Below are 72,089 nucleotides of genomic sequence, written 5' to 3'. Positions count from 1 at the left end.
TGCATCAACATATTAGTAGTAGGGAATGAAGTTAGTTAAATAATAAGAAAGTTTTAATTAAATCAAGCTTCCATAAACATAGGCCTTCTTTAGAATCTTATGCTTCCCTGTATCTAAACCATACCCCCAATTAGATGGTTAACACTAGGAATGGTTCTGGGAACAACAACAGCTGCTCTTCACCTCCGTCTCCACCTCCGAAGAGCAAAGAACAACTGATGGCAATGTAGACCAAGATTCTTAAAGGATTGGCACAGACAATAACCAACATGTAGCATGCTTCGCAATCTCAGCCCCAGCCATCACCTCACCACCCTATAGCAAGTCCAAGTTGGCAGAATTTATGACGACTAAGACACCACCATTAGCCCACACCATTGAATCTCTCATTGTAGATGATTGATGAAGACCATTTAGAAGAAGCTCTTGATTGGTTAATGCAACGATCGGGAGACGGTTCTATACGCCTCTCATCAATCACTGTCTCTGTCCCTAATTGGTGGGATGCTTTTTGCAATGCGCATGAGGATCAAGACACCATCACCTATGATGAATTCAAAGGAGCTTTTTGTCGTCATCATGTACCTGTAGGAGCAATCACTATGATGAAGAAGGAGTTACCACCTAAAGCAAGGAGCTATGCCAGTTAATGACTATGTGAACAAGTTCACCCAACTTTCAAGATATGCAACAGAAGACATGGATAAAGATGAAAAGAAGAAAGAGTGCTTCTTGGATGAACTCATTTATGGGATGTAAGTACAGCTAAGCATGCATGACTTCCCAAATTTCTAGCATCTCATGAACAAGGCATTGGTCCTAGAAGACAAGCGCCACATGCTAGAGGACAACCACAAGAGATAGATCACTACACATGGACATCATTCAAGCAGTAACTCTTGCCCATGCAACATGCCCCAACAGACACAGAAATATCAGGCATCTAGACAATACCAATCTGAAACACCAGCCCCTCGTGCTGCTTATCAGCCATTGCACTCAAGCAGTAACACCCCAGCTCAGCCAGGAACCCCACCCCTTAGGCTACAGCCAGTCAGTCATGTTTCAACTTTCATGAGCTAAGACACTATGCTAAATAGTGCCCCAAGAGATGGTAGGATCATAGTCTAGTTCCTTTCAACCTGAATATGTCAATCAAGATTCCTGCTCCAACTCCAAATCGCAATCAGTATGAGACCCCTGCTCCACCTAGATAAGCTTAGCAGAACCACATGAAGGGATGAGTGAATGATGTCACCATAGAATAAGCTTAGAATGTTCTAGAAGTTGTACTTGGTATGTTCCTCATCAACTCTGCCCTCATTGTCTTGTTTGATTATGGAGCTTCGTGTTCGTTGATTACATACAAGTATGTTGCAAAGTATAGTACTTTAGTAACTACCATGAAGCACAAAATAGTAATTAGCTCACCTGGAGGAGAAATGAGAGTTAATCTCATATGCCCTAAGGTAAACCTTAAATTAAGGGGGTAGACTTTCCAGCTAACCTAATCATTGGATGGATTGGTTATCTAAGTTCAAGAAGTGATAGAATGTATCTGAAGAATAGTCACTTTGATCAATGAAGAAGGAATTAAAGTGGAATTCATTGCAGATACACCAACAACAGATGAGTGCAAGTTCAATCTGTTGGGAGGATCAACATTTTTGAAGATTTGAGTATACTGTGAGTTTGCCGACGTGTTTCTAGAAGTATTGTGAGAAGAAGGATGGAAGACAAAAGGTCTACATAGACTATAGAGCTCTCAAAATTGTTACCATCAATAACAAGTACCCTGTACCTAGGATTAAAGATCTATTTGATCAACTCATGGGAGCCTGTGTTTTCTCAAATATAGATCTAATATTAGGATATCATCAACTGAAGATTTGAGCATCGATTATACTTAATACAATTTTTGTCACTCAGTATGACCTATATGAGTTTATGATCATATCATTTGGATTGACGAATGCCCTGACTTATTTCACGTACCTCATGAATAAAGTATTCATGGAGTATTTGGATAAGTTCGTGGTAGTGTTTACTCCACGAATGAAGAAGAACATGATGACCACTTAAGAAAGGTTTTAGGAAAACTTAGGGAGCATCAACTGTGAGTTAATTTCAGTAGGTGTGAATTTTGGCTAAAGGAAATATCATTCCTAAGAAAAATCTTGTCTACCGGAGGAGTTACAGTAGACCCAAGTAAGATGAAATACTTATTGAATTGGAAATCACATACGATTTCATGGAAGTTCGAAGTTTCCTTGGTTTAGCTGGATACTATCGTCGTTTTATAGAAGGATTCTCTAAGATCGCAAAATCACTCAAAGAGTTATTAAAGAAAGAAAATGATGCGCGTTTGCCAGATCTTCCAAAGGTAATATGATAAGTCGATTGGTGGAGTTTCGACATTGATGATCCAAAGGCTTTGACCAAGACAGATCGAGAACCCTCGCAACCACTACACTACTACTCTGTGGTTATCAACCGTGCCAAGCTGTAGTTGACCATGCCAAGAAGATATTTCTTACAAGCGAATTAAGAACACAAGCAACAACAAGTAGATGCAATTAGAATATTGCTAATTATCAATGAAGTACTCAAGTTAGGGTTCCACAAACCGAACAAGCGGGGAAACTGTATAAAACAGAATAATCTAAGCAAAACCCGAGCTTAAACTATGACGGCTACTGAGCATATATAGGGGGGACATGAGGAGGTCGACCTAGGGTTTCTCAGCCATGGAAAGAGGAGTGCACAACCTAGACTATGACCCTGACACAATTACAAGACTCAACATGGTCCAAAACAGTGGCACATCATCTTATTTCTTTGACTCTAACTAAATGATAAGGAATATTTGCTCAAGCTCTTATCCATTGGAAAGGGCTCATCGTAATCTTTCCAGAATGTCCAGGATTGCATAAAATGGACTTCGTATGAGAGAGTTATGCCCGTTTTACTGACGTGTTGTCCTGTGACTCGACCACGACCATGACCACGACTTCAGCCTCGAGTCCGTGTAGACTTGGCCTTCGAGGGGTGATGTCTGGGTAAGGTTGTGGTGCTTCTCCCATATTCCTAAGCAATAAAATATCACCAGAATTTAGTAGTAATACATCCAAGGAAGCATGGATAGCGAGAAATGAGTTCACCTAATGGTCTAATTATCATGTACGTGCTCTTGTAATTGGATCTTGTATGATTTGAGGAATATTAATAATATTGACCGTATCTGAAGGTGACATGAGCTCATCAGAAAAGAAGTATGAATGGACCATTGCCTGTGAGACAAGTTTCAAGGTGCTAAGAAGAAGTTGATCACAACTCTAGTGCTAGTGATTTTTGTAAGAACTTTAATATTTAATGTGATGCTTATCATCAAGGACTTAGATATGTTTTGATACAAGAAGGCAAAGTCATAGCATATGCTTCTAGACAATTGAGAACTCATAGGAATAAGTACCCAACTCATGATTTGGAACTAGCAGCCATAGTGCATGCTCTGAAGATATGAAGACATTACTTTATTGGTAATTGGTGTGAGATATATACTGATCATAAGAGTTTGAAGTATATATTCACTCAGACAGATCTCAACCTGAGACAACATAGGTGGTTAAAGTTAACCAAAGATTATGAAGTGTGAATTCATTCTCATCCTGGGAAGGCAAACATAGTTGTAGATGCCTCGAGTCAAAAAGTATACTACGATATGGCCATGCTATAGGAAGCTCAACCAGCTTTGTGTGATGATATCAGATGACTTAACTTGGGATTTGTCATGAATATGGAAACCATATATATCGAAATAGAACCTACCTTGGATGAACATATCTAGAAATGACAGGTGGAAGATGAATAGATCAAGGAAATCAGGCAAAATATCAAACAAGGAAAAGCTTCAAGATTCTCTAGGATGATAAAGGCATAGTATGGTTTGGCAAACGTATCTGTGTGCTAGACCAAAAGTAACTCAAGGAGTTAATTTTGGAAGAAGTCCACGAGTTAGCTAATTCGATTCACCCAGACAACACTAAGATGTATCGTGATCTGAAAGATCGTTATTGGTGGCCTAGTATGAAATTAGATATTGCCGAGTACGTTGCCATGTGTGACACATGTCAGCGTATGAAACCAAAACATCAATAGCCAGTAGGTTTACTTCAGCCTTGAGAATTCCTGAGTGCAAATAGGAAGAAATTGGTATAAACTTCATAGTCGGATTACCTCGTACCCAGTTAGGATATGATTCCATGTGGGTTATCATGGATCGTCTGACTAAGGTAAATCATTTTATCCCAGTTAAGACTACCTATAGTGGACCCAAGCTTGTAGAGTTGTAACTGTCAAGGATTGTATGCCTACATGGAGTTCCAAAGAGAATAGTGCCATATCCAGGTACCCAGTTCACCTCCAGATTTTGGTAGAATCTCCACAAGTCTCTCAACACCAAGCTGAATTTTAGTTCAGCATACCATCCCAAACCGAGGATACTCAAGGATATGTTATGTAACACCTAAGTTTCAAATTTGCAAGTTTATAAAATTGGCTAGATTTTAATTTGAGTTTAAATTAAATGGCCTAGGTTTAAAATCTAATTTATAAAATTAAATTCCGAGTGAACATAGGCTATATTTGATTTATATGCATTCATGATGTGTATAGGCATGTCGGGTTTTATTTGGAGTTTATTTATCTTTTTTGTGTTGATTTTGCTTTGAATTCAAATTTCAAATGAATTAAGAAAAGAAAAGGATGAACTCAAAAACCGCACCCGGGCCGCCTTCTCCCTCTCTTCCTTCTCCCTCGGCCCAACTCATCAGCAACCCAGCCTTCTCTCTCCTCCCTCCCTTCTCTTCCGTGTGGGCCACACCTTGGTTCCGACCCAGCTCGCCTCCTCGCCGAAGCCTGCCAGTCGTCCTGCCACCTCCTCTCCCACTCCAGCACAGCCGCAGCCGCAGCTCCGCATCCGTGAAAGCGCCCCACGCCCAACCTTCCTTCGCCTAAGCGGCCAACATGTGGGTCCCGTCTGTTGGATCCATCTTCAATCCTGAGATCGTTGCACTGTCCATCGAATCCTGTCAATTCCGCACCAAAGCCAGATGGGAGGTCTTCCAAAAACTTGCCAAATTGAAGCCGTTTGGTTCCCGTGACCTGTTGCCACCTTATCCCCAACCGAACCCTGTTCACGTGAAGAAATCAAGTTCGGGTAGAAGTCGCCGCCATTGTCGTATCCTAATTGACCTCGAACCCGGCCCTCTCTAGCCCTGCCTATAAATAGATGTCCCTACGCCCTCTCTAGATCACGCCGCCCCTTTTCCCCAGCTCACCGACTCGAGTTCCTCGCCGCCTTTTACACTACGCCTAGGTCTAATCTTGCCGCGAAGCTTCCTAACAACGCCTCGCCCCATCCAAGTTGCCTAGAAGCTTCTCTTCCTCTTCTCGAAGCCCCTGCCGCTGACGATTTGATCTTCCAGCCACCGGAGCACCTCATCAACGAGCAACCGAACTCCTCCACCGCCTCTACCATCGCTGAGCTCCTTCCGGTGTCTCTCCCTCTCCGGTAAGGCCTCAAACGAACTCCCAGTTAGCTTCTCATCGTGAATCACCACTCCCTGTCGATCTCTGGGGCCGGCGACGAGATTCCGGCCAACTCCGGCAAGGTCGCCGCTGCGTCCCGAGCTCCCTCCGCCATGCCACCGTTCCCCTCTGGCTGCCACCTCTTGCCACCGTCCGATCTTGTTGTGCGGCCCAAATTAGATTAAAACTTACCTCTTCAATACCCAACACCATACCGACATGTGTCCACCTTAATCCAACTCATCATCAAAGTTCTAGTCAGCAAGCCACCAGAGCCCGGTCAGCATGCCATGCAATAAAACATGTTTTCTAATATAAAAATAATTTCAATAATTTCTGTAATTTGGTAATTTTACAATTTAACCCCTAAACTTTTATGTAATAAAAAAAGATCCATGTCAAAATTTCATATATGTCCCTATTTTTTACAAAAAGGAACCTAAAGTTTTTGTTAATTACAACTTATTTTTTCTTTTTTAAATTAAACCCTAAAACTGTTTTTAGCATATCTTTTCCGTCATAACTTTGTTTTAAGCGATTCTTGCACCGTTAGATTCGTTTCTTCGAGCGCTATCTTTCTATATAGGTTTTTTCTTATTGTTCTTTTATTTTGTGCTATGTTCTTAGTGTATTTTATTTGTGTGATTTGCCAGTAATTGTGCTATTAGTCGGCAACATCCCGGATCAATTTGAGGAACGTTAAGATCAGGAGCTAGAGTACACTCAGAAGCAGCAAGGAGAAGGCAAGTGTCCTTGATCATCTTGAATCTATGTTTTAAATTTTTTGTTTTACAGAATTGCATGCAATGTCCGTCAACTTGATGGGTAGTCACCTATGTTAAGAGATACCTAGTTCTTCCTTTACATTCCTTGAAGCCTAAAGGGTAGTTGCTATGAGTCTCTTGGGTAGATTTGCTTAGCTATGCTTTTGGGATGTTGGGAAGTGTCATATACATATTTAGTGGATATATGCAATGGTGATGATAAACTTGTTTTAGTAACATGGAACCCTAGGACTTGGGCAAATAATTGGTTTGATAATGGTGGTTCATGTGGTGGGCTTGTGGATACTTTCCAAGAAAAGGTGTTAGGTTTTGTTGGTTATTTCCCTGTTAGATAGTCTTTGCCCAAGTGTCACATATAAGGACCAGTTCAAGGAACGACAACCCAATAAGTACCGTTCAAACACGAGGCTGATATGGGTAAGGTTTAGCATATCAATTGGACACCTGGTTGGTATTCGTTGGGGTATCAGGACCTAATTAATGGACCATGCTTCATAGTGATTCTCCTGGTGACACACCACTAGTGTGTGTTAAGTGTCTTACAAACATGGCAACATAGATATCACGACTCGTAACTAAAAGTTGGACAACCTCTACAGAGTGTAAAACTGTTATAACAGCCGTACCTTCGGTTATAGGAGACTTGGATCCTCACTTTATTATATGGTTGTGGTATAAGACAAGTGGTACTAATTGATTATGGTTTATGGGGTTATATTCACTTAACAACTGCTTAATGCTTTTGAATTACATTACCGCTTTCTTTACTCACATTTATGCAAGTATACTATGTGTTAGCCTATTCTTGTTGTAAGCCTACATATCATTATCTTTTCCACACTTGCTGAGTACTCTATGTGCTCACCCATCTTATCTCCCATAATACATATGCTGCTCAGTGGAAGACTTTGAAGATTTTCAAGACGATGACCTGGTGTATTAGGAGCGTGTCTTCCGGTCATTGCCTATGGAGTTGCTAGGTCGCCAATGCTTCTGTTCCGCTGCTATCGTTTAGTTTTTGTCGTTTAGCTGTTAAGATGTTTAGGTGAAGTTTTTAATGTAAGAGTTAAACAGTTGTATGTTAAAAGCATTTCTTTTGTTGCTTCACATGTGATGTCCTTATGTGTGTTGAACTTCTTGGGCACACATAAGCCGCACTTAGTTTTGTCCGTTAAAACCGGGTGTGATATGTTAAGATCATGTGCCCTATAGAATCGCAATAGTTGGGATAAGACTTTACTCTATGCTAAATTTTCTTACCATAATAGTTATCAGTCTAGTTTATAATTGGCCCCATTTGAGGCAATGTACGGAAGAAAGTGTAGAACTCCTCTACATTAAATTGAAGCTGGAGAAGGTCAAGTGTTTGGACCTAAGATTATTAAGGAAGCCGAGGAACATATACAGCTGATATGAGAGAAACAAAGGGTTTCCCAGTTAAGGCAAAAGCGCTATGCAGATAATCGTTTACAAGAATTGACCCCTGAAGTTGGAGACTTTATATATCTCAAGGTTTCACCTTTGAGGGGACTACACCGATTTAAGGTTAGAGGAAAACTAGCACCTAGGTATATTGGACCATTCAAGGTGACTACTAGATGATGAGTAGCTTATTAGTTGGAGTTGCTACCCAAGTTGGCCAATGTGCATGATGTGTTTCACATCTCACAGTTGAAAAGTGCTTACGAGTACCAGAGGAACAACTACTCTTAGAAGAAGTAGAATCACAAAAGGACTACACTTATATAGAATACCCCGTCATAATTTGGACATTGTGCTATCTGACACGATTTTGACGTGCCACTCCAATCTGGCTGAGTTCGAGATGGAGTCCGCACAGAGACTGCTAAATTGAGTTCATGTGACCTCCGTGATCCCTTGGCCCACGCTTTCTCTAGATAGGCACAATTCAATTAGGGAAATCGTGCTCCAGCTAACTTCACTAGCCAAACCAAATCTTGAGATATCAAAACTCGTTTCACCTTAGTAGCTCACCCGCAGAGTAATGGTCAAGTTGAATGTCGTAATGGAATAGTCTTACAAGGCATCAAAACTCAGGTCTTTAACAGGCTAAAAGCCTACTTGAAACGCTGGATAAAAGAACTTCCCTTTGTTCTATGGGCCATTCGTACTTCAACCAATAGAGCCACTGGTGGAACTCCGTTCTTGGTTTATGGAGCGAAAGCGATGCTCCCGACTGAGTTGCAGTTCGGATCACCTCAAGTGGAAAGTTACTCTGAAGAAGGGCAGGAGCAACTACGAGCGGATGACATAAATTTACTCGAGGAGTACCAAGATCGAGCATCTATTCGAGCGGCTAAGTATCAGCAGGCATTGCGTAGATATCAAAGCCAGAGAATTCAACCCAGAGAACTCGCTGTTAGGGACTTCCTCCTACAAAAAGTGCAGAAATAGGCCCAGAGCCACAAGTTATCACCTAAGTGGGAAGGACCTTATATAGTAGCCGAAGTCACTTGACCTAGGTCAGTACAGCTATCTACTCTGAATGACAAGATACTCGAGCACTCGTGAAACATCAACCAGCTCTGAAAGTTTTATTCATAGAAAAGATAGATTATAGGTAAGTTGATTACATTCGATTCGTTTAGCTACTTGATTACATAATCTTTTCCTTTTCCTCTAATCCGTGTGGCTAGTGCAAAATTAGCATAAAGGATCCGCCTAGCTCTGGCAAATAGTGAAGATCCACCACCTCCAAAAGTTTGGAAGCATATGGACCCTCATTCGCCCTTGAAGGAGTCGAGGAACCTTTTATACTCCTCCCTTGGGCAGCAGCTGATCACCCCAGGAATCGGTCACTGACCAGCATAAGGGCTAGGAAAAGTGGCCGAGGTGAAGGCCCTGCTGGAGCTGTTGATCAACACCGGTGATGCCGAGTGGTCTTCTCCTTGGCACAAAGGCAATCTGGCGGTTGTCGACAGAGAAGACGACCGTGCCTCCTTCGCCGGCGATGACTCAGGGGCTCCACCGCCGAAGACCTCAATGGCGGCTTGGTCGATGATCCGGTTGAGATCACCACAATCCTCATTCCTCTCCGGTGCAGAGCACTGCGCTGAAGCATAGGTCTTGATGTAATGGCGAACGCGTTGAGTGAGGGGACAATGATGATCTATGGTGGATGCTTCTTCCCTCTCCTTCTGAGGCCCTCTACTCGAGTCCTCGTCATCTGAGGACGTGATGATAATGACCTCAGGAAGTACCATGGAGAGAGGCCTAGGGGAGAGGACTTCTTGGATTGGCTTAAGAGGTGGACATGGAGTGGAGTCCATGGTTTCAAGATCTACGAGTCGTAGGAGGCAATAGGCAAAGGAAACAAAGGATACGACGGACAAACGGCTTCAAGTCCCCTATATTTATAGCGGGGGAAATGGGTTGTACTATGTAAATGTAGCCGTCAAGATCTGAAACGATGGCGTCGCCTTTGGCGTGAAGCACGTTTGGTGGAAGTCATGATGGCGTTATGGCTTGTCTCGTATCTGCAAAGAGGGATGGGCGGCTATTATGATGCGTTAGATCAATATTGCGGTGAAAACGAGTGCAAATGGGAATGGGATCTTTTAATGCCCACCTGCCCAGTGGTTAGATTTCACTCGATAATCATATTGCAGTCAAAACCATAATGCTCGGGGGCTTGCATTCTTGAGTATTCAGTAGAGAACGAGCCTTACTCTTCGGCCGACTCTATGGTCGAGTACATGGTCGAGAATGGGTCTTACTCTTCGACCGTTTTTGATACCCGGGCATAAAATGTATTTACGAATGAATGTCTGGAATGACTTCATTCAGTCATACGCTTCTTGACAACAATTTAGAAAAGAGGGATGGTAGAAGTCCTTGAAGCCTTCCAACATAAGTTATTAGAACCTTTTTCGAAATGTCAACTCAGTCATCGAGTACATGGTCAAGAACAAGATTTGGTCGAGTACAGAGTTGTGAGCTATAACACTGCTCTTCGATCAATGGTACAGGTATGTCCTTTTCTACTCTCCAATCGAGTAATTTCTTCCTTGATCGTAGAGTCGGGGGCTACATCGTAATACCATATTTCTTCTATACATTTTTTGCAAAGTTTTATCAGGCTCTGCGTTGATCACAATAAATAGAACCAACAGAGGCATGTGTTGGGTCAATGACGGATAACTATACCTCAGGAGGCATAATGCCACAGAGATTGTCAGACATCTCACACTTAACGGCCAAGGGTTCTGAAGTCCTAGTCTGCCTTGCGTGTGCTCTCTATCGAGTTCATGTTTGTGCTAATCGAATGCACAAATTGATAAAAGTTCACAAAAAATTCGATATGCTTTTTCTAGCTCTGTATTAGTCTTTTCCTCACTATTATGGTCTTCTCGAGTACTCAAGGACCGCGCATCTAATGCCTTATTTAGTTAAGATTTCAGGTGTTGACAGATGCGTAATCGTATGGTATTGAGAATGATGACAACATACTAGTTATTGCATCTACTTATGCTAATCATATTTCATCGACAAGGAAATAGATGACAAAAGCTTAATAGATTGGCAAAATGTAGCCTTGCTACGTGAATTCTCATATCATAAAATATGTCTTACAAGTGCCAAAACATGATGGACCATCAGTCTGAGGGACTCCCCTCACTATCGTCACTAGGCAAACTAAGCCTCAATAACTCGACAAAAGCTAGAACTACCGACTAGATGCTTTCTACAAGTTTTGCGGCCTCCTCGCTAGTGCAATTAAACCCGACTATCACCAATGAGGTATCGAGCACAGGGTTATAGCTCTTGAGAATACCTAGCAACAGATGAGAACACGGATCCTTTGGCTTCCTCATTGGTCGATCTTTCCCCTTGTGCATCGGCAGAAGTAGCGCCATCAAGATCAAAGACCTCGCTCGAAAGGATATGTGCTTGATGAAAAACAGGAGCCTGCAGTCACACAGACAAGTCAGAACAAATAAACAATAATAGGTCTTACTGTTCAATTAAGAAAATCCTTACGTCTGGTCGAGGATTCGGTAAGGAGTAAGGCGCAATGCCACACTCCAGTGCGGCAGAAGAAAAAAGCTTGTTCAGCCGAGCGGTGACGTCCTGGGCAGGTAAGGCTGAAAAAGAAAAGAAAGGTTTACTCGACAAAGCTCAAAGATCATAGCCAAACGAAAAGGGAAAAGTGCTAACTAAGCCTTATATCTGGCCGCATCTCTAGAAGCATCTTCCTCCCCACTATACTCCCAAGCCAGGCATATTCGCGCCTTAAGGGACTAAATCTCTTACTAATGAAGTCTCTGGCCACATGCCACCCAGTAAGGCTAAATTGCCTCAGTATGCCAATCCTGTTGGCGAAGTAGGTGGTGTGGCCAGACTCTCGATGCTCTTGCGTCCAAGAAAGATTTTGGATAGGAAAAAGACCTCTATACACTAAAAGAAAACCGATTGGGTCGGGATTGGAGACGTAAAACCAAAGTTTCTTCCAATCCTTCGACCAAGAGGAAGTTAGGGGAACCAAAATATAGGAGTTTCTCATCCCACTCCTCAACTAGAAACCACATCCCCCGAGACATTTCTTTCTGGTAATCCTTTTCAGTTTATAAAAATACTGAAAAAGATTCAAACTTCACTCGATGCCAAGGAAAGCCTCACAAAGATGAACAAAAACACTCAACATGGTGACCGAATTGGGGTTCAGGTGGTGAAGTTCAATCTGGTATCAATCGAGCACAATGAGAAGGAACTTGGAAGGAGGGATATTAAAACCACAATGGAAGAAAGACTCAAAAACTACGAACTCATGCTTGATCTTGCAGGAAGGGAATCTCTCACCTGATGATGTCCTCCATTCGACCAGGCTGCACGGTGGCACCACTCCTTCTGCTTCGAGTCCCGCCAGTCGAGTTTCTTGCATAGTTGAGGGTGTCCAGGCCTCAATAATGAATCTCGCCTCGTAATACTGATCGGGCGAGGCACCGACGGCTGCTATGTCCAATTGCTTCTCTGAGGAGGAGGAAGTCAAAATCATCGAGGAAGAGTTAGGATCCATGGATCTAAACTTATTTCTAGTGGTGGTGCGTGCTGAGGTAGAGAAAGTTGAGAGGCTTGTGTAGGAAGACTGATGGCAAAGGTTGAAGAATGCTTGCTCCAAGTTTGGGTCTTACAGGTAAAAAGCCAAAAAGTTACCGCCATTTCAACCACTCCCACCATTACAACGCCTCAACCAACGTGAAAAAAGGAATGATGGCGATGTGCGAATCTCTGCACACCTTTCTATCCACATTAAATGCGCCCATACCCGCCATTTCAAATTTTGAAAGGTTTTTTTTAACTCTACTCAGAGTTGGTTGTCGATCAGTTGAGTTTCTTCAAGTCTCGAGTGCGGTTAGCCACAGGTCACTCGACCCTACTGAGCTTCCACTCGATATTCGAGAAAGGATCCGTCCATACTCATTTCTTTTGACTATGAGCTTGATCTACTTTACTTGAACAAACTTAAACTTGGCAATACTCGAGTGGGTGCTTATGGAAACCTCTCCTCCGGAGTAGAGTTAGGGGGGCTACTGTTAAATATCTAAATATGGGGTATATGCGCATAAGGAGTACATCATATACAGAGAAGGTATATACAACGCATATTCGGCAGCTCCAAATATCATGAAACCGAATGAGTGGTACCTGATACACCTGGAATCAAGGAAGTACATACCGAGAAGGATTAGATTGGTCACCCAAACCGATACAACCTATATTCAAAATAGATATATCTACTTGGATGTCAAGGAAGATAACTCCCTATTGACTACGACTGGATAGGAGTCGGTACCTCACCCCTATATAAGGAGGAAAGGCTAAGGGGAGAACAAGAAAAAAGAACTGCGAGCAACACGAAAGGCAACAATAGAGGAGTTACTCGACGACTTCGGCCCTAGGACAGATTAGATCCAATCAACTCCTCATAATAGTCTTAGCTATCTTGCTTGTACTCGAGATCATCAATACAAGGCAGCAACACCCCCACAGGACACAGGGTATTACTCAAATCGGAGGTCCGAACCTGTATACATCATTTTGTCTCGCTTCGTGATTATTCCCTACTCTTGAAGGTACCCAGCCAATTTACTGACATATTGTTGGGAACTAATCTTCGACAACAGTCGCTCAAGAAGCAAGTTTCAATGAGTTGAAGAAAAGATTAACCTCAGCTCTAGTATTGATCATGCCTAACACTCAGAAGTTGTTTCCTATGTATTGTGATGTATCTCGTCAAGGGTTAGGATGTGTGCTCATGCAAGAGGCTCATGTGGTAACATATGCATCCAGGTAGTTAAGGAAACATGAAGAGAACTACCCGACACACGACTTGGAATTAGCCGCTATGGTACATGGACTCAAGATCTAGAGACACTATTTGATAGGTCATAGGTGTAAGATCTATTGATATCATAAGAGGTTGGAGTATATCTTCACCCAACCAGATCTTAATTTCATACAATGTAGATGGTTAAAATTTATCAAAGATTACAACTTGGGAATTAACTATCACACAGGAAAGGCAAACATAGTGGCGGATGCCTTGAGCAGAAAATCTCAAGTAAACGCTATAACTCTCCAAGATATGAGTCCCGAGCTATGAAAGGAATTTGAGAAGTTGAATTTGGAAATGGTGTGTAACACTAAGGTAGTTGTAAAGGAAATAGACTCAATGCTTGAACAAGATATAAGGAAGGGTCAGCTTGAGGATGAAAAGATCTTGGAAATCAAGCAGCTAATCAAAGCTGGTAAAGCCACAGATTTCACTGAAGATGAGCAAGGCACAGTGTGGTATAAGCACAGAATATGTGTTTGAGACATGAAGGCTATTCGGGATACAATTTTAAGGGGAACTCATGATTCAGCATATTCCATTCACCTAAGGAGTACACAGATCTTAAAGATCAGTATTGGTGGTACGGAATGAAACACGCAGTGGCAGAACACGTGGCTTTTTGTAATATTTGTCAGCGAGTCAAAGCTGAGCATCAGAGACTAGCAGGGTTGCTATAGCCATTGAAAGTACCTGAATAGAAGTGAGAAAAATTAGCATGGATTTCATAGTGGGTCTATCTCAAACTCAGTCTAGATATGATTCCATATGGGTCATAGTTGATTGGTTGACAAAAATAGCTCATTTCATTCCAGTCAAGGAAACCTACAAAAGTTTGAGACTAGTTGAGTTGTATATGTCCAGGATTGTGTGTCTACATAGAGTACCCAAGATAATTGCATCTGATCGTGATAGTCAATTTACTTCACGGTTCTAGCAACACATACATGAGTCTATAGATACAAGGTTGAATTTTAGCTCAACATATCATCCGCAAACTGACGGACAAATAGAAAGAGTAAATCAAATCCTTGAAGACTTGTTGAGGGTGTGTGCCTTGAAGAATAGTAATAGTTGGGACAAGAATCTACGTATGCAGAGTTCTTGTACAATAATAGTTATCAAGCTAGCTTCAAGATGTCTCCTTTTAAAACCTTATATGGAAGAAAGTGTAGAACCCCATTGTTCTAGAACCAGACCAGGGAAAGCCAAGTTTTTGGCCCAGAAGTTCTGAGAGAAGTAGAAAGACAAGTACAAGAGATCAAAGATAATCTGAAAACTGGTCAATCAAGATAAAAGAGTTATGCAGATAATAGATGCCGAGAATTGACCTTCGAAGTAGGAGACTTCGTGTATCTCAAGGTGTCACCAATAAGAGGTCTACGTAGATTCAAGGTCAAGGGAAAGATTTCACCTCGGTTTATTGGTCCGTACAAGATACAGGAAAGACGAGGAGAAGTAGCTTACCAACTTGAGTTACCACCTCAACTCTCAGGAGTGCATGATGTTTTCCATGTGTCACAGTTGAAAAAGTGTTTGAGAGTTTTCGAGGAACAGCTACCGATAGAGGAACTAGATGTGGAAGATCTCTCCTACTCAGAGTATCCGGTCAAGATTCTTGAGATGTCAGAACAGGTTACCCGAAACAGGCAAGTCTGTATGTGTAAAGTGCAGTGAAAATATCACTCAAAAGAGGAAGCAACCTGGGAAAGAGAAGATGATTTGAAGGCAGAGTTTCCCCATCTCTTCTCCGATCATTCCAAATCTCGAGGACGAGATTCAACCTAAGGGGGGTAAGTTTGTAACACCCTAATTTTTCAACTTTTTGCGATAGTTTAAAATTTTTCTAGAATTAAATAGGAGTTGTAAATTTTATTCAAATAGAAAGAAATTAATTTCTAAATTTAAATTGCCATATGTTATATTTATGTTTGATACATTCATGTTGTCGTAGTTGCAATAGATTTTTATGTGTGGAAAAGGTTTGCAAAATTTCAATAGATAGTGCTCATTTAAAACCCTTTGTGAAAATTGATTTAAAATAAAAAGAAAAGCATTTTCCAATCCGTTTTTCCTTCCCAGCCCAACCCCTCCCTTCCCTTTCTCTTCTTCGGGCCACCCTTCCTCTGTCTCCCCTGCATGGGCCAAGCCCATTGCAGCCTTCCCTCCCCCTCCTCCTTCTCTCTCGGGCCGAGCCCAAGCGAGTCGGCCTGCCCCAGCGCTCGAGCCACCTCACTCTCACCCTCTCTCTACCATGTGAGACTACGCTCGAGCCGCCAGCCACCCAGTGCCTGAGCCACTAGCCACTCAGACCGAGCTAGCCCCCTTCCTTCTATCCCCCACCGGCTCAATCCCCTTCGTCGACCACCCACTATGATTGCCGCACCCTCTCCTCTCCCCAAAATGGCCAGAATCATTGCCTTAACCCTCAATCAAGTGCCCCGCCCGTTTCCCCCTTCCTTATCTCTCTCTAATGCCGACTCAAAGCGAATGTGTCCGGCCATTAAGGCCATTAACACTGCCGAATTTTTCTCCAAGCACCGGCTGATTCAGTCTCCCTCTCACGTATATAATCTACCCTTCATCTTCTTGTTGAGGTTTCACACCCTTTCCACCCGCTCTCGCCACTTTTCCCACTTGGATTTGTCGATGTCATCGTGTTCTTCCCCATCTCCGGTGAGTGCTATGTCGAGTCAGTTCTCCGCTGCTAAGCTCCCACTAACCGAGCCATCTCTCTCTTCTCGTGTGTAGGTGCTCGGGGATCCTTTTGCACTGGACCTCGGTCACTCTCCGCCGCCGGACACCACCCGCATCGAGCTCGAGCTTCACCGACCACCTCTCACCGTCACTGGCCTTCCACCATCCCTCTCCGCCGTCGAGGACGCTGTGGTGAGACTTCCATGTGTCTCCCTCTCTCTTTTGCGTCTTTCCTCATCACCTTCGGAGGGCGAACACGTGTTATCACGCGTCTCTGGCGAAGCTTCGGTCGTGCGCCACTATTGGCCGGCCACCGTCCTTGTCTAGCACCACCGGCCCAGTTCAAATTTCCCCTCCCCTCTCTCCCGAGTCATCTGATCTTGATCAAGTGGCTCAGAACGCATACCCCTTCGCATATGTGTACTCGGTCCACCGTGGACCATGGACCGGCCCTCAGGCCATGGTCCATGGGTCCATGGACCTTTTTCACAATTTTTTCATTAGAAAAATAATTCCTTTCTTGCTTTATGACGTCATAATCAAGAATTTCAATATAAAATTTATTCGGTTTATTCTTTGATATTAAGTAACATTTGCGGAAAAGCAACTAGAACTTCAAAAGCTTATTACTTTTTGCTCGTAGCTCTGATTTGGGTGATTTTCACGCTCAAATTCTTGTAGCGATGTGTAGAATCTTTTATTGGGTTTTTTTGCCTAGTTTTAGTACTATTTCGTGTATTGTTCTTAGTAGTTTTCTTGTATGCTTCTTCGGTATGTCGATTAGGAGGTGATCAGTTCGTGAACCTATAAGATCAAGCTTTTGAAGACTTCGAGCAACCCTTAGTTGAAGGCAAGTGTCCTTGACCATCTTGCTCCTATTTTTTAGGATTTATATATAGTTATTTATTCCTTCATTGCATGCTTGTCTAAATTGGAATCCCATGTTAGGGTTTTCTAGTTTCTGTGTGATTATCATTGTCGTCGTTGATGAGTCATGGGATATGAAGGGTAGATGTGCTAGTTGGTGTCATAGTTGGGATAAATGTTAAACTTGACTAATGTTTATGCAACAAGAACCGGGTCTGGTAATTTTTTTAGCAACATGGTATAGGGATCCTAATAGATTGATTGTGTGATGACGGTGCAGAAATGCACGTGTGTGAGGAATGCATAGTTGGTTTATGGTTGTTCCCGTGTGGGGTCCTAAGGACTGATTCTTGAATCTTGTAACCAAGTTAAACCACACAACCGTGAGGCTTATATGGGTACGTCCTGGCCAATTAATTAGCCACCCATTCGATGTTGTGGGCACCAGTGGACGGTTGAGTGGGACAAGGGAGGCTTCTGTAGTGATAGAATCACTGTTAGTAGTGAAATCTTAGTGGGTGCCTACAAGTCGGCAGGAACTTTGTAAAGACCTTGTAGTGAGACCCCGACTTTACACCCCGGAAGTGTGAAGCAACACGGGAATCACGGGTCGTAGGGAAAGCTGTGCAAACTCTGCATAGTATCAAATTGATCGATCAGCTGTGCTCACGGTCAAAAGCGGCTTGGACTTCTTCTTGATTAGTTGGGATCAGTGTTTTGGTATGGTTGGTCGGCTAGCTGGGTAATGGAATTACTTGGTGAGTCTTGGTAGTCGAATGAAATCCAATGAGTTATCCTTCTTGTTATAGTTGTGTCTTCACTCTTAGTAAATAAGATGCCTGTTGTTGGAGTCATAAGTTAAGGTTGCTTAGTGCAGTTAACCAATATCTAACCCTTTCTTGATTTAAGACCAATATCATACTTTCCTACACTTACGGAGTACATTATGTACTCACACTCGTTGCTCCCTCTCTTTCATTCTTCTGTTGTTTAGAAGCTGTCAATGAAGTTGCATCCTTCGATGGAGACGACTTTGACTCGAAGGTCCAATTCAAGGCTGGTGTGCCCCCTGGTTGATCCCTATGGAAGATGGAGACCCTCTGGCGCTGGAGTTTATCTTTTCGTTGTGTTTTTCTTCTACACCCTCGGATCCTTTTATAATAAGTTATAACATTATTATAATAAAGGCACTATGATAATACACTGATGATGTAACACCTGCATGAAAACTTAATCCTGATATTCATGTGTTGTACTTGGTTTTATTCTTTTAAAACTGAGTGTTACAGCAGGGGCCAGCACCCCCAAGAGGAGCAGGAGCGTGATGTTGGGTTAGCGTTTGGCGGCACCTGTAGTGGAGCCCAACAGGTAGCATACATGCAGGGAAGAGAGATATACAGAGTTAGTGAAGTTTCTAAATTGCAAGGAGAACAGCTTAATAAGAAACCAAAGGAAATTAACGGGACTGTTGTGTTGATTGGCAGTGGTAACAGAGAAAAAACAAGGTGGTCACATGATTTTTCTTAAATATTTTTTATCAATATCAAGTGCACCTTTCTGGCATATTCTTGTTTTTCGGTACTCTTTGGGAATGCATGACATCTCACATACCCATGATGGTGACTTGGTGAGCACAAGCAGTTTTTAATTACAATTTCAGTTTTACCCCATTTTTTGTTAGATGGTGGAATGCCCCCATTTGAATCCTTTTCTTTTCTTCGAACAACATATAAGATATGGAATGATTCTTATTCTTTGTTATGTCATACAGGCAATTGGTAGGAACATATACAATTAAGGATGGCTAACTTGGTGTATTTTGCTGCAAATAATTTAGAGCCCTATTGTTATAATTGTAATAAATGAAAAACTGGATTGTATGTGACTTGCCATTTTCAATAAACCTATGTGTTATCATATAAACATCTCTTTAAGATATTGGTCATCTTCACATATTTGTGTTTTTTGCTTAATTGCAATTTTGCTATCATCATGATGCATTCTTCATAAAACATTATCAGGTTTAGATCACGTGACTTACACATGCAAGCTTACTAGTAGTATTAGAATATACGTGTTTAGGCCTAAAACTAGAATGCTTTCACAACAGTCTATTTAACTTTTCCAAATATCGCTTGAGTTCACCTGATCTGCTAAATTTTTTTTCCTTTAACCCTCAATGCCACTTTACCCCTTGTCTGGTTTGCAATATCGGTTTTGTGACCGAATCTGGTTTTACTTTTACATCTACATGGAAATCAAGTCATCATTCTAAAGCTGATGTGCACTAACTTTACAGAAGTCACCACCTCACCTCTCTTCTGTCACCTCCAAGCAGGTCCTACTAGTCAACCTATCTCCTTTTTTCCATCCTAGCTCCCCTTCTTTCTTCCCTACGCCATCTCTGCCATTCAATCCTGTCGGCTTTGCCCTTTTTGAAGCTTCGAACGCCGGCCCTCCACTGTGGCGCCACCTTCTCCCTCGAGGACACAGGGAAAATTAAGTATTTGGCATCTATTTTATCGTCTTCAAATTTTTTCCACAGGCAAGAGAAAAAAACTTACTCGTGTGCCTTTCACCTCTTTTCTAGCCATCTCAATGTTCCAACGTTGCACGGCATAAAAAATGACGAAGGTGCCCCTACATGTTTCAACTAACTCCCATGAGCACACACAAGAAAAACTGCTCCTACTTCAGCCCACCTGTCAGAGCCCGCACTTGTGTTGGTTTTGTCCGAGCTTGTACTGCTCCAGCTGGCACCACTAAAACAAGAGGAGAAAAATCAAGCCTCAAGTGGGAAGAAAAAAAGCAAAGGAAGATGATCAAGTTGAGCAGCAACAACAAACTACACCTAAAACAAGAGGAGGAGTAGCAACAAAGCAACAAATATAACAATATTGCCTGACAGTCCTAAACCAGTCACAAGGAGATAACTTGATTTGATTTCCTAAGTTGTTTTCCTGAACCAACAAATTACCGATCAAAGTTATCCTAACTTGTTTTGATTTTCAGAAGGTTGGCACTAGAAAAAGGCTAAAGTTCAGCACAACCTACCCAATCTACACCTAACAAGTCCCAGCAACGGGCATTACCAACAAAAATTGCTCCCAAGAAGAAGCTGATTCCCAGGAAGAAAAAGGCTTCACCATCCAAGGCTTGATGTTAAGCTGTATTGATGTGTTAGATGTTGTGAACTAATCTTTTGTGTGATGTTAAGCTGTGTTGATGTGCTAGAGCAATCTTTTATTTCTCCAAATGAACTAAGAACCTGATATGTAGTTGTGATGTTAAGCTATTATGTAGCGTTGAATCACCTTTATGGTGTATGGCCCTTGAATCACATTGTGATCTTTTGTTAAATTGTGATCACGTGATCTAGGGTTGTATGTGACCTTCCTGTTATGTGACCTAGGGCTGTTAAATGGTTACTGTTTTTATGATGTATTAGCTGTTTTTGCTTATATGGGGATATGTAGTTGCTATGCAGGTTTATGAATTTTCAGACAATATATTGTCTTGGTCATGACCTGGTCATGTTATGAATTTTCAGACAATGTAGTTTTGAATTTTCAGAAAATGCTCATATTGTGATCAATGGTCACCACAGAACTGAACAAACAAAACTGGTGTTTGAAGACAGAACAAACAAGACTGTTTATGAACAAACAGAACTGAATAATAGCTGATTGAAGAGCTCCTAGTCGTGGATTCAGATATAATATTAGTGTCACCTTTTCTTTCTTACCATGTAGTTACAAAGCAAAGCTAAGAAATTCTTTAAATGGTAAATCATGTACACCAGATCGAAGTTTGAAATTAACAATCAGATGGTGAATCATGTACATCAGATCTTCAAAGGTATATGTCCTCATTCTATGAATTCTCAAGCTGTCAGGTGACATTCCTTCAATTCTCAAGCAGTCAAGCTGGCACGCTTGAGGATCAAGCATGCAGGGGTAACTTTGTCATTTCCAATACCGTGCCACATTAGAACTTCTAGGAGGTTAGAAAAGAGATAAAAATGGCATACGAGTAAGAGTTTTTCTCTTTTCTGTGATAAAAAATTAAAGACCATAAAATAATGATATTTAAAGAGTGTACATTGACAGGTACTCTCTCTGTTTCGTAATGTTTGTTCACACTCACCATTACGTACAAACTAAAAAATACTGAAATCGAGTGAAAAAAATACAGTGAGATGACTATACTACCCCTAATCAATACAAAGATGAGAGTAAGTAACTCATCAGCATTAGAGTAAATACATGCATACACTTAAGGGGCATAGCAGAAAAATAAATCATAAAACATCCTTTGTTACCGCAATAAACAAATAATTTAAGACAGATATTTTCGAGACTATAGATAAATATTGCAAAATAGAAGAAATACTTAATTTTCGCGTCCCCCCCCCCCCCCCCCCCGCCCCCCATATTCCACTGACCAGATCCAATGCCTTGGTCGTTAGAGATAAAAACGGAACGGTAAATTTCTGAATCGACAGCGCCGGATCCTGCTGTGAGCCGCAAATAAGCCCTGTCTGTCTGTCTCACCGGTGCCGGCCTGCGCATCCATCGGCCCAACGCGTCCGACGCCATCCGCTCCTCCTCTCCGGTCGACGGCAACACCAGGTTCATCCCCGACGCGTCCATCCATCCTACACCTCTCTCTCAAGTTGGGATCCTCCGCGATCTCCCACCAGCCCCTTCTTGCAGATCTGCGCTACCGCCGCCGTGGTCTCACCTGCTGAGTAGCGCGACCCTGGCAAGAGGGTGTTCTCGCTTCACAAGTCACAAGCCAGCGCCCAGCACGCAGGTTAGATGTGGATTACGAGCTCCCTCTCCAAGTATGGAGTTGCTTTTGATTCCAAAATACCTTTTTTTATTCATAGAGTTTAGGGATTTTTTTAAATTAGGCTGAGTATAAACCGAATGATTTGTGAATGTAGATGGTATGAAATCAAATTGTGCGATTCTTCTATATAAACATATTTTTCTATACCACGTTGCTTCGTTTGCTAATGTGGATCGTGGTGCGCCTGCTCCCAAACTTTATTCTGTTGAACAACCACATGGTGAATCTGTTGTACTGGACATTGAAATTGCATGTTCACGTGCTAGATAAATTTCTTATATATGCCACTGCACAAAATAGAGTGGGAGTTTTCTTGTTCTTATTTCGACTTTAGCGGCTACCTACTATGATCAATAACCAACTTGTACCGAATTGAATAGTTCCGCAGCAGCACTCTTTTTGGTACAAACGAGTTAGTAAATCCATGGCTGAATTGTTTTGAGATTTAAAATTAGGTGCATTGCTACTCTATGGGGCGCTTAAATTTATGGAAAACATTTACTAACTCTGCCTTTTGGATCTGAAGCAATGACCAAAATGTAACTTGGTTCATTGTGTTCTGACCTTATGATGGACGATAGAAGCATGGCTGTGTAGCAAGATTTTTTTAATAACATTGATCAAATGATCACATAAACTAACACAAATGAATATTCAATGTGATAGTACATTTGCATTTTTCAACAGCTAAGCTGTCAATTTTGTCATTTGTGTTTTATCCGATGATCACTACTATTATTGAATAGGGCACAAGATCAAAACTTCATTATTTGGATTTCCTTTCAACGATGTTCTATTTTGTTTGTAAAGTAATGCTCATTTGGTTGCTCATATGAAAAGGGAAAAAAAACAGAGAATGTTGTTGTCATATTGTTGGTGAATAAGCTATATATACAAATACAACTTGATGTGAACTTTAAGCTCGTAACATGTGCATCAGTGCAAGTAATGTAAACAGAAAATATTTAAATGTGCTGCTTTCAACCAGGGAAGCAGAACATCCTGCATTTCAGCTGATATGTGTTGCATATGGCCAACGTACAGTTTCATTCCTAGGGTCCTAAGCCGCTGGACCCAAATAACTTGTTCATTGTAGTAGCACAAGCATTCCTGCCCATTCTTTGTAACAAAAAACAAGTTAGGGCTTCCATTTTGAGTAGCCAGTTATCTGTGATGAAGCAACCACCACATGTTGCTTAAGGCTTCACGTGTGAATGATGGTATAGTTAAAATGAGCGGCCACAAAGACAGTAAGCTTAAGGCTTTTTATGGAAAGATGTGGACCGTCTTCCTGAGTGGGTATAGTAACCAATACAGATGCATATCAGCTTACTGTGCCTTGGACCAAGCAAAGTTTGATTTTCTTTTTATAAAACTATTGATATTCCCTAATCCTAGGCATTCAACTTTTGTAGGATGTTGTTCCACTATGTTATTTGAGAATCTATGTTGCTTACAGGAAACTACATTATCATATCATGTTCGGTACAAACATACAACTACAACAGAATAAACACAAGATATAAAATGTGAGTTTCATTTTTGAGCGAATAATAGGTGAATCATGTTTTCTGCAACGTCATAGTGAAATGCGATACTTGTAGGTTGTTTGATGCTTTCAGGTGTAGCAATTCGGAAGCGCTATTGTAATATCAGATTTAATGCCTAATATCACTTTGCACAGCGCAGTAGCAACTCCAGCATATCTGGATGTGCAATGCCTAAATTTGGGATATAGCACTTTGTGACAGCACATCATAGTATGAGTGTTACTAAGCTAGTACTGTTTTGTTTCAACAGCATTTTTTCGTGTTTATTTCTTTTGCATTCATTTGGGTGTATTGCTAAAACAGGCCTAGCAGTGGAGTGGCTGCTCGTCTCCCTTGAGAAAATTTGGAGTTCTAGCAGTCTAGTTTACTTTTCCCATACTATGTTGTTTTGATGCAGTTCTACTTTTGCGCAACTCAAAGTAATGAACCCATCATAACGTAACTGAAATTTGCTTTGGATTATCATGATCATTCATTAGCCAATTTATGCCCCTAACCAGTTTGTTAATTTCAATAATTTTCAGAAATGGAATTGGGCGATAAGGCAGTTGGTTTTCTGTTGACTTTGACAAGCTTATCCATCTTTAGCTACTACACTTTCTGGGTCATTATCCTGGTTAGTAACTTCTACGCCTTTTCAATTTCAATTCAAAAGAACTTTTATGATTTGTTTCTGAATAGTTATTTTGTTCTCTTGTTCCCACCTAGCCATTTGTTGACAGTAACCACTTTGTCCACAAGTACTTCCTGCCTCAAGAGTATGCGATTTTGATACCAGTGTTTGCCGGCGTGCTTCTCCTTTCGTTCTTGAGCGTCTTTGTGGGCCTTGTGATGCTCAAGTCAAAGAAAAAGAAGAAGACCACTTGATTGGGTTTGTAATATTGTCATTGCCACTGTTATATTCTTCGTCTACTATGATGAGATCGTGAGTTTGGGGTCAGCATAATTGTTAGGAGTTTGGTTTTGCATACAGTTGCATCTTATTGGGTGGGGTTCACTTGTAACGGCCTTAGAATTATATGGTCTTGACTCATGGTTGATGACAACTCCCAAATGTGCATTCTTAACTCCACCTGGACCGGATTACCTGCAGTTGCAGCTTAAGATATGAGGGAGGGGGTCGAGGCAAATGAGGCTCTGTATTTTCCCCCAACCTCACTCATCCAAAGGCCAAGCGTCATCATGGTCCAATGGTCAAGCGCGTTTCGCACCCGAACTACACATGATGAGTGCATATTGTTCATATACTCATATTCGACTGTTTGCAGGATGCAGACGAGATTGTAGGTAGACGAACGGCAAACATCCACGGCATACTGTAATGTTGCATCCAGAACGTTGACGCTTATCAGGATTCTTAACAGGTGTACCATAATAAAATGCCTCCACGGCCAACAAATTTGCATACTGCAGTGTGCGATGATAAAACTCTTTACTTTTAATGACTGGCTTTGAATGAAGCGGCGAAGGATAATATGAGACTTCACATGGAAATCATTGTACTTGGCTGTTATCCTGCAACATATGTTTTCCGGGTAGCTCTCAGACAACTCGAATGATTTGGTCACAGGTCACTCGGAGCCCATCAAACAATATTTGGCTCTATAACACCACACCCTAGGAGTTCAATACTGCAGTTGAGCAAAAGCAATGTATTCACAACTAGACGTCTCCCAAGTAGCCATTTAGGTGAATGTATCACCAGTAGCAGAGCATAGTAATTAGTCAAAGTGAAATACATCAAAACTGACGTTCACAGCTGAGATGGCACTTACGAAAAATGGAGCATTGCGAACAGATAATCAAATAAAAGTATCAAGCTACTTTGGTAGTATCTTAAGTGAAGAATCATGTGCAGGGTACATATCGCCACAAACCTCTTCTTGTCTAACTAAACAGATAGCATCTGAAGGTAAAACAAAATTTCTGTCACTACCAATACAGCCGAGACAGGGAGAAAGAACCACCAAGAAATCATCTGGTCAGATTAACTATTTCACAGACTCATTCAGTTTGATCAACTTCCATGGCTTCGACAGAGTCTGTCAGAATATCTCTTAACTTTCGTCTCCTTTCTTTCGCCAAGCTAATGCACTCCTGCAGGATATGATACGAAATACAAGTAGCAGTAATTAGCCTAAATATACATCATATTTAGTGGAATGTACATACTAATATGCAGGTGGTGAATGTGATAACAGAATAAGGAGCCAACGCTCACAACCCAATCAAATGTTAAGATTACAAGACTTTAAATTGTATTATCTTAGCAATCCTCTGACCTCTCAGTTATTACACAGGGATAATATCTTGTTTATCAAATAAAATAAAAGAAAGTCTGTTCTCTGTTGATGACACATCTGCTGCAACACTCAAAAGTACCACATTTACCATAGACGGAAAAGTATAAATGAAATATGTTGATAAGCTCAGATTAGCTAACCTTAATAGTTGCCATGGATGTCACACTGCCTCCAAGTTTTTGTATTAACACTAGGCGGTCTGAAGAATCTACAACAACAGTCACAGAGGTCTCTATTACCGATTCTTCTTCAGAAGTTGGGTCCGCTAGAATACTATCTTTGTGAAGTGCACAAGTAAGGGAAAATGGAATGTCGCCAAGTGCAAGCTTCCTCTTCTCTCTATTTACCAATTCAAATTTGGTTTTTCCTTCATTGCCTCCAACAGTAAATACTCTACCATCGTCACCGACAGATACTAAAGGAATTTCCACTGAAAAAATAGCATATTATTAGTAGTGATTAGTGAAGAATAACAATGGTAGCAACAGATCTTACCATGAAGACACTAAAACAGGAGCCATAAAATGGAGATGAGTGAAGCAAACTTATTTGCAGAATAAAAAAGGTGAACAAACAAGCATAGCACAGTTGATAACTTGGCCTGCCTCCCTAAACATTTCATGTCAAATCGAACAAAATGAAAGTTGCCCAAGTGAATATTTTGATCAACAAAACATAACTAAATATATTTTTAATGTACTATCTAATGAGAAATTAACACAGAATGCTCCTAATGGCCATACTCTTGGAAACAGTTCAATAGGTGTGCATGAACACCAGAACATTGGTAACAATGTTAACTTGAAACTCCTCCATGCCCCCAAGCAAAATATAATGGAATCTATGACCATTTTTCACATTTCCAATGACAGCAGGGATGTTTGCACTTGTAATTTTGCCGTAAAAGTGGAATATGCATTGAGCAGTTCCAGTAGCGCAAAAAGGACATTATCATCATATAGCAGCTAAGTTACCCAAATGTTCATTTGACTACAGGAAAACATCAAAAAGCAAGCAAGAAATTGTTGTATTTAAAATTCATCAATGTTGTCAAACAGGAACTGCCTTGTTAGGACACCAAAGAGCACATATATCTACTATATAAAACACGAGTTGTTTTCTCTTACTATATAAAACATGAGTTGATTCCCACGTTACCTCTTCCCCCTACTCCCCTCCCATCTAATAAAACCCCCTAAAATTCAAATAATTTACCCACTTTTGTCATCCACCTTATTTCTCTGTCTCCCCGTCTCTTACCGGCTATGGATATGGGACATGTTCTACTAATGAAAATAAATGAAGAAATTAGGAGAGAAATTAGTAGATAATCTCCTCCTAATTTTTTTAACCCATTTGAAATCAAACTACAGTATCGCTCCCAACGTATTCGTTCGGTGGAACTCCTATAGCGCATCCACATCTTCATTCCTTAAGTTTGTGATTGATGTTACCGCGTCTAATGTTTGTGTTTTCGTTGCAACGCACAGGCACTTAGCTAGTTTTCTGTAAAAGAGTAACTTGTATTCTCCAAAAATTATCTTGTATTCTAGTTTTGAAGAATCTAGGCATAAACTTGATGGATACATAGTACCACAGTAGGAAGCAATTCTCTTACTACACTATACCTCATTTCTCAATTAAAAACTGACATATTGAAATATTTAGGACCATAAAAGGATATGCGTCCTTTTAGTCCTTGAATTTTTGGGCTAGTTCTTTTTTAACCACTTGAGCTTTTGAAACTATCATAGGCTGAGAAAATCAGCTTGAGAGGTTAATTGGTTTCATCAGGAAGTTCCATACAAAAAATACACTGAACCCCAATTCAACAGACAAAAAATATACTTATTTCAGAAATAAAATAAAAATAACACTTTGTGTTAGACATTGAGTCACAGTTCCTCCGCATTAAATCTAATTCCTCCCTTTTGTTCGTCGTCAATCTTAGATTCGTTCAAAGTTCAAAGGAAACTACAGGACTCTAGCTACGGTATTCCTAGCCCACACAAACTAAACCAAAAGGTATGCCTAATTAGATCATCTATACTATTCGAATTCCTTCATTCCTGTGGGGGAGCCAAATCTATTTAGGTTCTTTACAGGTCAAGTATTGTGGACATGTGCATTAGTAGCAGCACAAGTGAAGTAACAGCCACAACAGCTAAGGCCGGTGGAAGCAACAGCAAGAAGCTAGTCCACACTTGGTTATCAAGTTAGTCGTTTAATTCAGATTCAAATTTTACGATCTGTTTAGTTGGTTGGTTTGTAGTCAAATATTGATAGAGTACTTATAGCTTATCTATGAGGTTTATTCCAATTTCGAAGGGCTGCTATAGAAGGAGGATTATGCACTTTGGAGATTAAGAAAGTACGGAATAACTACTTATCTATCTCCCTGCTTCCCACTAAATGCTTCTCTAATTCTTGTTGATCTTCTATTCTATAGGCCGACCAGTTCTAGAACCATTCACCCCCCATATACTACATCAGTCCCTGCCCTAATCAATCATGATTGCGGGTCTTACTAAAGGTCACACTACAATAAGAACTTTAGCAAGCACACAGTCACACCAACACACCACAAACAAACACTATTGTATTTCGTGTCACGTCATACAGAACTTCAAAAAGGTGTTACAAAGTTTATAATTCGAAAACGACCAGTACAGCATTCAAATGATTATCAATTAACAATGTCTAATCCTAACGCATAGAAGAGAATGAATCAGTAATATGCAATCGGTGCTCAGATGATGAAGTAACAGTTAGCAGAGAACTATAGGGTATTGATGTTTCCAAATTGTACCATAATGAAATAGTGGAGGGCATCATGTCAATAGACAGCAAAAATAAATGAACATACAATGTGTAAAGGCAGCCACAGCTGAAATCCATGCAGCATCGAAAAGAGATCCATCAGAATTCAAACAATAGATATCCTGCAAAAGTGTAATATCAAGAAAAGATCAAAACACAAGCTCTAATGAAAATTTATTTAGGATCAACAATATCTCAACTTATTTTTTAGGTAAAATTGGACCTACGCCACTTCAGAACGTTGCAATTTGGAAAAATTTCAATCTAGAAAATGAAAAGGCCACTCCAATCAAGAGCACTAATTGGACACTCTTGCCACTCTTGGACATGTTTGCCCTTCTTCCACTCGACAACTACAGCTCCTTTCTCTGGCAAGCCCCACATCTAATCATTAAGAGCACTTGAACATTCACAAAATTCACCCGTGGTGATGGTCTTTAATCTAAGAAAATATTGAGGTATAAAGCATTGGAGTAAAGGTGTCATGATTATATGTGGAGTTGACTGGAGAAGTGGCATGCGGTCGGCTGCAAGCAAGAAGGGAGAAGCATGAGTGCTCAGAGAATTTTAAAGAACTCAAGGAATGGAAAAGGACCAAAGAACCTTGTTTTGGATTGGCATTTCTCCTATTTAACTTTTACAGTGGCATTTTCCAACCAATATTTTCATGTATCATGGACCCAACTTTGCTTGATTTTTATGCCATTGTGTACTGCCCCACATCAGACATGCGCATGTGCTGTAGCAATCTGGGTGCAAATGTCTTATTTGGTACTATCGTGGGTAAGTGATGCATCACAAGGTTGTGGAGGAACAACTCCATGTCGCTGATACAAATAGATAATACAGCACAATTTATTGGAGGAACAACTCCAAGGTGCTGATAGGTAGAAACAGCACCAATGTTGAAGAACAACTTCAATGTGCTGAGCTAGATATCGTTCTAGAGATGACGATAGACCAAAAGGTCACAATCTGAATCCATGGATAGCTAGAGATTAATCCAAAGCCCTTAAGATACAAGATCTAATCCAATCCAATATCTAAGGTAGAACAACATGTTCTATTAATAAGGATATTGGGTAACTGAACCAAGTTACAAACTAGAGTGTTTACCTCTATTTATAGGCTCCAAAGTCTCACATAGCTCACATACAACTAAGATGACAACCATTAAACAACTAGATAACAACTCAACTACAACTCATATATTGCTAATAGACAACTAGCTATCAACATACTTCTTGGCCTCATAGTACTAGTAAAAGCCAACTTTGCCTCTAATTCTTGAAGTGTCTAGTTTAGAATTTTATAGTAGTAGAATCATATCTATCTTCTAACTACTGCTAGCAAAATCCAATTTTGAAATTTGACTCTTGGCCATATGTGATGTCCCTCATCAGTAGGACTACTTATTCTAGGCCAAACATTGCCTGGTAGTCATAAATTACACAAAAGTTTGTCTATTCCTGTTGCAAATGGGTTTGGCAACTTATGTGCCATAAGTTTCAAAGGTGCTGCTGAAAAATACTTGAATAGTTATCAACTTTTGGTGCTAGTTACAACACTGGCGCTTGAGTAAGAAAAAGTCAAATTAAGTTATTAAGATGATATACGAAGAAGGTTCAGAAAGGTAATGAGGGTTCTGACTTCTGAGAATGGAGGACAGACATGCGAAAGGTGGGCTCACTTCTTCGAAAACAGGTAATCACAGGCTGAACACAATTAAGCTGACTAAACAAGATGACTAGCTTAAGAAAACATATCCCAAGCATTTGTTTCACATGTGTTACATTAAATTTGCAAAACATCACAGATAATAAAGCATATAAGAATTCTAGTATTTACAGGATAGGATGAGTAATAAACTTCATAAGAAAAGGATATTCTAAGCCCTATGGTAACTATGATCTGGCCTGATTGTAAGGCTGGGATTCTCAACCACAATCATGTCATTTCAAATCTACCTAATCTCCTTGAGGTGCACTAGTTTTGATTCTGAATGAGCTTGGATAAGCCCCTTTCTCACATTATTTAACATATGTTACCTATAACTGGAGTTTTTATAGTGACCAATGGAGATTCCATCGCAAGGGTACTGTTCCTTTTGGTCCACATTGGGAACCTATCAATGAGAAAATCAGAGATATATTACCAAATATGCTAGCCAAGAAGCCTTCCCACTGATCAAACAGAGCTCCTTCAAATTTAACATCCCAGAACTGCATAAGAGGATGAAACAAAATAACTAGGTGTCACTATATAGATATGAGGTTGATGAAGTGATACAGAAAGTAATATGGCCACAGTAGCAAAATGTGATGATGGGACCAAATCCAACAAACTATAGCCTACAATCAGAATGAGAAGCACAAGATTAACATGCACCCCAGTGTATGATGCACTTCATTGCTATCTGCTCCATCTGTTCCTTTTTGTTTGACATTTTGACTTTTCTCGATGTCTCTGAGATGTAACTTTGATTATTATTTTTATATTATACACAATTAATCTAATGATACAAAAGAGTGGAGTGAGTGTTACTTTAGATTCAAATTCCAAAACAATCAAATAACCAAGAGAAAACTAAGCGGTGAAAGGAAATGTAAATAAATACCCCTTGCCCCCCCCCCCCCCCAATCAGTTATCTCAATTGACAGGAATTATCCATGGTGAGTAAACCATTAAGGTAGATAAGATATATCAAACTTCCCTGGTTTCGCATGACTAACTAGGCCAAAACAATCCTATCCACTCTAATGCCCAGCTACCAAATACTCCATCCAGCCACAAATACTTGACGTTTTGGACAACGACAGTCTTCAAAAGTAACTTTGGCCACTATTTTCGATTCGAATATATTTATAAAATCCAACAAAATTATGACATTATGAAAGGGCATTTCAGGACAAAATTACTCATATATTTTTAATGTTTCCAATCTATATTAGAGAGGATTCAATCCTCTAGAACACAACTATCCTCACCCATCAATTAATCCAGTCAAAAAGGTGAAGACCCGCAGCAAATGGGGCAATAAAATGACAAAAACAAAAACCTCATGAGGACGCCCTCCAGGGCCTTGGAGATGACTGGCGCAGCCTCAGCAGGACGGCCTGGCCTGACGAGCGGGGAACAGATAGGAGGCATGTGGAACTCAACAGCTGCACAAACACAGAAATATCAGACACAGGATAAAAACCAAATGCCGCAGCAGCAGCTACTCAGGGCACCGAAGCGCACGAACCGACGGATCCTTCGTCAGGGGACTCGGCCGGGGGCGACATCACCTCGAGCTTGATCGACGCGAGCATGGCCTGCGGCAGGCAGAGGCGCGGAGGCATTTCATCAAACAGATGGCGCGAAAGGGCCAAAATAAAAATGGGGGACGGGAGAGGAGGGGTCGCGGCGTCGCACGGTGTCTCCAAGGCGGACGAGCGCGGAGCCGTGCGCGGAGGAGACGGCGCCGAGGACGACAGTGGTGGGGCGGGCCTCGGCGGGGCGGCGGGCGTCAGGGCGGACGGATTCGCGGAGGTGGCGCTCCAGGAAGGCGAGCGGGAAGAGGCGGCGGTACGCCTCCACCTCCATCTCGCCGGCGAGCCCGCCGGTCGCCGCCACCTCTGCCGGCTCTGTCTCCGCCGCCATCTCGACGTTGGCAGTGGCCGCTGTGTGAGGACGGGGAGTTTGGGGTCGGTGCTGAAGCGCGCCGTGGCTCGCTAGGGTTTATGCTGCTTCCTTTTTTTGGTTCCGGGCCAAAATAGTCTCTACTCTCTGGGTGCAAAAAGGAAAAAAAGATAGCCGTCGGATTATAAAACAAGAAATAGCCACTGTCCGATTTCCCATCTAGTTCTGCGCAACTGAAAACCTGCTGTGCGGCCTCAACATTTTAGCGGGACTTCACAACACATTCATCAAAACACCTCGGAGCCTGATTTTGACAAACACCATTTGCAACGCTTCGGGATAATATACGTGTGCAACAAATGGCTATGCTTTCGAGAAGAAGTGTTCCGAACGCAGCAATGTCCACAACAAATCAAAACACATGTGTAGCGACATGCTCCGATGGGACCCATGCAGTAAAATCCTGCTTTTAATTGTGATGATCGTTGCAGTAAAATCCTGCTTTTAATTGTGATGATCGTTTCTTTGTAAAAAAAATTGCAATAACAAATAGCAATCAAACACTTAACAAGTCGAAAGAATGCTAGTAACAAAATGCACCCGGAAGATAACACAAAAATATTGCACATTAGCTACTCTTATAATGCTAATGATGTCTATAATCTTGCAATGAAAAAATTGAAATATCACTCTAGTGCTTATTCTTCATCTTTACTCTCCAAAGAAATAACTCAACTCACCAACCAGCCAATAGAGCCATAATGAAGCAGTGTTATGTGGGTATATCTATAGCCTCAAACAAAAACTTGTCATTATTGTTTATTTAGAGCCATAATGACAATTCATATCATAGTATTATCTAGTGATGTCACCGTATCATACAGTGACTATAGCTTCCAATGGTTAGAAAACTAGTTGCTACTATATTATATATCTCAATGTATTATATGTTGGTCCGATCGTATCATACGATGATTGTGTCTTAATCTCCAGGAATGTAAAACCTTCCGTCAATAAGAAGTGACAACACATTCCGAACTCTGATAAGAGATGCATTACTTTTCCCACATAATGACAAAATGATCTCTATGCTCACATCTCAAATCCCATGATGTGCCTAACATGATCACATCCAACACTATCTTTCTCTACACTATTGTTTGATGTCTCAAGGATTATACGGACTGAAACCAAGACCTGGGTAGATAAGATCACTTGACCCACCCAATCATCAAGACTAGAAGAGTCCTTATCTACTGGCCCACTTAGTATATAGCAACAAGATCATTTATTTTATAATGCCTACAAGAATCCCACTATGGGTGTTAGCTTACTAGAGATACGCCAATAAACGATACTTTGATAAGCCCACTCAATCGAGTTTGTAGTTAATGTGCTTTGTAAGGCGCCAGGTGTTCAATACAGGGGGTTATTAACTTAGCCAAGCGAACAAAGTCCTAGTGAGGTATTCCACAACAAACAAGGCAAGCACAAGCTCACTAGTACTCAAGTTCATGATCTCATGGTCCATAGTCCTTAGTCTAGATTAACATGGTGCTCTATCTAGTTCTCTATATTACTCTGAATCATACAGGTGATATCTGAATAATAGGTTCAAAGCATCACTTTGAAATTAATAGATCAACATGAACAAGGATTGAAACTTGCCTGCAACAGCGAAGTTGTCGGAGTGATGGAAATCAGAAGGATTTTGATACTCCGTGGCTAATTCAATGCCTAAAAAAATTCGATCAGAACGATGCTCAGTTAAGGTAATCCTTAGGAACTAGTGCATACGATAATAAAGTTGGAAACCTTAACCTGAACATTTATCAGGTGCTCTTAATGGCTCCCTTGCTCTAGTAGAGGTTCTGGTTATTTTTGCCAAGTTGAAACAATCTGAATAAATCATATTGTATTACTACTATCTAGCATTTCATTAATCTCTAAAAAAGGTTTCATGGGTTGTTAATCAGTTTGTTTGAATTTTAAAAATAGAAATATTCTGAGGAAAACTAAGTAAAAAGGAACTTGGGCATACGAACGGCCCAAAGCCAAAATAAGCCTGACCTGTGATGCCAAGCTCCTCTCATTTTTCTACTACCGATGCTACTCCTGGTGTGCGAGATTTTGTTTTTACACAAGCTGAAAATGTTCCCAATGCATACGAAGGACCACTAACATGAGCACGTGCACGTGAACTTGAAAACAGGTGAATATATTCCTAAATGCATTAAATCATGACGTTAATAATAATAGTATACTACCTAATGGGTGTATTTTGCTTGTACTCAGATTCAAAGGAATAGCATTATTAGAAGTCAAGAAACAAGGCGTGCAGCTTGCTGATTTGAAGTCGTGATTAATGGCACTAGTACTTGAAGATGAGATCCTGAGGGAGGAGAGGAAGGCTACTTCCAGGTCAAAAGAACAAGGAGATCAAGTCTACTTTACAAAGGAACAAATGGTGCAAGATTTGGACCCTTATACGGAAAGTTATGCACATTTTAATGAATGTTGCATAGGTTGTTCAAAATACGCGCGCCAAAATTCCATACAGGTGGAGCTCATGGCTTCCAAGGATGTGCAAGACTTGCCTTTCAAGTTCTACACGGAATAAATCAAGGAGAAGTAAGATAGGAAAGATTGAAGCCGACCCGAACTCGGTTTGTTGCAGTCAAACAAACATCAATTGAAAGTACCATAAGTTTCACATACAAAGTCGGTTTGGGCTATGCAAGTGCTCATTGGAAAGCTTATTTGATAATCTTTCCAACGGATCCAGGTGCATTGCAGAATCCATATTGAGCCGGTCAGGGTCATCAAAATAATACGTCGGTTATATCTTAGGTTTTCTTCTTCTTTTTTATGTCATAGCGAGTCCAATTCGGTTTCTGCAGTCCTAGGTATTATATATATTGAGTCCATGACCTATAGAGGTCAGGCAACACTTATTGTATACTTAGATTGCTTAATGCATCTAAAACAGCCAAAAAGCTTGTTCTTCCTATTTGCAGAGCTGCAATAGAGAGGAATCGACCGTTTCTTACTAAGAGCATGCTTGCTTTTCCATTGGGAATTGAGGTTTTGATATCGTCTACTTGTGGTCTCGTGGATTGTTCTCCATAGCATGTGGTTGGACAAATTTCAAAGAGGCGCAAGTCCTTGCATTTGCACAAGTGTTCACCTATGGTTCGTCAGGTCTCACGGTGTATCTTCAATCCTATGTTGAGAAGATCGACCCCCCCCCCCCCTCGCGCATCATTTTGGTACCAGAGCCTCGTTCACTCACTAGGATCTTTACCCTAGCTACTTTAAATTTGTTTTATGTCCTATACACAAAAGGCCAAAAAATATTAGCCATAGTTTTTAGCATGTTATTCTTATGAGTTTAGAACATCCACAATTCTGTCCTTCACGAATATTTTGAACCAATCTGAGACTAGCAATTGGTCGGTTTGTGATTATCACGTCTGACATTAGCACTTGATCCATCTATTCCAAAAATCTGAGCAGAGGTTTTATCAAAGTTGTGCTATTTGGTGTGCTTATCATAGCTACAAAAGTAAAAAAAAAAAAGTTACAAAAAAATCAAACAAAAAACGAACAAAAGAGAAGGGTTGTGATTATCACGTGGAGTTATTTGTTGTTGCTCATATATCAATCATATTATCGTGTGTGCAATTTGTAGCTCAATCCAATTCTGAACATTTGCTAGTGTCTCTACATAACTTGTGCAACATTGAACTACTTTTGCTTTACTTATGTTCTGTTAGTTCAACTTCTTGGTTGCATCAAGTTCCATTATCTTTGCGTGTGCGTTGCTATACACTTCCACAATATCTTGTGATCAGCAACTAGGCATTGATTTCTAGCTTAGATTATTACTTAACTCGACAATAGCTAGATTTCAAATTGAGTAGGGAAACGTTTAGCCTTCCAAGCCCCACAAAAATACATGTGCCATGCCATTGGAATCCTTGTTCAATTCGCTCAATCATCAACTTTGTTGAATTTTGACCTTAATTCCTTTCGAAAAGGTAAAGGCACCGCTTGGTAAGAAGAGTGAGTTGAGGGAGAGTTTTCCACATACACCACATACATATATCGCTATTGTGAGGACCTGTCCAAATTGTATTCGAATTAATCATTAAGGTGATCATTTAATAAGATGGGAGCTAGCACATGCCAGTCTCTCAACACGCCACATGCTAACCCACATCTCATCACAACAATCGTAACCACCAATGATTAACCCGAATCCAATCCTGGCAGTCCCGATATGTGCATTTGGATAATTCACAGGATAGCTATTATCCAACATATATCTCTACCAACATGGACATCACAATATCACGATTAAACAAAAGTTCAAATGATTACACGTTGATAAATTAAACAAAAGACAAGTATCATATAGCATAACTATACATAAATCGTAGCGGAATTAACATCTAAAAGAAAATTAAGACTGGTGGCGCTATTTGCCTATAAGGCAACCGACCGGGGTTAGTAGTAGTATAGTGACTACTCATCACCACACCGCTCTCGGTGGGGTACAAGTAGCCGACATCTAACTTCACCTGCAAAACAATCAAAAAAGCACGGTGAGTACGAATATACTCGCAAGACTTACACATATGAGTATATATATCCTCGACTCCAAGGATAATGCATTTGGATGAATTAACAAGAAATATGTCACAAGGTTAAATTGAATTATGCGAAAGGAAACTGAACTAACAACTTAAATATGTGAGCACCTACATATCCTAACTCTTGGGCTATCCTAGCCTAACCATAAGAACATAACCATATATCTAGCTTGAAGGCATGACAATATCTAAATATACATTCTCAGTGACAATAGTAAGCCTAAATGAATGACAATGCCACAATCCATCTTCAACACATTTGTGTTTTTTACCATTCATTTAGATCTACTATTGTCACAATCATCTTCACACAAGATTTGCGTGCCAATGGAGACATCTATCTAAATCTACATTCGCAGTGGAGACGGGAAAGGAGATGATGAGATGGAGAGCGGAGATGAGGTGACCGTGGGAGAGGAGATGAGGATACGTGGAGGAGAGGAGTTGAGAAGACGGGGAAGGCATGCGGCCGCGCGGGTTGCTCCAGAGATAGCGAGGTGGCTCGGAGTTTGGCGTGGAGGATGAGTTGAAGCTCGGCACGGAGAGCGAAATGATATGGCTATGGCTCGAAGCTCATCGTATGGCGAGGTGGCTATGGTTGGGCGGACGACGAGGACGCATTGAAGCCGGGCACAAGGAACAGAGGCAGCCGTGGAGGAGACGGTGACCACTGCTCCACTGTGACCGCATTTGTCCATCGGGAGCAGCTTCAGGAGAGCAAAATGAGATGGGGAAGTCTATGGGAGATGAGTTCTATTTATAGAAGAATTATCATTGTTGGTTCATCTTCATCAATTATTAAATTTCATGTATTTTTATGCACGTCTTTTTAAAAACTGACAGTGATAAATATTATCATTGCCGATTTGGAATACAAACCAGTTGACATAAAAATTATCACTGCTAATTATTAAAGGTGCGTCTTTTAATGCTTGTTTTTTAAAGAACCAGCAGTGATAACAATATTATCACTACCAGTTCTTGCCGGCTTGGCTTTTTATGCGTGTCTAGAGCTTAAGAACCGGCAATGATACTTTATCACTGTCGGTTATTACTGAATCGGCAATGAAAGGGGGCATGGATGACCCTTTCTGTGGTAGTGTGCACAATTGATGAACATGTATCTCTACTGTAAATAAATATTTGCATAATCGACTTTACTAATTGTCAAAATTTGGTGTCATCTATGAAGATACATCAAGACATGTGTACATCAACTAAGCGCATCAAGTATTTGACAATGGGCTACTCTAATGGCGGGTTCTATATTGACTTGAGAATCATCATCTATGTGAAGCCCGATGAGTTAATGGAGGTTCCTTGATTTCGGTGGTGAATTTCAGCCATCAGGCCCTAGAGCTCGAAGGTCAAGGTTATTATTCATGTGATCATATGGCTAGTGGATTGGAAAACCTGACTATGACTGTAGCCTCAATTTTCAATGGCCTTCACCACCGAGTAGTCGCTAATATAGAGTAGGAGATTTTGAAGCATGGACCTCGCTTCTCGGAGTTCAAGCCATCCATAGATGAAGAAGACATACAAGAATATGGTGTCAATGCGCTATTTGCTCATTAGCTAGAGGACTCGGTGATAGTTAGTTCTGGCCATGAAAACCCTAATGCAAGTAATAGTGATGATGGGGCATGACAAGGAGAGTCAAGTCCATCAAGACATCCCACACTAGCATATGTTCGAGATGAGCACGAACATCGCGGGAATTGCCAGATGTCGCATAGCCTGATGATTTTTTAGCTCATTGGGCCGATAAGTTACTACCCAGCATTTGCAAGGTGAAAAAAACCTACTCACTAATCCACCTCAATGGATGTCGAATACTCTGGAAGAGATGCGTTGGTTGAAAGACATTGCAAGGTTATCACTGATGCACAACAATAGGAAGAAGCCTCTAGATAGGCAAGATCTACCACTCGGGCGGGTAGCTCACACCGAAAAAGTTCTGACCAAGTTTTCCTAGGTCGGTGGAGAGTGGCTAGACCAGACCATGAAAGGATGCACTCCTGGGACTGGTGAGCATGTCATGCAACACCTCCCAGAGATCACTTCGTGCAAGATCTACACAACGACATTGATGAATGTCGCAATAGAGTGGAATATTGAAATATATTTCCCAAAGGGGCCAAGAAAAGTTTTGATAATCATGCCAATATGGTTCTTGAGGGTTGGGGATATGTCTCCAACTACCAAAGAAGCACCATTGTGGTCACCCGGTGTCTGGCTTTTACACCCGATCTTCAAGCAGTACGCTGGTCAGATAAATTCTGACCCGACACGCTGGAGAAGTATGATGGAAGTTCTAATCCGTTAGAATTCCTTTAGAATTACACACTAGCTATCCAAGCAACTATAGGGAATGAAAAAGTTATGGCAAATTACCTTGCTACGGCACTTCAAGGGTTTGCTCAATCATGGTTGACCAATTTGCCTATAGAATCAATATACTCATGGTAACACATGTGTGACCTTTTCTTGGCTAACTTCTAAGGAACTTATGAGTGTCCCTAGAAGGAAGACAAATTGCATTGCCTTCTCCAAGAGAACGATGAGACTCTACATCAATTCATCATGAGATTCCGTAAACACAAGGAATACAATTCCTGAAATTACTGACTCTTTAGTGATTTGAGCTTTTTGACAAGGTGTGCAGAACATAAGGCTAACTGAATATATGGCCATGCATCCACCTCAAAGTGTCAAAGAGTTATTTGAGATAGTTGGCTACTATGATGCAGCTGCAAAAGCGGTCGAGTGGAGCTGTTCTCTCGATAATGGGGATAAGTTGCCTCAACCTAGCCTAGGAGGTGAGACCACCAAGTCGGCTGACAAACACAAGCTTAAGAAGAAGGCCGATAAGGCCAAGAGAAAAAAGAAGGTTGAGGTGCCAATCCATAACGCACAACAAGGACTTTAGGTCCTGTCAATTTCCCTCCAAGGGTAAGAAACCCTCATTAGAGGAGAGCATGAATAGAAAGGTGTTGTCCAATTCACAAATCAGATATACATGACTTGGCTACTTGCCTTGTCATTTTTAAATAGGTCAAAAAAACATGAGAATGAAATCCTCGAGTAATCCTTTTAACTCTAAACCTCAACAATGTGAATAAGATGATCAGTATGATTGTAATGCCCTAGAAGTCAAAAAGTCATTTTACGGGTTATTGTTTCATTTTTTGGTTTTTCTGGTGAATCGTGGGAAGTGAAAGTACTTTGGTAAAATATTTAAAATAGGAAGAAAAAAATTTTGGGTTGGCTTTGGAGGCTAGCTAACCCCTTTTCCCCTAATGGGCCTAACCTGTGCCCAGGGCACCACCTCACTTTGGGCCTAAGGCCCAAACTGACCCCTTTTACCGCTAGGGTTGGTTGTCTCCCCCTCCCTCCCATGGCCACCTCCCCCTTGTTGCTGGGCGTGCTACATTAGCCACGTGCTATAGTACTAAACAAGAAGAGAAAAGGAGAAAAGGAAGAACGAATGAGAAGAGGAAGAGAGAGGGACGGGAGAAGAGAGGAGGAGAGGAAAGAGGCTAGCGCCCCTCTCTGCTATTGCCTTCCCTAAGGTCCCCCGGTGAGGATTCATCAATGGGAGGAAGGGAGATTGCACAGTGAGTTGGGGAAAAGAAGAGGAGACGACAGGAATCGCAGATCAAGTCGCGTATTGCCTGTGTCTTCAAGTTTTCTTGGCAAGTTCCTCTGCATGAGACCTGGTACAACCCTTTGCCCACATTTCCCCTCTGTTGTAGGTTGATCTTAAGCACTTGGCACATCTTTAGGGCATGAATTAGCTCGGGGAAATTGTTATTTTGCGTGTAATTTGTCTTTAGCGCATAGTTAGATTGGGCAGCATGGTTGTGTTTGTGGTTTCAACAACCAAAATGATTTTTATTGCAGAACCCATCAATTATAAAGTTGTACATGACTCGAAGACCTAGCTTCTTTGTTGTTTTTAGAATTTCTGGCCAAGTAGATTGTGTGTAATAGATGTTGGAAATCTGCTGTGTTGCAGAGGTAGTTTTAGCATTCAGTTTTTGTTCATGGGATGATTCAGAGGCTTTATGATTTTTATGAATTTCTCATAATAACAAAAGTTGTAACTCATGCCAAAATCTATTCAATGTTATTTTTTCATGATTTTTGGAGCTTTGGTTTGACTGTGGTGGTCTGTTGAATGTTGTTGTTCAAAGTATCAAGACACATTTAGTCTTCAGTTTTGCATCATATTTTATGCATAGTTGTGGATAGAATTAAAATTTCTTAGCGAAAGTTGTAGCACTCATTGTGAAATGTCATAATTTGCTATGTTCCATATGGTAGATTTAAAGATATGAAATTTTGAAGCAGTCTTGTTATTGTTGGCTGAATGATGGCTTTTTGATAATGCCATGATCATGGGATCTTTGGGCGTATGTGTGGAAGATTAGTGTCAGACAATATATCCGTAAGTACAACAAGGGTACCTTCGAGATCAATGATCGAATACGACACAAGACACATGATGTTTACAGGTTCGGACCCTCAATTGGAGTAACACTCTACATCCTGTGTGGATGTTGATGTATATTGATCATCTCGAGTGTAAGCAATGTGGCTAGACCTATTACAATGCAGAAGGTTGGATATAGACTAATCCAGGGTTGAAGTCGCAGAGTATCTCCCGTTGCTAGGGTCTTGATGTCGCTTAAGTTGAGTTGCATAGAGTCCGATCGTCCTCCTCCTCCGGGGGTCAAGGACCCCGCCTTTTATGGGGCTCCAGGCACTTTCGTCCTGGCCATAGTCGATAGAAAGTCATTCATCTTGTCAGCCAAGGTAAAGCAGATGAATCTAACCTGGATACAAGTCATACTCGAGTCAGATAACCCGATCGAGACCTTCCTAGTATATGTTTCTAAGATCTCCGGGTGTATCGGGCCCCGTAGATTCGGGTCTGCAATATCTAGAGTTGTTAAACATGTGTACAGTGTACCCAGTCTGTATACGGTGTATTCCTTATGCATATATATCCTATAGTTAGATATTCGACATTAGGTGTCCGTGCCTTTTGCTTAGGAGTTGTCGCTGTTGTGGTCCTAAAAAATGTGCTGGTTCAGGTGATGCCACTCTAAGACACAACTAGTGCTGCCTTCATCGTTGGTAAAAGCAAGTAAAAATAGCGGTGGTAACTACAGTTATAACTTGTTATTATTACTATCTCCACCTTTCATTTGGAGCATACATGATGATCATGATAATCAAAATATAATGAGTTCCTTCTACTCTAGCATGATTAATATGTTTATCGATGTTATTGTAGTTTAATTGTTAATCTATTTAATTTGTTATTGTAGTTACGCCTTTGCATAGAAGATATAGTTTGCTTATTTTTCACATATAGGAAATTGATGGATTTCATGTTATGTGATATTTGTGGTTGTCATATGCAGCATGCCACATGCATAGTATTTACATTTGAGATCTATGCCTTTATGATGTCTTGCATATCGGAGTTTAATATAAATTAACATGGATTTATGCTTAACGCATTGTGATGGCGTATGTATGGCTTATATCAATGGTCACTTGTAGAATCTTTGTTATGTTTTCTCTTTGATTACACTGAGGTGATGAATAATGAGATAAGGTGCTACTTCATTCTCTCATATGCTAATCATGTCCTGGGAGGTACTTCTTGACTATATGCACCTGTTGTTTTAATGCATTCATTTAGAATTGGTGTCACCGCACCTTACTGTGACCGTAACAGTACACTTTGCATCATATGTTGCTAGGTATGATGCGCATCGTACATTGTCATAGTAAATGCACACCCTTATGTTACCCGAGAAGGGGTAAAGGTGAGCAAGAGCTTGATATGTGCATTCATATGCATCTTTACAATGCAGCAATACTTTTGCATTGAAATTGTAGATTGAATGCATCTTAGCGATGTGATAGCATATTACAATTGAAGTTCTATTGAAGTTGAGGTAACTTCTATGGGTTACTCGAGCAGCGTCACTTACTGCAGATTTTTTTGATCGCTCATATGTGGAATTGCATTGCACAACATTCATATGCATCTTTACAGTACAACGATACTTATGCATTGGGATTGTGGGTGAGGTATCGCATGCTTGTTATTTGTGTAATATTACTACTTGATGATGGTATGTGGTTATGCATTATTTAACCTTGTGGATCTAGTCTCTGTTGTTTCATGGATATTTTACTTTGGTTTAGGATATCTTATGATCCATGATGTTCTCAGATAATGTTTAATATAATTGTGTCTTATGCATTATATTTGAGATGATGTTGATACTCGTGTTTTCATCGTAGGAGTACTTTTGGATAGTTGCAGACTGCATTCTATTAAATTACTCGTATCTAGTCATAATTTATGAGGCTCTTTAACATGTTCTTGAGTAGGTGTTGTTGCCTTTAACTTGAGGTTAATATGATGTTCATAACGGTAATGAAACCAAGATACATTTAAGATGATGATGCTTAATTAACTTGTAGTTTAAATAGCTTGTTATAGCAGTTTGCTTGCTGAAAATTCTAATCTCACTATTTTATCCCTCTCTCCAGGTTTGCCTTGAGTTAAAGAGCATCAGAATGGGTAGCAGCATGTCACTTGCACCTTCACCCCTACCTTTGTTTGGTTATGCTGTAATGTTGATTAGTGGACTTTAGTCGTTCATAATGTATGAATGTTTCATCATGGTGGTTCTTGATGTTGGAGTCATTTCTTTACCATGCTAGGATGTTTGATATGATGTTAGTGTACAATTTCATGATATATCTATCTCTCTTTTGTTGCTTCCGTGTTGCCTCCAATTCTAGGGAGGTGCTAACAAAAAATTCTTGTTCAAAATTCTGATAAGGTAATTTAGTAGCATTTTTGAGCTTGTAGAGGTCCTTGGGGTGTTACAATGATGATATGCCATTCTAGAGCAGTGAGCATTCCATCAGCCATTTGTTTTGGGTATCTAGCACCTACGTGTCGAAGCGATAGTACAAGCGCATTGAACGGGAGGTCTATGCTATAACTTCTTTGGTGCCAAAGGTCCTCAAGTGCTTAGAAATTCCTATTACATTCAACAAGAATTATTGTCCCAACTTGATTCATCACCCAAATCACTATCTAATCGTGGTTGAGCCCACCATTAATAATGGCAAGGTAAAATGAGTTCTTGTCGATGGTGGAAGTCCTTTGAATATCTTGTTCCTTGGTACTTTGGATGCTATGTACGTACCTAGAACAATGATTGAACCTCTAAAGCATGCCTTCCACGGCAAAATCCTAGGCTCTTCGACTACGCCTATCAGCAAAGTCTCGCTCCATGTCACTTTTGGGACACCCAAGAAATTATGAATAGAAAAAAATTGTTTAATGTGGCAAATTTTGAGATAGCATACAATGCTATTCTTGGATGGCAGATTTTGCAAAGTTCATGGCTAGTGCGTATTATGCGTACAAATACGTGAAGTTGCTAGGGCCAAAAAGAGTCATCACAGTACGCAGGGATAGGCGTATGGCTCTGAAGCACAACAGGAAAAGCCTCGAGTTGGTTGAGCGGTTGCCTTTGCGTGATGTTAATTCTATGCACACACAATCGAAACACTCCTAGCTTAAGATAAATCCTAAACCTAATGATGATTTCAAGACTATTCCATTAGACCTGGCAAATCCATCCAACTTTGTCCGAATAGGCTCTATGTTGGATCCTAAATAGAAACTTGAGCTTGTCACCATTCTCTAAACAAATACAGATGCCTTCGCATGGCAACCATCTAGCATGCCCTCAACCTAGATCGAAACCTATTCGACAGACTTATACGAGAAGCAATGTAGGTGGAAATCAACATGCTCCTAAAGGTAGACTTTATACATGAAGTCATTCACCGCAGATGGTTGGCTAATCCTATGATGGTGAAGATGGCCAACAGCAACTGGAGAATGTGAGTTTACTTCCCGACCTAAACAACCCCTCCCAAATATCCTTTTCCACTCCTGAGGATTGACCAACTAGTTGACTCAACCGCCTGGTGTGAATTGCTTAGTTTCCTAAATGTGTACTTGGGTTATCATCAAATTAGCACTCCATCATCATGCCTTTTGGAGTTTATTACTATGTAAATATACATTTTGGTTTAAAGAGTGCTGGTGCTACTTACCAACGGTGTGTTCAAATTAATTTTGATAGTCAAATAAGAAGGAATCCCAAGGCATACATGATGTAGTTGTTAATACCAAGATCAAAGAGGACCTACTTGCTGATTTGCGAGAAATGTTCGACAACCTCAAAAAACATTTGATGATGTTGAATCCTAAGATGTGTATATTCAGAGTTCCCACAGGAAAGTTTCTCGGTTTCTTAGTGTCCAGTCAAGGTATCGAGGCAACCCAGAGAATATAAAAGCTATCAATGATATGCGATCTCCAAGAGCAACAAAACAAGTTCAACGGCTAATAGGATGCATGGCTGTGTTGAGTCGTTTTGTTTACTGGTTAGGTGAAAAATGAAAGCTTTTCTATAAGCTTATAAGGAATCATAGTTTTCCAGTGGACCGAGTAAGCAGAGTCATCATTCCAAGACCTCAAAGAGATATTTTTCTTCTCCTCTTATACTAACCTCGCTTGATACAGGAGAAGAGTTGTTACTTTGCATTGTAGCCACACCATAAGCTGTCAATGCAGTTCTCATGGTTGAACGGGAGACGATCAAGAAGCGGGAGCTCGCTCAGAGTCTGGTATATTATGTGATTGAAGTTTTGCATGGACCCAAGGTACATTATCCTCAAGTACAAAAACTTCTCTATGCTATCCTTATGATTACATAAGCTTCGACATTATTTTCAATCGCATAAGATTGTTGTTGCATCTACCTTCCAGCTGGGAGCACTACTACAAAAACCACCATTACCGCCATTTCAGAACCACCATCACTGCCGATTTTTGAACTATAATTGTGCAATTGACGGTGATAGTCTAGGATTATCACTTCTGGTTCCTGAACCGGCGGTGATAATAGGCTCCCACTGCCAGTTTGAGCCATGAACCAGCAGTGATAGCCTAATAACACTACCGATTTGAGCCACGAATCGGTAGTGATTTTTCCACTATCCCTGCCGGTTTGAGCCAAGAACCGATAGTGATATCACCACTGTCAATGCCGGTTCATGGCTCAAAATGGTTGTAGAGGTGGTGATATCTCTGCCTGTTCATGGCTCAAACCAGCTGTGACAATTCCACACCCACAAAAAAAAATAGCACACATGGTTCATATGTAGTTCATCATCACATACCACATATGATTTAATATAGGTAATCATCACATATGGTTTCATCTTAAATTCCTGAAAACTATAAATTCAACATAAATTCCTAAAAAGAGACAAGCATCTATCACTTTGAACTATAAATTCAACTTAAATTCCCCTAGGGACTGAGATTAGGGAACACAACTTCATAGCTATCATATATATGTGGATCATAAGTGGCAAAAGCAATAAATATATCATCGAATGATTACAGAAAGAAGATTAACAATGGTAATATTGTTGCAAGAATAGCCGCTTCATCCTAGCCCACCTTTGCTGCATCATTATAGGCCAATAACACAATCACCATTTATCCCTAAAAATGGACAAAAGCAACAAAGCAACAAAAAAAAATTATTTGCCAATAAAAGTCGCAGGTGGGCAAGTAACAAAAAAAGACAAGTTCATAATTAATAAAGGTAACAAGTTGAAAATTAGGAAAAGTAACAAGTTCATGGATAATTAAACTCGTCGGCCTAGCTACAGAAATGAAACAATTAATACGCATGAAGATATGATAATTTAATCATAATTGCTAGAATGATAAATCTCCATGGAGATAGGTCCATCTGTCATGAGTTCCTGCATATAGTAGCGTACATAGTAATCCTAGCTACCAAGGTGGAGGAGATTGCGACGGCTTGTGGTGGAGGAGGCCGGGGAAGCACGAATATGGGTGCCCAAGTAAGTCATCACCAATATGACATAGTTGGGAGAAAGGATAGGATGTGGAACCAACTCATTTGGGTGCCCAAGTAAGTCATCACCAACATGAAAGGGCTCCAATCGGTTTGGGTTCCAAAGAAGATTTGAAGCCCAAGACGGATATACGGATTTAGAGGCTTAGCTTACAAAATAAAGTGAAGATTCAAGCAAAGAAGCCAAGTGTACAAGATGGGCGTATTGATGAAGATTATGATCATCACATACCCAAATCCTCATCTTAAGGTGAAAGAGGTAATAGAGCTAGATGCAAAATCCTTTCATTTGATGTAGATCATTTGCCTTGTCTAGGATTGCATATGTATATTTCAATTTATTACAATACCTAATGTAAGTTTTTCATATGATAAATGGCTCGAGTTTCTCTCTAATCAATGAGCAACCTACATGGTTTATTAATGGTAGACTTTTTCATGGCATTTTTCTACAAGTAATATTTCTTTGTGTGCCATGAGTCTAATCTATAGGATAAATTCCCTATTGTCATAAATGACAAGTGCATGTCTCTCACAAGTATTCGAAACTTGTATGCACTCATTTAGGGGGAGCATATCCTATGGGTTGTGATTTTGAGACTAACATGTGTTACAAGTGATATCTTTTGTAATCTTATGGAGTAATCTACAAGTCCCCGGAGGTATACGATGCTTATTGGATTCAATTGATATAATTATCAATTTATTCATATATTTAAGCTACCTCCATGCATAATATGGAGTAAACTTCTCATCTCTACATTTTATCTAATTGTGCATATGCTTTGTTCTCATCACATGTATGCACACATATAATGGGAGTTTAGATCATATTATGTGAGTTTCTTGAATTATGATCCATGTTGTTTTACTTTTGGCGTTCACAATTAAAATACTCTTGTGTTCACAAAAATACTCCGACATTCACCAAAATATTCCAGCGCTTGTAATGTTGTACATGCCAGATCATCCGGTGAGTACAACAAAATGTGATTGTTAGAGCAACAACTAGTCTGTGAGGTTGAGGCTATAAATACCCCTCCACTTGATCATTTGACGAAGCCTGAGTGTGCTGGAGTCCAAGAGAGCCCTTAGACACTTGAGAAGACATCCAAGACACAAAAAGGCTTAAAGTGAATATCCAAGGCAATTAAGCACAACATTAGAGAGTGATAAATGCTTATAGGCCTAGAGAGAGTCGTAGCTAGGTGCTGCGGCTTTGAGAGGTGATCAAGGAGTGATCCTAGCTTGTACCAAGAGGTACATCGGCGCCTTGGAGTCTTGGTGACTTGTCGGCAACTTGGCCGGAGTTTCTCAAGCTTGTTGCCCCTTTGACTTGGTGTGGAGTGGCGGCAAGGCACATGTACTGGGACGGGGAGATCCTTGCTTTTGTGGCTCAAGCTTCGAAGTGATCGTGACGGCAAGAGACCGGAATAGAGGCTAGAGGTGAGACCTTGTCTTAGCAGCTTGGTGGCTCATTCGGCTTAAGACCTTGCCTTGGTGGTTTGGTGGCTCAAGAGCCATGACCAGGTGCCGACCAGGAGCATATTCTTGGTGGAGCTCCAACGTGGATTAAGGATGGTATTCATACCATTGATACCACGGGATAAAAATCCCTTGTGCCGAGTTTGTTATTTCTACCGTCTTTACGCTTCCGAATTTACATACTTGCAATTTACCTTTGCGCATTTACCTTCCTAGAGTAATTTATTAGGATTGGCTATATGTTGTAAATCTCTTTGTTCGGTAAAGTAGACACACTAGATAAACCTAGAGCATATTTAGATAGAAATTGATATAGGTTTATCTTGTAAAGTTTTTTGAGCCAATTAGTTTAGGTTAGTTTTTTAAGTGTCATAATTCACCTCCCTCTTATGACATCACCGATCCCTTCAATTGGTATCAGAGCCGGAGCTCACACCTTTCACAAGGATACACCATTCTAGTGATATTTTGAGACCCTGTCTAATTTTGATCGGTTAGGCTTCACCTCCTAGTGAATTGTGATGTCCAGGGTTGGGATGGATATCGGTAGTGCTCCACACTTTGACAGCACAAACTTCCCTCGTTGAAAAATTATAATGCAATGTTATTTGCAAGCCAATTAGTGTAGGTTAGTTTTTTAAGTGTCTTAATTCACCCTCCCCTTTCTTAGGATGTCACATATCCCTTCACTAGGGAGTTCACGGCTAAGTGTTGAAGAAGGTCAGAGAAGTGCTAGAAATGAGAGGGAGTCTTCTTAGTGGCAAGCTTTTCCCTGTGCCTCCGATTCAAATATGAGCTCTGGCTGTCATGCAGTACATGTTCTGTGGAACATGGGTGGCCGAGGCTTCATCCTGATGTCGAGCACCGATAATGCACCATGTCATCTCCAATCCTCCCTAAGAGTTGTCAATTGAGAGGTGTTGTCGACTGGGCATGGCCTAAGAGGCTTCATTACTGATGACCGGAGCATGAGAAACCAGAGGGGGCGGATCCCCGTGTAGGTTACCATTGCTGATTGGATCGGTAGGATTTTCCTTGAGATCATTGCCATTGGATGAGGAAGAATCAAACTCAATAAATCAAGGCTCGTCATATGGGTTATCCCCAATAGAGTCACCGACTCTTCAGTAGAGAATACCATCGGAAGGTGAGACTACTTTGGTGATCAGGAGTTCTGACTCCCAATCCATATGATCACCTGAGTGATCATCTTGGCCAGTAGACTCGGGAGCTTGATGTTCATGGGTTTTCGTGGGAGGATGATTAATCTTCGGCAACCCATCAGGTTAGGCATAGACGTCGGGTCCAAAATCACTGTAGGACACGAGATCTGTGTAACCCAATGTTGGAGATTCGATACTCTCTGTTGAGGACTGATCTACTCACATCCCCATGGATGACGATAGCTGTCAACGATTAGTAAAATGACTGCCAAATATTTATAAGTAGTATAGGGGAACCTGCTGGTCACAGGAGTGTATCGGAAGTAGAGAAAAAAATTATACAAGTTCAGGCCTCCGTGAGGATAATAGCCTTACATCCTGTCTTGTCTTGATTAATCTCAAAAACATATATTACAATTGGGAGGGGGGTATGTATATCTAGTGTTAAAGCTCTAGGTGGATTTATCTGTGTTCTTGATCTAGAAGACCTGGTCGGAGGATGTTAAACTATGTCATGGATTGTCGATGAGTGTCTCTAATTCCTACCTGACTAGGCCCTCTTTGGGGTTTAGTGACTTCAAAGCTTCTAAAGGCACACGTTATCTTGCAATGTATGCTTGTGTTGATGTAGAGAGGTGTATCTTGGACATAACCCCCCTCCCCTTCTTTTATAGGTGGGGCAAGACAGGCATAACCTATTCGGACTCCTCTAAACATAAAACAGGGTGAAAAGGATTAAAGACAGGAGATTAGGATTGGAGAACGGCCGGAGGTTGAAGGTGGTTCTAGTATACAGGGCCCGATCGGCAGTGGGAGTGGGAGAGAGAATGGGCACATGCCGGCTCGGTTGGTCTCGGCCCAGGGAAACGGAAAGGAAAGCTGGCCCAGGGAAGAGGGAGAGAACGAGGGAAATGAGTGGGCGCTTGGGCCATAGTGGTGATCTCGGCTCGGAGATGATGGCCTCGGCCTGGTCCAGCAAGAAAGGGAGACGGGCTTGCTGTTTCAGCCCAGGCTAGAAAGGATGGGTGGGCTGAGAAGAAAAGAGAATGGAAAGATGGCTGTCAGCCCAAAAGGAAAATGGGATGGGCTGAGGGAACGAGAGAGGGTTTGGCCCACGGAAGAATTGAGCTTCAGACCAGGGTTTTCTTTTATTCTTTCTCTTTCTTTTGTGTTAATTAATTAAATCTAGAACTCCAAACAAAAGCCAAAAAAATCAGAGAACCCTAACCAAAACTAAGAAACCACCAAGCACAAGAAGCAAAAAGAATCAATTGGAATTATTTTTAAGTCATTTTTAATTAATTTGATTATTTAATTCTTTGCGCAATTAAATTCCATGGAAAATGGAAAATGGGTTGTTACATTTCCTTGTCGATTACTATTATATACCCAGTGCTCATCTGTATGCCTTAGTTATTCCATAGCGGTAACAAGGTATACTGGAACGAGTAAAGGATATGTGCGGCACGGGTATCCCTTATAGATATATTGTATTTATGTAATATGTACTAAATATTATATATCCATGTTACTAGGATTAATAAAAATTCCTATTAAGTAACTTGGTTCCATAGAGCAGAACAACATAACATAACAGCTGCAAACTAAGAGTATGTTTGGTTCATGCCTAATGGTGCCATGACTAACCTTAGTTAATTGTGGCTAACAAATTCTTAGCCATAAGTGTGGCAAAGTTAGTTAAAAAAAATTGAATGTATGACGTGTGAGTCAGGGGACTAACAAAGTATGGCTTGATACAATTATGACAATCAACCGAACAATTATCTAAAAATTTATAACGTGACTAAGCTTAAGCATTACAAAGTTAGTCTCACATCAAACATGCCCTAACACCCCCAGATTGCCTAGATCCACATTCGTACATAGCCTATGGAGCTTTAAGTGTGTAGATGAAAATTTAATAGTAATGTGACTAGGATCGCATAGAATCTCGTATAGGACCCTTAACTTTAACAACAAACTATGTCAGCCTATAAACTAGACATTACCAATTGTAGAATTAAGTTCATTATTTAATTCACCTTTTTTAAACAAATTTTGCTCCATACACGTTCCATGTTGAGTGAAATTTTACCAAATAAGGGGTACACCAAACGACCAGCTTAAAGCCGGTACGACACCAAACAAATGCTTACGTCAGAGTCGAGTAGCCAAATTCTTAAGCATGAGAACTAATGTAGATGCTTGTTTTGTAAGATCCGAACAAGAGGCTTTGCGGCTTGCACCATCTTGGCATCTTAGGGCAAGGACAATGGTTGAGTCTTATATACCGCTTCATAGCCTTTATAATCTTAAAACGACATAACTTACAATCCCTACTATATATCATATTTTTAGGTTGTCTCATAATTACTTCACGTGCCCTTAACTTGTGGATCGGTGAGAGATAAGAAAACGTATCCATATTACATACAGTACAATTGTGCATGAGTTGTCTCCTAAGCTAAATTTTAGCTTATGAGGTGGTTATTTCGCGAGACAGCGACTTGAAGTACTAGATGATAATGCATGAGACGACCTATAAGACAGCTGATATGAAACCTATAAGACGGCTGACATGAAGCATTGTATCTGCCCTTACATTTGTTCCAAGCTTTCAAACCACGTTTGTGTATAATTTCTACAATTAGCTTATGATCACGTATAAAATATCCTTTACATAGTTTCTACAATGTCTCCTCTCTATCTCACACACCAAATAACACAATGAACCGCAAGTGCAGATTTGCCACTCGATCAATATTCTTCAATCACCTCCGTTTGTGCATCTAACAAAGATGTATGTTCCTAATTTTTAGTGCTCAGTGGACCTCTTAAGCCAGTATGTATCAATCACCGGAAACAGTACGTCAGTATGAAGTTCTTCCAGCAAAGCCTTTAATTGACCAGAAGGATGATAGGGAAAACATGTCATTTCTTGCCTTTTCGTGCAAGGTAGCGCTCACGGGCTGCCTGGATTTTGCTCTCGACCTCAGATTGTTTAATATCCAGGGCTTTCTTTGGCGAGTTTACTTGCTTGTCCTCCAGAGGTTCAGAATCTTCCAGTGCACTCGAACCACCACTGCAAGATATATAAGGATACGACTTTAGCTGTCACAAGGTTTTGTTGGATCAGAATTCGGAAATAATGCTTTTGACTCTGAAATTTCTAGCTATACCTTAATCTGTTTATGTCTAATTTCTCAAGCTTCTTCAATATGGGCTCAACCCAGGCCCCATCAACGGCACAGATATTTCTCATGTATGGACGAGTTGTACTTATTAGCTCATGATAAACAACATACATTGGAAATTTCCCATACTCATCACCTTCAAGTACGGAAGATGGATGCACCTGCAAAAGAAGTTAAACATTTAAATTTGCGAACTAAACAATGTGACCAAAACCACAAATAGGTTCAAAAGGAGGATATTAAATATGCTGCTGTCAACTTTTTCTGTATTGCATGCCACAGGCTATTCTTCTTATATGATTATGGTACTGTGGTGTGGTCTCCATTCTAAACTTTTGAGCGTTTTGACATATCTAAACTGTTTCCAAAATGGCACAATAGCAAACAGCATGCCCTCAAGACGTCGCATGCTAAGAAAAAAAAATTGAAGTAGCTACTGGCAGTTTCTTTGGCTTCTATGTCCTAGAAACAAGGGACAAAAAAGGCATGAAAATAGTCACCTTCTGTTCTTAGGTGCTGATTCTATATTTCTGTAAGTAAAATTGTTCGGGATTATTTCTATCTCCATGAACTTTTGAACAGCTCTGACATTACAAGAAACTAAACCTGACAGACAAATTACACAATTCAATACCTGTACAAGTTGTGTCCTGTACCCAACAGTATGGTAACCATTGTGATGCAGCATCCTCTCAGCTAGTTGGTTACCATATCCTACACACAGAGCTCTCCTCAATTTTCTATAGTCAGGGTCACTCTTCCGGCTTTTCCTTGCATGCACATCAATCGGACCTGAATTTAACAAAATTTCAACACTTATGTGAGGTTCTGTTTTCCTTTGACAATACTATATTAGCATCACGTGATGACTCAAGATTAAATTATATCCAATTTTCAGCTATCACATCAAGCGATGACGCAGCATAAAAAATAATGGCCAACTTTAGAGGTCACATTTTTGTGTATGCTTTCTAAATAGCTGATATGTCGATGTTGTGCTTATATTTCAAATGCAGGCCTTAGTTAAGGATTTATAAAACAGATACCAGACAACTACAGAGTTCCGGGCATACAGGGACCAATTCTACAGTATATTACCTTTATGTATTATTTTCATTTATATGAACCTTTGTTTTTTAAAGTAGATCCTGGAATTACGATAAATTGATAAAACCCGCAGTCTCTTAGACTCTGCTTAAAAAATACTTTATTCAACAACCTATGAAGGAATAAATCAATATTACTCAGAGAGAGAATTATTAAGTATTAAAAGAGTAGAGAACATCTATGCTACATAAATATTTTCTGCAGCTCTGTAACATCCTTTTAGGAAATCCTTAAAAATCAAACTGAAACTATGAATTGTCCAAAGAGAAAAGAGCTCGAGAACAGAATGTCAGCATTGAGCATATTTTAGAAAGTACTACTTTTATCACTGATCTTTTGAAGAGATCTACTTTATCACTGATTTTAAGGATTGAACATAAAACAACAGCTAGAGAATTGACCTTTTGCAATCTTTTGAATAATCTGACATAGTTGGTTCCTCACATCTTTGCTCAATTTCATGCCCCGCACCTGCAAATGATAGTCAATATTAATATACAAGGTGATCTAATTGTTCTAAAAAAACTAGAATTACAGTATTTAAAACATATACATTTGAGGCTGTCTTTAATTAGAAGTTTGGTAGGAGATATTCAGTTTAGATAAGTTTGGTAGAAGTTGAATTTGATTTAGATTAGGAGATAGAGTTTGATTAGTTTCTAATTTAGCTAGAGATAAATTAGGTAAGTTAGGATTTAGATTGTAATCTCCCTATCTATATAAAGAGTCAGCCACACATTATTGTAATCAAGCAAGAAGAATAGATAGTTCCCAGTTCCCTTCTCTAGTCTACCCCAATATGATGTCTCCTCAATCTATAATCTAATCCCTCCTCTAGCAGCCGACGCCATCCGACTATCCTTTCAGTGAATGTTTACCTTAATATTTGGTATTAGAGATACCAGGTTTTCAATTCAGGGAGGGTTCTATTGCTCCAGCAGTGGAGGGATCTACACTGTCATGGTTGTCACCATAGCTCGAGGACGAGCTGTCTTGCAAGGAGGGGTGAAGTTGTTACGTGCAGATGTTACTGTTCACGCGAATGAACAGTCCGGCGATGTTGTAGCAAGAGTTCAGTAAAGTAGTGTTTGGTTCGTGGGACGGAGCGGATCTATTCTGTTTTTGAGTTGTTTGGTTGGAATTCAGTGGGATGGGATGGTTTTGAATTAGGAAATATTCTTCAAAGATTCGGGACGGAGTCGTTCCAAAAAAAAAAGCCGAACGCAGCCATCCCACTTCGATTGTGACGCTGACGGTGGACCCGACTACTAAAATAGACTCGTTCCATCCCACCTACCAAACAAACATTTGATTCCGGACCATCCCATCACATCCCTAAATACAAGAATGGAATCATTCCATCCCACCTCGCTCTCCAACCAAACACTACCAAAATGTTATAGCACGAGATCAAGGCTTTGTCTTTAATTAGAAGATAAGTTTGGTATGAGATTTTCAGTTTAGATAAGTTTGGTAGAAGTTGAATTTGATTTAGATTAGGAGATAGAGTTTGATTAGTTTCCAATTTAGCTAGAGATAAATTAGGTAAGTAAGGATTTGGATTGTAATCTCCCCTATCTATATAACGGGTCAGCCGCGCATCATTGTAATCAAGCAAAAAGAATAGATCTAGTTCTCAATCCCCTTCTCTAGTCTACCCCAATATGTTGTCTCATCAATCTATGATCTAATCCCTCCCCTAGCAACCGACGCCACCCGGCTATTCTCTTGGTGGATGTTTACCCTAACAACCACTTGATGGACCTAGCCCGCGGCCATGACATTGATATAGAGTGGTCCTTCAAAAATAGATACAATCCTAAGCTTTCAAACACTTATTTGAATTAAAATAGTACATGATTCTCATATTTGAACAAATAACTGAAACTTAGACATTATAGCTGAGTTTCTAATGGATTCATTTATGCCGAGCATTTGCCTTTGTCCTACTGAGAAATTCAAATAAAAGTTGTGGGAATAACTTGAATCATGAAAATGCATGATGACATGGGTCACTAGGGTATTTTCTGGAAACCTCATGTGCTGTCGTTTGTTTCTTCTGTCTTGGGTGATCCAAGACGATTGCATTTTACTTTTACTAACTACCCTGGCATATGTCTTTCTCATGAAACATATCAGAAGTATGTTTGCATATGTCTTTCTCATGAAACATATCAGAAGAATGTTCTTTTTAGTCACCTGCAAGTCATGATCTGAGCACCATTTTGGATCATAACCTGTTTGGCCCCAGCTTTCAAATATTTGAAGCAATTGTATATGGTCACCCCAACCAGAACCATCAGGAAGCTCTTGTCTTTTCCTCTTTCCCTCCATGTCCTTGCTGTATATAAGTACAAGTTCATCATATGATTGCGAATGAATTTTAGTCGACTAGATGAACTGCAAGAGAGAAGGTCACCTTCTAGTTGGCCGCAGTGTGATTTCTGCCGACAAAATTGCAGCAACTGTTAATGCCTGAGACAGACATCCCAATTCATTCGCTTCAATCAAAGTCCTTGAAAGAGAAGGCTCAAGAGGAAGCTCTGTACAAAATTTTCATGAGATATCCTTAGACAACCAAATTAGAAGATTCAAAAGGCAGTGAAGCCAAATAAGCATATCCTACATAAAAGAGTCCATAAATTTCAGAAGTTCTCTAGTAGACAAGGTGTTATCAGCATTGTCATGATTGAAGACTTTTGGAGCTTCTGATTTCTATGCAGATGTGGTGCACAATTTCAGATAACAGAAAACACTGACATTTTATAATTACCTCACATAAATGATCCTTGCTCATTACTAAATTTGACACTACTAACAATAAATGATCCCTTTTGGATCCTTAACCCGTGAGCTTTGATGAACATCTATTACTTCAATCTTTGTGTAGTTATCATGATAGTCTGTAAGCTAATATTCCATTATCATATAAGAGATTGTAGCATGTACTAGGTGTAAATAAACAATTGGACTTGCAACTTGTACATGTGTAATCTGACAATCATGTCACACTATGTACTACACCATCATTATGCTAATAAGACCATTGCCCTTGCACATGGGGCAATATGTACTGCCCGATGCTTGGGACAAAAACATTAAACCTTCTTACATAGTACAGAGACAAACCAATTCCTGCGTTGAGAATTCGGGATATGTTAACATTGCCAGGAATAAACACCAAGTGCTACATACTGTCCATGGTGCTGGCACATAAGCTCAATCAGCAACAAATTTCAAGTACATAGGACTAAAGGCAAACATTAAAAAGTGAAACTACACATAACGGATACAAGGCTCATGAAAAGCACATTTGAAACTCAAGATGACAACATTATATCATATTTGTCATGTGCAACTTGTAGGGTTTGATCCTTCAAAGTTCACAGAAAGGAATATGAGACCAGATTTGCTCGCATTTCAGGTTAAAAAGACGGTAAAAAACAGTCTGCCAAAATGCATAATTAAAGACAGTTTTGAATAACCATTTAATTTCAATTGAAATGAGACATACTCAAAGGTATACCTGCCATAATTCGTCCAACATCTGTTATTTGCCCATTTTCATCAATTGCATCAATGAGATATAATTGCCTCAAAGCATCTTCTAATGACTCACCTGCAGTAAAAATTAGACAGAAGCCAGAACATAATTTCATTTTTTTATTACAGAGCACACAACTACTCCCTCAAAAATGTGCCCTTTTGGGTTACGCGCAGTCAAACCATTTAAACATTGGCCATCGAAACCTTTTTTATTTTAGTTTTGAACATTCAAAAGTGATATGAGTAGATTCGTCTAGAAAAGTAATTTCATAGTAACGTAACTTTCTGTGTTTTAGAAATACATTACAATAGAAATCAGTGGTCGAAATTACAAGCCCAACAACTGCATAGTGTAATTGTCACGTCCGTGGGGAAGTAACCAAATCAGGTGCGTATGGGATGTCGCCAACCAATCCTTGGCCGGTTTCTTGCCCGTGGTGAAGAGTGCCGGCATCGATAGCAGCAGGGAGATGAGATACGGGAAGCAGGAGATGAGGAAATAGCTATTGTATTGATTGACCTCAAGAGGGTCCTCCCGCTCCATATTTATAGGAGCCAATCTAACCTGTCTCTAATCTGATTCAAACTCACCTAACCTATCTCTAATCTGATTCGAACTCATATCCTAACTATCCTGGACTCCTCAATCTACCCTAAACCGAAACCTATGGTTAAGACTTTATCTAAACCAACTATGGATCAATCGGTTGCAGCTTGATCCTGTCCTGCTAGTGCTCCTTTTCCCTTCTTTCTTCGGTAGGTAATTCCACACATAACATCTCACCCCTCCTTCGGAAACAGCTCATCCTCGAGCTGAAAATCTGGATGGCGTTGCTTGAAGGATGTCACATCTTCCCAAGTAGCATCACTAGCAGCCATCCCTGCCCAACGGACTAGAATTTGCCGTTCTCCACGGGCCATGCGGCTGCGCACGACCTGAGTTGGAGTTGGTATTGCATGACCATGAAGCTTAGGAGGCAATTGTGGTGGTTCTGAAGGCAGCTGACCATTGAAATTCTTCAAGACCCCGACATGGAAGACATCGTGTATCTTGGCACCGGGAGGAAGGCGAAGACGATATGCCACATCACCAATCCTTGACAGCACCTGGAAAGGCCCATAGAACTTGGGTGCAAGCTTGCCTTTGACATGAGATGGCAATGACACTAATGGGCGATCGAGAAGCTTGAGCCAAACCCAATCCCCTTCACCAAAAACCACCTATGTATGCTTGTTGTCATAATACAGTTTGGCACGTTCCTGAGCCTACACAGCAGACGGTCGCGAAGGAACTCATCCCGTTCCAACATAAACTGCTCCACGGCCAGCACTCAGGCTTCACCTTTTTCATACATACCCAGCGATGGTGGCGGCCGACCATAGACAATTATGAACGGTGTATCTTGAAGAGCGGAATGATAGGCCGTATTGTAGCAATATTCTGCCCAGGGCAGCTAGCGAAGCCATTATTTTGGACGGTCACCGGTCATGCAGTGTAAATACATTACAATCACCTAGTTTGCTGCCTCAGATTGACCATCGCTTTGCGGATGGAACGTTGAACTCATGTTCAGCAGAGTCCCCATCAAACGGAACAGCTCCTTCCATAGATTGCTTGTGAAAACTGGGTCACGGTCGCTGACTATTGACTTTGGCAAGCCATGCAGCCGAACTATCTCGTCAAAGAATGCTTAGGCCACTGAGCTTGCAGTGTATGGATGGCCCAACGAAATGAAGTGAGCGAACTTTGAAAGACGATCCACCACCGTGAGGATTACTGTCTTGTTGACACGAGGAAGACCTTCAATGAAGTCCATGGCGATGTCGCTCCAAATTTGTGAAGGAATTGGAAGTGATTGCAATAGCCCTGCTGGGTGCAAGTGATTTGTCTTATTACGTTGACAAACGGCGTAGTCTCGAACAAAATCTTGGACCAAGGTTTTGTCGCTAGGGATCTAAAAATCTGCCCGAAGTCACTGCAAAGTTCGTTGAACGCCCTCGTGTCCTGTATTGTGTGCCTGGGCAATGAGCAGTGACGCTGCGGGGGAAAGCTGGTACGAAAATGCGACGTCCGACCATGATCAGACCATCATGCAAGCCCCAAGACGGTCGCTTGCGGTTGGCGCAGATATCTACCTTCAGCTGCTGCAAATTTGCATCTTTCTCTACTTCCTGGCGAATTGTACTGAATATATCAAACACAGGTGCTGATAGGGCGAAGGCTAACATGCTTTCGGCGTCCCGGCGTGATAGGGTGTCGGCCATAATATTGGCATGTCCCAGCTTCTACTCCACTTTAAAGTCAAACCCCATCAGCTTGCTTATCCACCTATGTTGTGGGATGGTGGACAGGCGTTGGTCCAAGAAGAATTTTAGACTGTAATGGTCCGTCTTGACTAGAAACTGATGCCCCCATAGATACGGCCACCAATGTTTTACTGCCTGAGCGAGTCCAATAAGTCCCTGTTTGTAGGCTGCCAACCCCACATGCCGAGGTGCCATTGCGCGACTGAAGAACGCCACCGGCCCTAGTGGAGCACAGCACCCATCCCAGACTTGGAAGCATCGCATTCGAGCACGAATGTGGCGAAAATTTGGCAATTGAAGTACTAGTGCTGAGGAAAGCGCCTGTTTGAGCGACTCGAAGGCCCGAGCTGTCTCGTCCGTCCATGCAAAAGCTTCTTTCTTCAGTAGCCGTGTTAATGGGGCAACGAGAGAGCCATAGTTTTCTATGAAACGCCGGTAGTATCCAGCGAGGCCGAGGAACCTGTGTACTACGCGCACTGTGCAAGGAACAGGCCAATCTGCCACGGCCTACACCTTTTGATGATCCATGGCGACACCTGAGGCCGACACCATGTGCCCGAGATACGAGTGTACGACACGGATGACGCACCAAAAGTGCACATGGTTTTCCTGAGTAGAAACTGATGTTGGCGCAGTGTCTCCAGCACAATTTGCAGATGTCGTAAGTGATCCGCCCAAGAGGAGCTGTAGATGAGAATGTCATCAAAAAAGACAAGGACAAAGCGTCGTAAATACCGTCCTAGAATGTCGTTCATTAGAGCTTGAAATGTCGCCAGGGCATTTGTCAAACCAAAAGGCATGACGAGGAATTCATAGTGGTCGTGGTGTGTTCGGAAGGCTGTCTTCTCAATGTCTGTCACATTCATGCAAACTTGATGGTAGCCAGAACGTAGGTCCAGCTTGGTGAAGTATATTGCGCCATGCAGTTCATCGAGAAGTTCTTCGACCACCGAAATTGGAAATTTGTCCTTGATAGTTAAGGCATTGATGGCTCGATAATCGACGCAAAAACGCCACGACCCGTCATGCTTCTTGACTAACAACACTGGAGAGGAAAAGGCAGATGTGATCAGACAAATGATACCTTGGGCGAGCATTGCTGCGCATTGATGCTCTAGCTCGTCTTTTTGCAGCTAAGGGTAGCGGTAGGGCCGGACTGCTATAGGCGGCGCGCCATGTTCCAGTGAATGCGGTGATTGTGGAGGCGTGTAGGAGGTAGCCCACTGGGTTCGCTAAACAGATCAACGAACTCATCCAGTAATCGTTGAAGGAGGACATCGTGGTCTGGCACCGTATACACGGAGGCAGCACAGCGATGGCAGTGGGTCGTCCTTCCTGTCATATCACAGAAAATCCAGTTTGAAGAACCTTGGGACTACGCCTATGCTATTGTCGCCTGATTCCCATCTATTTTGCTGAGGCTGCCCACCTACGGACAGTATTGCCCATGCTATCGTTCTACAGGATGCCTACACCGCCTAACAAAGGAACGGTCGTCGGTGGTGTATCGTTCCTGGTGTGAGTTGACTCGATAGTTGATGAGCCAGAATCCCTCGGGATCTGAGCGTTGTCCACGACCTTGGGTTTCTCCAACGCCGTCACGCGACCTGCGATTCCCTTCATTGAACGTGCAAGGCTATTCAGTGTGTTGTTGATGTCGCCCAGGGCACCGTTGATGGAGGTGAAGCCCTCCTAGAAGTCCTTGTGCAGCAGCCCTTCTTGCGCAACGAAAAGCGCCTTGAGCTGCTCGTTCTCAGTGCTTGTAGACATGGTCTCTGATACCAAGTTGTCACGTCCGTGGGGAAGTGGCCGAATCGGGTACGTATGACAAGTCGCTGCCGGTCCTTGGCTAGTTTCTTGCCCATGGCGAAGAGTAAACACCTGCCGGTGTTGGTAGCAGCAGGGAGATGAGATACAGGGAGCAAGAAATGAGGAAATAGCTATTGCATTGATTGATCTCAAAAGGGTCCTCCCGCTCCATATTTATAGGAGCCAATCTAACCTGTCTAATCTGATTCAAACTCACCTAACCTATCTCTAATCTGATTCAAACTCATATCCTAACTATCCTGGACTCCTCAATCTTCCCTAAACCAAAACCTATGTTTAAGACTATCTAACCCAACTATGGATCAATCGGTTGCTCCTTTTCCCTTCTTTCTTCGGTAGGTTATTCCACACATAACAGTAATGTACAGTAACTAGGCAATAAAGAGAGACTTTACAAACGGGTCAGGAAGAATAATTAAAACTACAAGAGTCTGAAGCTTCATCTTACGTGATGGTGGATCTAGAAAATCAAACTTGAGGATGTCAATGTCCGGAAGATTTAATGATTTCAGATACAGAACGCTTCCAGCAAGAGAAGAGCGTTGAATTTCAGGAATTGTAGCCTCAAGAAACTCCTTTTGATATATGGAAATTGGGTATAGCCTATAACACTTGCCGGGCCGAGTTCTTCCAGCTCGCCCAGCTCGCTGATCCGCCTGCACTCTAGTTATTCATTAGAATAATATCAGTATATGTTACAAACTATAACTAGATGGTCTACATCTAAAAATGAAAGTAATGTGCAATGAGAGTGCATGTTCCAAATTATTTACCTGCTGATTTGAACTACATCAAGCGAATACATTCCACTTGATGGATTATACTGACGCTGCTTTACATAACCACAATCAATCACATACCTAATAAAATAAGAAACAGTATTCATACAAAATTACAAAAACAAAAAACAATCACCTTAGGGGAAAAAGATTTGTAGCCATCGAGTTTTCAGCGACATAATAAGAAAGATTGAAAATTTTGGTAAGTTTCAGTTCGGCAAACTCAACAGCTAAAATTTCCCACATTACCTCCTGCATCCTAATTGAACGTCACGTTTCTAATTAAAGCACTCCCTCCTTTTAACAATATTATCGGGTTTATGCAAAATTGTCATTTCAAAATATTTGCCCATTGAGGGAATCTACAGTGTAGTCATTCAAGTTTCTCCACCCTCAACCCCTGCTATTACTGGTGTGAAAGATGTTCAGTGACTCAAATATGTCATTTAATAGGGGTAAGCATGATCCAATTCCATGTAATATTTCTATAATTTTTTTGTTCCGCCTTGACCTCTAGGCATCAGATAGTTGGAGAAATAATGAAAAAGAGGGAGTACTCAACTATTAAGTATAATAAGTAAATAATAAAATATAATGGCATTAACAAGATTGCCACATCAACTTTACATAATTCTACAAGCACTCACAAGTCATTCAAGTAAATTTTGATATTTAAAGTATGTGTTTTAAACTGTGACAGTGACACTAAATTCTCAGGATGCAACAGCATACTTGATTTATAAGTATAATCAACAACGTCAAGAGAAAGTGGTATAAGTTTTATGAAAAATTATGGCTTCACAGACAAATGCATTCCATCTCGTATTTATATATCTTTCTTTTAAAAAAGCTAAAATATGACTCGTGTTGCTTACTAGCAGAGTAGTTGAAGTCACTCTAATCTAGCAATTTTCTGGCATATATTTTTTCCATAAACAATGAAGTCAGAGGTGAATTCACTACTTCAGAAACCACCGAGCAATTCTGTCACTCCAAGTTAAATACAAGAGCTATAGTCGGGGGATGGAAGCTGAAAGCATGTGCTCTTCAACTGATTATGTTTGCTGCTTACACGACACCATCTACAGTCAGAGAAGTTTCAGCAACATTTGTTGCAACAATGAAGCGTCGACAGTTTGGAGGTGCTGGCGCAAATACCCTAACCTATATGAAAGTGTACAAAATCAGCAACGTGAGCATGAAATGCTTATCAAAAGGAAGAAAGAGAACGATATCAAATGTGAAGGATTGCAAAGCTCTAAAAGAACAAAAGATTTCTTTATAGTATTTATCCCATAAGAGTTTGGGAGGAAGGGCGCACGAAGTAAATACTTACCTGCAATTCAGGTGGCAAAGAACCATGAAGAGGGAGGACAAGAGCATCCAGACAGGAGCCTTCCTCAAGATTTTGTATTCTCTCCTCCAATTTTGCCACCATCTTGTCAATATCATCCTGCAATAATCTCAAATAATCATAACTCAGTATAGACAAACAACACTTAAATAGTTAAATCATCACAGGAAAACAATAAACATTAGTAATGCACTACTAATAGTTATCATCACATACAATAGTTGGAGAATATACTAGAAGTTCCCACATTAATCATATGAGAAATAAAAAAGAAATTACTGCATTAATCAAGGAAAAAATTAAATTAAATAGATAACAAATTCCCACGATAATATTTAATACTACGACAAAAAAACCCAGTGCACTGATCACAAAAGAAAAAAAACTAGAAATTCCATCATTAACACAAGGACTTTTTTTCAAGAAAGCATTAATACAAGGCCTTGATCTACATCTTCCACTATATATGTCAATCAAGGCCATGGTGTCAAGGATTAGAGAAATATATTGCAAAAAATAACAAATAAAGATGACAGACTTAAGGTACTGACCTTTCCTGTCATAAATATTAAGACATCCCCAGGGGGTTCCTTGAGATGGATATCTGAGGACAAAACATTTTCGGTTTTGTTAGGAAAAGAAAGATGAAATTTCAGAAAGTTTAAGCAGGTATAAAAATTAAGTAACCTTAAATTTAACTAAACATGAAAACATAACTATATTCTCTCCATATGACTGCTATGTAATTTCAAAACGAGAATAATGAACCTTATTCAAATTATACTCTATGACTTTGACCTTAAATATGTGTAGTTTCAGATTTTTCAAGGTCTCCAAAATATAGCGTTAACAATTAAGTTCAGTAGTAGGTCCATAAAAGCCAGTGTGGCAAGTTTATAACATTCTATACCTAGGGAGCAATGAGATTCAAGCCCGTCATAGATGAATGAGGTGCTTGAGAAATGTTATTTGTTGGTCTACCTTTTATCTTTGCGAAATTTTGCTAAATTGATGGTCAATCTCTGCCAATAATCATATACCCACAGTAGTTTTCTATGTTAAGCGAAAAATTCTACCATCCATTAGGATAAAACATATCCAGTTAGTTGAATTGTTAGGGAAGTTAATAAGTATATTTATATATTGCAATTTGGAACCGTTTGGAACACGGGAATTTCACAGGAATGTTGCAGAATCAATAGAGATTCAACAGGAATATGGAATTCCCAAGTTCCAAACAGGACCTTAATGCATATTTTTCTTGTGATGTCAAAAATTACACCATGCTAAAATAGGGATGGCAACGGGTCGGGTCGGGTGCGGGTTCAGCCAAAACCCAACCCGCACCCGAATTACTAATCGGGTCGAAATGTGCCCCCCGAAACCCAGCAGGGGCCTGTTGGGTCTTACATCATCGGACCCGTGGGAGTGACATGCTTCGAATCTTCTATGATTACTGCGTGGTCAGCTGTTCATTGCCACAAGGGCCACATGAGTTAGACCCAAATCTACTTTCTCCTCTACCATAACCAACAGATCACACTCCTTTCGTTTTGCACATGACTCATGACACATGCTCCCCATCTCCCATCTACTAGGTAGTAGTCATTTGTTAAGCTAAGGCCCAAGTGCGACTTCTTTTGCTGCTAGTTTTGTTTATGTAACTTCCAGAGGAGCAAGAACAAGAACACACAAAATGCAGAAAATACATTCTTCCCTCTATTTTACTGGAGAAAATAGAGGTGACACTCTGGCCAGTTGAACCTTGCTAAATCATGACTTACTTTTGAAACATAAGATACAGATTTATCAGTGAGTAACTAGCTGAAGATTCAGAATTGCACACATGAAATAGCAAGCAAGATAATAGTTTCCATTGATCATGTCAGTCCTGCTCCAAATCAGCACAGATCAAGCAAGCCATATTGCAGAGTGCACACACATAAACTGCAGATCCAGAAAATGAGGACTGAGGGTGCTGGATCATTATAAAATATTAACATCATAGTAAAATGTGATAAATAAATCAGGAAAAAAACTAAAAACTAAAGAAAACATGGGAGAAGAGATCCCTAACTTCTGCAGAACTAACAGACTGCAAGATTCCAGAAAACAGGAGACAAAACCGATGTAAATTTGAACAAGAACTGAACACTGCATTGCTTCTTCTATCACACATCATATATGATTCCGCCACCTAATTAGTTAGGCACATCCAGAGCTTCTCTCAGCAAAGCTAAGGAGACCCTGTAGGCTCCATTGATCCATCAGAGGAGCAAGAACAAGGAACACACAAAATGCAGAAAATACTCATGATTTACTTTTGAAACATAAGATACAGATTTATCAGTGAGTAAGTAGCTGAAGGAGGCCCTGCAGGCTCCATTGATTCGTGTCCTCCGTGCACCCTTGCCAGAACCGGCGGCCTCGACCTCACCGCCGTGGACAGGATGAGCCATGGAGCCATGGACGGCGAGGCCGGTCTCGGGAGTGATGGCAGCAGCGGGTTTCGAGCTTGTCACCATGGCCGCCGTGCTCTTTTGCTACATCTCGTCGGTCGCCAGCGTGGGAGCTACGGATGGACGCGTCGTGGTCTCCCCATGGCCGCTTGCTGACGAGGCTAGTCTCGTCTCGCTACTACGGTGCGGCTGACGACACGGCGTCATGGTGTACCTACGCGCAGCCGCTCGCCGGCTACAGAGCGTCGAGGTGCCGAGGCGAGTGGCGACTGGAGAGAGGTGAGTCGCACAAGCCACCGAGCTGTGAGCGGCGCCGGCGAATGGGCGAGTGGCCATTTAGGTCTAGGGTTAGCGTTCGGCGAATGTGCGAGTGGCCGCTGGGCTAAGCTGGCCACTGACGCCTGATAGGCTGTCGGGCTGAGAGAAGTTCTACTCGGGTGCCCACAGGTCACCCACGAGGGAAAGACCAAACCCGCGCCCGCACCCGCTACAGGTTGGGTACCCGACCCGCTAGACTCGTGGGCGGGATTTAGAACCCAAACCCGCATCCGCCGGGTGGAAAACCCGCGGGGACCCAAACCCACTGGTTTAGCTGCCATCCCTATGCTAAAATTAATATCAAAATTTTAAACCACTGTATCTAACATGTGTGATGTGACATTTATTGTGAATGAAATGGTTTGGCAACCACCATGCAGAGCCACCCCAGCTTGGCATATATGGCTTCCGATAGGCCTTGATGAAGAACAAACAATATTCCCCTGCAACTAAGCGTCATACCAGTATAGTGCAACGATGGCAATGCACAAAGATCTGAGAACAAGACAATATCACAAACTCAAGAAAAACCGTGCTTAAGCTCACAATCAAACACAAAATAAATGAGGTGAATGGTTCCATACAAATGCTGATGTATGGGCCAGGTATTTGTACCGCCACTTCAGATTATTTTATTATTTGCAAATAAACAATAAATAGATTTCACCCTCAGCTCTTTCCTCTCCACCGAGAGTGTCTGATATAAGGGTCAACGACAGCAACCCCATTTCCCACTTATGCTATAATGCACATTCGTCTTCATGGCACATATCAACACCATTGGTGGCATTTGTCAGACTTATTATCTCTATTGACAATGAATGAATCAGTTTCTGACTGATTCAATGCAGAAGCAGAGCAAAAATATAATCACATATTCACATGAGGGATGCACTAACAAGACATGTCCAATACCAGAAGCTTAAAATTGCAAAAGGTTACACACAAAAATGATTCTTACCTGTAGCTGTTCTGAGAGAAGATTCTATATAATTTGTTGGCCGCTCAGTGCTATAAAACTTCTCCACAGGGAATAAGCTTCCCGGGATGCTTAACACAGGGCATCCCGAGAAGAACTTTGACACTTTTAAACCATCAAGAGTCGCAGAGGTGATCAGAACTTTTAGATCTGAAGCTTGGTTCATGACCAATCTTTTCATTAAACCTAAAAGGATATCACTGTAGCCAGATAAAACATCAAAATGAGCCAATGCATATAATTTCCAAAAAGAACTGCATAATTGATCCCCTGTAAAAACAGTACCAACTTAAAAAAGAAGAGGCCAGTATTGAGTATCTATAATTTCTAAACTACAGTGGTTGTTGCACAAACCAGCTCAGTGCTCTTAATACATCTAATTGCAATCAAGAGCTATTTCATTTCTCCATTCATACCAGAAAGGATCCACCATGCAGAACCAGAAATAATATTAAGGGCCTGTTTGGATGAAGGGGATTTGAATCCAAATCATTTGGATTCAGTTCAAAGAAAGTTGTTGCGCTAATGCACATCTGTTTTCTTGCTTGATTTTTATACAATTTTCTGACCAACTGGCGCGAAAGCCACTGCATTAACGTGCATACTAAATCCTAAAATTCCTAGAGCAATACTCCTCATTCAAATAGTGCCTTATGTGTTTATGTGTTACATAGAAAAGATATACTAGTAAGTGATAATATTTGGTAAGTTCTAAATACCCTACTAGTATTGATATAAAGCATCAGCTAGAAATAAAATTAAGTTAGTTGTAATACGAATTCAAAGCTAAAGTTTTTAGTGTGTGTAATATTTATAGAAAGGCAAAAATGTTCCTCTGCATCTGTGTTGAATCCCAAAATGCAGCCATATATTGAATCTTCGATGGAGTTACGTTGTTAGATGACGAACAAGAAAACAGAGTATATGACACGCTTCCGGAAGATAATGCATTTACTTTCAAGCCAAGTACATATTATAGCAGTAGATACAATATTGGCGTAAATAAATTGAAAAGAACTGAACATGAATATCAAAACATGATACAAAGCTAAATTTAACACAGACTCATGTAAATAAATTTCAGAAATAAATCACCATACGTGTTTAAACTACGCTCATGAGCTTCATCCAATATGATTACTGAATATTGCTTCAACTCAGGATTTGAAAGGCTTTCACGAAGAAGAACGCCGTCTGTGAGGTACCTATCAATCGAAAGAAGAATTTCAGTCCACAAATTTACCATGTTGTTATAGGGGTGATAACAAACACAATCACCCTTTAGGGTGCAATTGTGCAATCACTCTTTAAGGTGCAATGGTGAAATCACTTTTGGTTTTGTAACAAATCAAAATTCATAAAAAAAAGGTCTTGATGTACTTCTCATTTTACTCTGCCTATGCATAGAACTTCAAGTTCAAAATCATCTTATGTCATAAGCAAAGAGAGAGAGGGAGAGAGAGAGAGAGAGAGAGAGAGAGAGAGAGAGAATACTAAATTACTGATAGACTTATCATTTCTTAGTTTCTTCTAACACATTTTTTGTTTGACATTGATGGTTTAAAGGGTGCCACACTCCACTTATTGCAACATCAATTTTATTAAAAAAACACTTTTTATGTTGATGTAGTGCCCAAACTAAAAATTGATGTCACAGGTGCACCTCCAGAGGTTATTGCACTTGCTATGTTACCATAGATCTATTAAAAGAAATTCAAGTCATTCGGGATTTATGATGCTTACTTTATGCACGTTCTCTCTGAAGTTCTGTCCTCAAATCGAATTGCATAACCAACTTCATCCCCAAGTGGGACACCGAGCTCCAGTGCAACCCTTCTGCAAAAGGATCAATAAAAGTGCTATTATTCACAATACCAATTAAATATATGGTTTTACATTTGAAGACAGTAACTAACACCACAAATGAAATAATTTTTATGGTGTAAAAGGCGTAAAATAGAAAATTAGAAGCCCATGCTGTAGAACTGAGAGCAGCTGATCAACTAGGAGGAACACCATGCTAGCAGCTGGTCCACCAGGAAGAACCACTTACAGACCCTCACCTAACAGTTTCTTCTAAGCTTGTTTTTTCTGCACGCTGCTTTTGCTAAAAACTGAATGGGGTACCCAACAAAAAGCTCCAATCATAACTCAAAACACGCTGAGTTCTGGTATTTCCCCGGCCATTTAGCTGCAAATTGCTCCCAAAACCACGCCCAATCCGACATACAGACTCCTTTATAAATTTCAAGCTAGTCGCAATCCCAAACTCTTCCAATTGCACGAACTGCGCCCTCACATCCCACAGAGAGACAACCACAACCAACACATTATGATAGATTGGCGAGCATAGCCATAGACCCCCAAAAACAGAGTTGCGCGCATCCTCTGCAATAGTAAATAAGAGGAGGGAGGGAGTACCTGGAGACGGAGACGGCGGCGACGCGGCGGGGCTGGGTGACGGCGATGGCGCCGCGGCGGGTGTAGCCGCGGCGGTGGAGGATCTGGGAGAGCTGGGTGCTCTTGCCGGAGCCAGTCTCGCCGATGATCACCACCACCGGGTTTGCGTCCACCGCAGCGATGATCTCGTCCTCGTGCTCCGAGATTGGCAGCACCGGCGGCGCGGGCGCGGGCGCCGGCGATGGCGACGGCATGGCCGGGAGAAGCTGACGAGAGGGGCGGGTGCTTAGGGTTTTGATTTTTCTTTTTTCTTTCTTTTTTTAGAGAATTTTCTTTTCTTTCTTAATGTGCACTGTCCGGCGGAGACTTTTTTATTTTTATATTTTTATAAATCCGAAAATTGGAATATATGTGCTTGGTTTGAAATTTAGCAACTTTATACTCTTGTCCACAAGTCATGTCACTCCTCCAACGAATGACTATTGGGGAAAAATAAACTAGTATCAGAATACTAATTGACGATCGCTATTAAAGGTCTTTTTGGAGCTTTTGGCCTCCAGACTCCCAACAGGAGGCCTGTCCCACAGAGGTTGTAGACCTCTTCAAACCACTCCTCCGGTACATATTTGGCCTTCTGAAGCCTCGAAGCTATAGTAAATCCTTCTAGAGCCTTCGGCCTCCAAACTCTCAGCAAGAGGCCGAGCCTCCGAAGGTTGCAGATCCCTTCAGGCCACCCCTCCGGTGCCCATAGGGCCTTCCAAAGCCTAAAGATGCACCCGACTTCTGGAGATAATATCAGATAAGAAAGGACACCACTTGCAACTGACCTGACACGAGGTGATGGACGATTAATGCTAGTGCAAGTGGTACTTATCCTGACACCCTAGGGCGATGAAAGTCGTTCTGACACCTTCGGCAGAGCGGCGTCGAGCCGCAATTGGCAAACGGCTCACCTCTCAAGGGACAAACACCACAATAATTATCATGGTAGATATTTATCTTCTATGTAGGGTAAAAGGTAGTTATCCAGGATAAGGCCCGATAATTCGGCAAGTCTTAGATATTTGTACAACGTGATAACATGTACACTAAGCTACGTACACCCTATAAATAGGGGTAGTGGTCATCTGGGAAGAGGAGACCCTCGACGAAAGATTTTTCTCCTCTGATCAGATGTAGAAACTCCACTTATAACCAATTGATACACACCATAAAGCAAAAACACAGGACGTAGGGCTGTTATCCGACCAGGAGGCCCGAATCTAATAAAATCTCTTGTGTTCTTAGGCCTATCGCAGACATATCCCTTATATCGCTCTCTCCTCTCAATTCACTGATGTCCCTAAGCTCGAGCTTCCTCGTTAGAAGAGGCTCTCATACTCTGTTCGCGCAAGACATCCTCTCGCGCCAACAATGACAGTTTAAAAAAATAAAATATAGCACTCTAATGATCTAAAAATTAAAATATTTATTGAAATAGTCATGAAAATTTCTGAAATAAAAGTATGGTGTAGAGAATGAAATCATCTAGCTTAAAAAAAATAGAAAAAAATGACATGTAAGATGAGAAAAAAGGATAAATTCTAGTTGTCTTTTTTTCTCATTGTATAAATATTTTTCGTTGAATTTTTTTGGAGTGCTAGATTATAGTATTTTGTAAACCACATTTAAAAAAAAAAAAATTGTATGACTATTTCAATAATATTTTAAATTTTTAAGCATTAGAAGGCCCTATATTTATTTTTTTTAAGCATGTCGTCTGTGAGAAGGATGATAGGTTTAAAAATACTCTCAAAATTCAAAATGTATTGAAATAGTTATAAAAATTTCTGAACACAATTAATGTTGTAGAGTATACTATAATTTAGTGCTTAAATTGTTTTAACTAAAATTATTATTTGTACAATGAGGAAAAAACAAATTGCAGCATCCTTAAAATTTATCCTTTTTCTCATCTTATAGGTTATATTTTTATCTAAATTTTTTTAAGAGCTAGATGTTAGCATCATCTACACCAAAATTTGTTTTAAAGAATTTTTCATGACTATTTCGAT

The 72,089-nt window shown here is 40.8% G+C and overlaps 3 protein-coding genes across 12 annotated transcripts; 1 reads left to right on the top strand and 2 right to left on the bottom strand.

Annotated features, from left to right (window-relative positions):
- The first annotated feature begins 21,777 nt into the window (after nt 1-21,777).
- On the top strand, nt 21,778-24,768 carry LOC133886614 (dolichol-phosphate mannose synthase subunit 2). 10 transcript variants are annotated; one of them, XM_062326331.1, is made up of 4 exons: nt 21,778-21,923; nt 22,008-22,112; nt 24,214-24,312; nt 24,405-24,768. In XM_062326331.1, exons 3-4 carry the CDS (start codon nt 24,223-24,225, stop codon nt 24,561-24,563), a joined length of 249 nt encoding a protein of 82 aa, XP_062182315.1. In that variant the 5' UTR covers nt 21,778-21,923; nt 22,008-22,112; nt 24,214-24,222; the 3' UTR covers nt 24,564-24,768. The 10 variants fall into 10 exon arrangements, with proteins under 10 accessions (XP_062182315.1, XP_062182316.1, XP_062182314.1 ...); XM_062326332.1 differs by having other exon boundaries at nt 22,008-22,138; nt 24,221-24,312; XM_062326330.1 differs by having other exon boundaries at nt 22,008-22,138.
- Nucleotides 24,769-25,479: 711 nt separating this feature from the next.
- On the bottom strand, nt 25,480-32,600 carry LOC133886613 (uncharacterized). The gene is made up of 7 exons (XM_062326326.1): nt 32,237-32,600; nt 32,067-32,136; nt 31,878-31,983; nt 30,975-31,041; nt 28,866-28,941; nt 26,140-26,429; nt 25,480-25,793 (listed from the first exon to the last, which is right to left on the bottom strand). The coding sequence occupies exons 1-7, from the start codon at nt 32,462-32,464 to the stop codon at nt 25,701-25,703; spliced, it is 930 nt and encodes a 309-aa protein (XP_062182310.1). The 5' UTR covers nt 32,465-32,600; the 3' UTR covers nt 25,480-25,700.
- Nucleotides 32,601-52,170: 19,570 nt separating this feature from the next.
- On the bottom strand, nt 52,171-70,363 carry LOC133886241 (probable pre-mRNA-splicing factor ATP-dependent RNA helicase DEAH4). Its single transcript, XM_062325988.1, has 16 exons — nt 70,057-70,363; nt 69,379-69,471; nt 68,736-68,840; nt 67,618-67,835; nt 64,431-64,483; nt 63,862-63,978; nt 63,598-63,689; nt 62,520-62,606; nt 62,195-62,409; nt 57,590-57,682; nt 56,483-56,606; nt 56,263-56,404; nt 54,465-54,534; nt 53,591-53,748; nt 52,942-53,117; nt 52,171-52,844 (listed from the first exon to the last, which is right to left on the bottom strand). The coding sequence occupies exons 1-16, from the start codon at nt 70,287-70,289 to the stop codon at nt 52,694-52,696; spliced, it is 2,127 nt and encodes a 708-aa protein (XP_062181972.1). The 5' UTR covers nt 70,290-70,363; the 3' UTR covers nt 52,171-52,693.
- Between the last annotated feature and the right edge of the window lie 1,726 nt (nt 70,364-72,089).

This window comes from Phragmites australis, chromosome 12 (assembly GCF_958298935.1).
Source record: "Phragmites australis chromosome 12, lpPhrAust1.1, whole genome shotgun sequence".
NCBI classification, from domain to species: Eukaryota; Viridiplantae; Streptophyta; class Magnoliopsida; order Poales; family Poaceae; genus Phragmites; species Phragmites australis.
The sequence above is the reverse complement of the archived record's forward strand: the minus strand, read 5'-3'. Positions and strand labels throughout refer to the sequence as shown.

Coding starts and splice junctions, on each gene's coding strand:
- LOC133886614 (XM_062326331.1), top strand. CDS start 24,223: ATGGAATTGGGCGATAAGGCAGTTGGTTTTCTGTTGACTTTGACAAGC. Junction 24,313..24,404: donor CTTTCTGGGTCATTATCCTG/GTTAGTAACTTC, acceptor GTTCCCACCTAG/CCATTTGTTGACAGTAACCA.
- LOC133886241 (XM_062325988.1), bottom strand. CDS start 70,289: ATGCCGTCGCCATCGCCGGCGCCCGCGCCCGCGCCGCCGGTGCTGCCA. Junction 63,690..63,861: donor CTTTGCCACCTGAATTGCAG/GTAAGTATTTAC, acceptor ACTTTCATATAG/GTTAGGGTATTTGCGCCAGC. Junction 56,405..56,482: donor ACACTGCGGCCAACTAGAAG/GTGACCTTCTCT, acceptor ACTTATATACAG/CAAGGACATGGAGGGAAAGA.
- LOC133886613 (XM_062326326.1), bottom strand. CDS start 32,464: ATGGCGGCGGAGACAGAGCCGGCAGAGGTGGCGGCGACCGGCGGGCTC. Junction 31,042..31,877: donor CTGGAGGGCGTCCTCATGAG/GTTTTTGTTTTT, acceptor CCTCTTATGCAG/TTCTGGGATGTTAAATTTGA. Junction 26,430..28,865: donor TGTGGCTGCCTTTACACATT/GTATGTTCATTT, acceptor CTATTTTTTCAG/TGGAAATTCCTTTAGTATCT.